This window comes from Garra rufa, chromosome 10 (genome assembly GCF_049309525.1).
Source record: "Garra rufa chromosome 10, GarRuf1.0, whole genome shotgun sequence".
Lineage (NCBI taxonomy): Eukaryota > Metazoa > Chordata > Actinopteri > Cypriniformes > Cyprinidae > Garra > Garra rufa.
In genome coordinates, this window is record NC_133370.1 from 2290211 (window position 1) to 2342586 (window position 52376).

Here is a 52376-nt window from a genome sequence, read left to right on the forward strand (position 1 = left end):
GGAATGATCATTGTTTTGCCGAATTTTAAAAAGCAAAATGAGTAAACTCTTGATGGGCTGAATATGATTTATCACTAAAAAGTAAAAAAAAAAAACTGAGTAAGCAAGTTTATATTTGTAGTCTGTTTTGATATGAATTAGAGAAAACAATTATAGCCAGACTTTGAAGAGGAGGACAATTGTAGATGTGTGTGATATGCTCTTTTGTTTGGCTTGGTAGAAGTATGAAAGGAGCCAATCAGTTTGTAACACAAAGTTTTTGGCTTGTAATTTATTTATCATTCAGATGGATATAATCCTTATCTTCATATAAATACCATTTCATAAAGATAACATTTGAAGCCCTACAGAAGACAATAGTGTCATTATCGAGTCAGTTTGAGTCAACTTGATTTAATGTTGATTCTTTCAGTTCAGTAACAGTGTCAATGTTGAATTTATGTATTAATAATTTGATAATAAAACACATTTCCATTTAAACCTTACTTTAATGTGACCATCTCAAAACAAATGCACATACAAATGATTTCAATGTGCTCAAGAGAGAGCAGATCGTGATTTAATTTAAAGCTTTAATGGCAGGTGTGATCTGGATGTGATCTGCAATAAGGCACAGACTGTGCTTGAATGAATTTTGAATCTTTATTCACAATTTCCATAATTTAAAGACAATTGAGTATTGTTTTCTTTTATATCATAGATGAAATAAGACATGCACATTAATAATTAGTCCTTAGTGATAGTGAAACAGTGAAAGTGACAAAATAATTCATACACTCTTAAAAATAAAGGTGCTGTAAAAGGTTGTTCACTGCAATGCCATACAAGAACTATTTTTGGTTCCACAAAAAAACATTCAGTCAAAGGTTCTTTAAAGAACTATCTCTTTCTTACCTTTTTATAATCTGATTCTGAAGAACCTTCTTTTGTCACAAAGAACCTTTTGTGAAACAGAAATGTTCTTTATGGAACCATTTAAACAACAACAACAAAAAAAAGGTTCTTCTATGGCATCGTGAAGCACCTTTATGTTTAGGAGTGTACTCAAACTATCAGACCTGTACTGCATGCAATTAACAGCAAAATTCAAAATGCAGGATTTTCAAATGACCCATTTACTGCTAGTTTTAACAAACATAAGTATTTTGTATATATTTAGGAAGTAATCATTGTTGCTAATAACAATGAGATAAATAAAATATCCCTTTGAAGTTTCAAATAAACATGTAAAAACAATTTCAATTGTTATCAAGAACAAGATTCAAGTCTCCATAAAATAAAGAAGTGATTAGATACATTTAACGATTAGTAATATGTTTTCATATTATAGAGTGGATAGTTCAAACCTTTTTTAAAAGCTTTATAACTTTTATAACCTAACCCTAACAGTCTAGCATTTGCTTCATAGATGATCTTGAACTACAGTATTATTCATAAAGACTTAAATCAAAGAATAAAATTGATCATTCATTTTTTTTTACACTCATTAGTCATTATTCATTATGCTTGTTCAGAAGTATTTGTCCAAACTCTCAATAGCGTCCTCTTTTGAGTGGTTTCTCCATTTATCTGGGATTTTACCCCGACCCTGAAATTTTCTCCAGGTCGAGGAACACTGTGAGGTTGTGGATCATGGTCTTCTGCTGTGTTTGTGCAGATGGCTCCACAGAACGGACACTGAACCCAACAGCACTGACAGAAGTGTTCATATAGAAGCTCATCAGGCCTGTCCTTATATTCCAGCTTCTGTAGAAACGTTTCTGTACTGAATTCTTTGCTCATGTTAGATATTATAGAAGGAAGTTTTTTTTCTTATTACCTCTGCTCGGAGTTTTACATCAACATCATCACAACTCACTCCTTCAAGATCCATTTCAAAGAATATCAGCACATCTGATAAATCCTCTGTGAAAATCTTCAACCACAAATCAGCATCTCCACTGTTTTTGTCAACACTTTCAGATGCTCTCTGCACTGCTTCTGTGATTAGCTTCTCCTTCTGTCTTAAATCATCTTTCATCTTGGGCAGAACACTGATGCTGAAGTTGACAGTGATGTACTGACTGACTTCATCTCTGATGAAACTCTTGAAGTGTTCTTTTGGATTATGAATATAGGTCAAATATGCATCAAAATCCTAATTTTCTGCCAGTCTCTTCATGATGTGTTTCTCCATATTAGATCTGTTTCCATTCAATGATTCACAGTTTGATCTCATTTCATCTGCCAAATCCCGGGCAGTTTTTTTGCAGACACTCTGCTGAATGGGTTCTTTGAGTTTGTTACAGATGATCTCGCCTATAATGGTTGCGGATGTTTTCCCCTGACAGTGCTTCTGGAAAATTCTGTAATATTCTTCTCTTTTTATTGCAAAGTAGTGGGTGAACAGGATCATTAGATTCCCTGAAAATGTTGTATTGTTCCTCAAAAGTATTTTGTACTTTGTTGAATATGGCAAGCCAAATCACTAAGGAAGTGTTTCTTGAATGTGCACTCGAGGTGCCACAACAGTAGCTGCGTTTCCATTACCTTTTAAATTGCGCAAATTGAAATTGAATGTACGCCTAATGGAAATGTCAGTTGTGTCAAAAAAATGTTTATGCTCACATGAGGTGGTTTTTCAGGCAATTCAGAAAAAAGGAATATTTTGCAAAACAGCAATTGTAACAGTTTTTTTTGTAGGTCACATTCGATTAAATATAGCCAAAATCCCACAAAAATCCATTGCCACGACTTATCGCAAGGGGAAAAAACTGTTTTAGTCAGTTTGGATGTGCGGATGTGCCACTGAGCAGTGTCATGTGCCAGTGGCTTCTGTGCATCAGATGTCATGTCACTTAATTTAAATACTGCTACTGTGCCTCTGGTGAAGGGGAATTGCTCCTCTAGAGGGTGCACTTTCTCTCAGCCACTGTAAGTCCATGTGACCAATCTAGATTTTTTATTAATTATAGGAAAACTAGTCTGATCAGTCTGAAAAGATATTGCAACAAACTAGTCTCTGCTGAGTTTGAGGCTTGTGGCATTAAAGTCCTAGGAGATAAAATCTGAAAAATTAGTCTCAGAACAAAATATAATAATAATAATAATTTTAAATAGTAAATCGAGAAAGTCACAAACTCGCATATGTGACTAAATCTTCACTCTGGGCAATAAAATGATGTCCAATATTAGCCACTGGCTAATAATTTCTCATTTTACTAGGGCAGTTTCTAGGGTGGTTGCTAGGGTGTTGCTATGCGGTTGCAAGGGTACCCAGGGTAGTTGGTAGTTTTTTACTATAGAGTTTTATAGAATTCTTAGGCTAATTTAGCAATTAGCTAATCACTATTAACAAGAAACTATTCACTGCTAGCATGTGTGGCATGTTGGGGGCACTATTTGCTAGCATGAGTCAAAAGATCCAACTCCCATGTCTCTACAATGCTCTGAATTTGAGATATAGGTCTTGCTATATGGTTGCTAGGGAGTGGCTTGGCAGCTGCCAATGATGGTTCTTCAAAGGCTGCTTGTCAGTAGGGTTGAGTACCGAAACCCGGTGCCAATACGGCACCGGTACTCATATGACCGGTATGCTCTGAATTTGAGATATAGGTCTTGCTATATGGTTGCTAGGGAGTGGCTTGGCAGCTGCCAATGATGGTTCTTCAAAGGCTGCTTGTCAGTAGGGTTGAGTACCGAAACCCGGTGCCAATACGGCACCGGTACTCATATGACCGGTATGTACCGGACCGAAACAGAACGCGAATTTCGGTGCCTCATTTCGGTGCCACTTAAGTGCCTGAACTATTGAAATATTTGTCTTCTGGCGCTATGACACGGATGTAAGAAGCATTGATTTGTCAACATGCATGATCGTTAGTTAAATTTAAATACTGCATTCATGGGGTGTGTTACTTTCTCTGCTTCAGCGATCTCCCGCGGCAGCGTAACAGCTCGTCATTCATGTTCGTGCAAAGGGAGACGGACAAAAGTTACCGATGCACGCCGTCATTTTATTTTATTTTTGTGTTGTCAGGTTCACAGTGCAAAGAGCTCCCGGGTGGAATAACTTGAGTGAACTTAAAACAAAGAATAAAAACTTTCTCCATCCGATTCAACTGCACTGCACACAGCGAGAGAGCACATCACATCGGCACATGTGTCGAACTACACTACCCACATTACACTTCGCTGTGGACTACAACACCCGTAAATAGCAGTCTTAAAGCGGCCACTTCTATTTCCCCTCTCCTGCAACAGGTGTCAGAATGATCGGAAAAAATATTTTCTGAATAAGAAAACTCATGTGAACTTTAACAATTTGGTCAACCTCCCACCTATAGGAATTTAAAAGCATCCCCCCTCTGCCCCCTGGTTTAGACTTGAAGGGAGACAGATCTGACCACTGGGCATGCGTACATCAATCTAACATTATTTTTATCACACTGTACAACAATAATACTGTTTATGTATTATAGTAAGGGCTAAGTTTAGGGTTGGGGTAGGTGTAGATGTTAAAAAAACACAATCTAATAGGTAGAACAATTAATTTCATTGTTAGTTTCCGGTCAGAGCTGTATCCCTTCTAGCCACAACCCTGCCCTCTGCCCTAGTCATACCAGGACATGCAATAAGTCAGGAGAGGTGTCCCATTTTGCCAGAGAAAGCAAATATGGCAATATTTCTGCAAAAGAATTGCTGAAATTTGAAGCTGTTAAATTATTGTAGTTGGGTTAGGTGGCTTCTAAAGGTTTTATTGTTGTTGTGTTTTGTATTTACTTAAATATTAATGTATACTTTAAACTTTTAATACATTTTTCATTTTAAAGAACTGTTTTGTCCAATAAAAAGATGTTCTTGTGTCATCCACCATTTTGTGGCTTTTTTTTTAAAATTATCGGTTCAGGCACCGTTTTGGCACCGGTACCGTTTTAAAAGTATCGATTTGGCACCGGTATCGAAAAAACCCCAAACGATACCCAACCCTACTTGTCAGTATGAATGATATAAACCATGTCATGTTTTTAGCATGATTAACACTATTAGCATGCGTCATTAACAAGATGCTAATATGTTTACCATTATGTTAATATGTTTAACATGTAATTAGCATGATGTTAGCATGTTTTAACACTTAAGTAGGTGATGCTAGCATGTAAGAGCATAATGTTAGCATTAGCATGATGTTAGCATATTTTGACGTATGTTAGTCATGGGGTGCTTTTTATTTATGTATCATCGTTTATTTGTTTTCGCTACCTTTCCTTTTGTCTTAGCTCCACCCCCCCAGAATATGAGGGAAGGATGCAAGGAAAGGAATTGAGGACAGAGGAATCAAAGCGTGAACTTTGGAATATTTTTGACCACTCAAGCGTCACTTCAAAGCGTCATTAGCTGGGCTTAAGGGATCTTCCCTTTTGTTATTAAACTTTGGTGGTTTCTCCATTCATCTGGGATCTTACCCATTTTTATATTGTGGTAATCTTCTAGCTCTTTCTGAAATCTGCAGACAAACCACTTCCAATAAGACAGCTCACTGTGGTCAGGGCTGATGTTCCATTCAGCATAAACCCCTCCTGCTTTTTTGTAAAATCTATATGGAATGGGTAATATAGATTCATTAGTTGGCAAAAAAGTACAAAAAAAACTTTCCACGAGAGTTACCAGCTAGCAGATAACTAAGGGGTAATCAGTCTTATATTTTGGATCCAACTTAGACTAATCTAAGTTTTTATGTAACCAATTTAAAAAAAAAAATTGACCAGTCTTAAAGAAAAAAATTAGATGACTAACTTTTAAGTCTGTCTAAACCTTTTATGCAACTGGCCCCAGGTCTATGGCAAGGAACGCTGTGAGGTTGTGTATGGCCTTCTGCAGTGTGGGTGCAGATGGCATTACAGAACGGACACTGAACCCAACAGCACTGACAGAGGTGTTCAATTAGAATCTCATCAGGCCTGTCCTTATATTCCAGCTTCTGCAGAATAGTTTCTGTGCTGACTTTTTCTTTCATGTCAGATATTATTGAAGGAAGCTCTTTTCTTATTACTTCCGGTAGGAGTTTTACATCAACATCATCGCGACTCACTCCTTCAAGATCCTTTTCAGAGAATATCAGCACATCTGATAAACTCTGTGTGAAAATCTTCAACCACTGATCAGCATCTCCACTGTTTTCTTCAACCTCTTTAGATGCTCTCTGCACTGCTTCTGTGATCTGCCAGTGCTTCTGACTTAAATCATCTTTCATCTTGGGCAGAACACTGATGCTGAAGTTTTTATTTATGTACTCACTGACTTCATCTCTGATGAAACTCTTGAAGTGTTCTTTGGGATTGTTAATGTAGGTCATGTATGCCTCAAAATCCTCCTTTTCTGCCAGTCTCCTCAGGATGTGTTTCTCCAGATTAGATCTGTTTCCATTCAGTGATTTACATTTTTTAATTTCATCTGCCAAATCTTGGGCAGTTTTTTTGTAGACACTCTGCTGAATGGGTTCTTTAATTTTGTTACAAATGATCTCTCCTGTGATGGTAGCTGACGTTGCCCCCCGACAGTATTTCTGGAAAATGCTATAATATTCCTTTCTTCTTCTTGTAAAATAGAGAACAGGGTCATTGGCTTCCTTGAAGATTTTGTGTTGCTCAGTGAATGTCTTTTGTACTCTGTTGCATATGGAAAGTGCCAAATCAATCAAGAAGTGAACACATATTTCTGTTGTCTTTGCTCATGGTCTATTAAATTTGCCTTGATTAAATCAATGATTTCTTGTATACAGGCTTTGTTGTAGCCTGTCTTTGCAATGTTTTTTGACATGATTATTTTGTTTGTTTGTTCAGCAATGTCTTCAAGTAATTTTCTTATTTGGTTTTCATCCTCTTTAGAATATTCAGTCGATGTACCTTTAAATACATTAGCAATTTGTTGTGTAAGTTTGGGTTTTTTAACCTGTACATAGTGTGAATAGCTTGACAACTCCAAAACATCATATTTTCTGTCCAGTGGGCTAATACAGAGGAACTTTCATTGATGTCCCTGAGGAGATCTCTCAAATCTCTTAAAATGTCAATGTCTTTGGCTTCAGGTGTGTTTTTGATAATCTCATTCACCCAGGTTTCCCAAAACTCATCAAACTTTTTTTGCAGGATTTTATCATAATTTTCTTTGTCTTTGAGAGTTGAGGCAAGATTTTTGGCCTTCTCAAGGAGAGCGTTTTCTTTTTGTGTCCTCTGAGAATCAATGTTTTTTTTTAGGTCTCGCTGCTGAAGCACCACATTCAATTTTCTCTTAGTTTCCCTAATAATGTTTTCCTGTATGTGTTATTTTAAAAGATGTTTTCCACTGAATCACTATACTGGCATTGTTGTCTTTCTCAAAGAATTCTGACATGGATTTTTTCACTTCTGTACTTTTTACATTTAGTTCTTTTTGAAGATGTGTTTCCTCAACCTCATTGATTTCTCCATTTTCTATTTTGTTATATAGTTTGTTTTCAGTTTCCAGCATGGCCTTCCGAAGACTCCAGGTCCACTTACTGTACTCTGTCTCCAGTTTCCTGTATGCAGCGATCTCCAGGGCATTTTTGAAGCTGAACACAAACCCTTCATTCAGCAAAGCCTCCCAGAGATTTTTAATGTGACTTCTTATGTTTGCTCCGGAGGCCTCATCTTTCCATGAACCCGCTGCGCCCATGCCTCTTACCGAGGCGGCGTCCATAGCGGGATTTCCTGCTCTGCCTGCTCCTTCATTCCTTCTTGCTCTGCCTGCTCCACCAAGGCTTCTTGCTCTGCCTGCTCCACCAAGGCTTCCTGCTCTGCTTCCACCGCCTAGGCTTCACGCTCTGCCTGCACCGCTAAGGCTTCACACTCTGCCTGCTCCACCAAGGCTTCACGCTCTGCCTGCTCCGTCATTGCTTCTTGCTCTGCCTGCTCCACCAAGGCTTCCTGCTCTGCCTGCTCCATCATTGCTTCTTGCTCTGCCTGCTCCACCAAGGCTTCCTGCTCTGCCTGCTCCATCATTGCTTCTTGCTCTGCCTGCTCCACCAAGGCTTCCTGCTCTGCCTGCTCTGCCTGCTCCATCATTGCTTCTTGCTCTGCCTGCTCCACCAAGGCTTCCTCCTCTGCCTGCTCCATCATTGCTTCTTGCTCTGCCTGCTCCATCATTGCTTCTTGCTCTGCCTGCTCCAACAAGGCTTCTTGCTCTGCCTGCTCCTTCATTCCTTCTTGCTCTGCCTGCTCCACCAAGGCTTCTTGCTCTGCCTGCTCCACCAAGGCTTCCTGCTCTGCTTCCACCGCCTAGGCTTCACGCTCTGCCTGCACCGCTAAGGCTTCACACTCTGCCTGCTCCACCAAGGCTTCACGCTCTGCCTGCTCCGTCATTGCTTCTTGCTCTGCCTGCTCCACCAAGGCTTCCTGCTCTGCCTGCTCCATCATTGCTTCTTGCTCTGCCTGCTCCATCATTGCTTCCTGCTCTGCCTGCTCCATCATTGCTTCTTGCTCTGCCTGCTCCACCAAGGCTTCCTGCTCTGCCTGCTCCGTCATTGCTTCTTGCTCTGCCTGCTCCACCAAGGCTTCCTGCTCTGCTTCCACCGCCTAGGCTTCACGCTCTGCCTGCACCGCCAAGGCTTCACACTCTGCCTGCTCCACCAAGGCTTCACACTCTGCCTGCTCCACCAAGGCTTCACGCTCTGCCTGCTCCACCAAGGCTTCCTGCTCTGCCTGCTCCGTCATTGCTTCTTGCTCTGCCTGCTCCAACAAGGCTTCCTGCTCTGCTTCCACCGCCAAGGCTTCACGCTCTGCCTGCACCGCCATGGCTTTCTACTCTGCCTGCACCGCCAAGGCTCCACGTTCTGCCTGCACCGCCAAGGCTTCCTGCTCTGCCTGCACCGCCAAGGCTTCCTGCTCTGCCTGCACCGCCAAGGCTTCACGCTCCACCTGCACCGCCAAGGCTTCCTACTCTGTCTGCACCGGCAAGGCTTCACTCTCTGCCTGCACCGCCCAAGGCTTCACGCTCTGCCTGCACCGCCATGGCTTCCTACTCTGCCTCCACCGCCAAGGCTTCACGCTCTGCCTGCACCACCATGGCTTCCTACTCTGCCTCCACCGCCAAGGCTTCACGCTCTGCCTGCACCGCCATGGCTTCCTACTCTGCCTCCACCGCCAAGGCTTCACGCTCTGCCTGCACCACCAAGGCTTCCTGTTCTGCCTGCACCGCCTAGGCTTCACGCTCTGCCTGCACTGCCTAGACTTCCTGCTCTCCCGGCCTCGCCATGGCTTCCACTACTCCACAGTCTGCCATTGCTTCACGGTCCAGGCCCACCTCCACTTCGTGATCCAGGTCTGCTATTGCTCCACGGCCCAGGTCCTCCAATTTCCACTGTCTGCCAATGTTCCACAGTCCAGGACCTCCATTGCTCCACTGTCTGCCACTGCTCCATGGCCCAGGACCTCCATTGCTCCACTGTCTGCCTCTGCTCCAAGGTCCAGGCCCTGACTCTGATCCTGTTCCCCTGCATGGACCTGGCCCACCATCCCACCCCCTGTTTTGTCTCTGCTCCACCACCCTCCTGGACATTTTGGGGGTTTGTTTTGGGTGGTGTGTTAGGGCGTCTGGAGCCACCCTTAGAGGGGGGGATATGTAACGTGGGGTTTTGTTTTGTCTTGTGGTTTTTATGTTCATGTTTTCATGTCTTTTATTATGTAATCATTTCATGCTGTTGTGTCTTGCTTCCCTTGCCCTTTGTGTATTCCTGTCATTGGTTCCCTAGTTCCATGTGTCATGTTCTGATTGGTTGTCCTTGGTTGCTATGTCTTGTTCCTTGTTTTTCATTGGTTGTTGGTGTCATGTGACCTGTGTTGTTTTGTATAAATAGGCCTTCTGTTTCATTGTTCATTGTCGCGTGTTAATGTTGTTAACCTGCTGTTGGTGAGTGTTTTAGTCAAGTTTGTTCATGCCAAGCCAAGTATGTTTTGTCAAGTCAAGTCTGTTTGTTCAAGTCAAGTCACGTCATTGTTTGGATTACTGTTTGGATTATCGTTTGTATGTTTGCACTTTGGATTTAATAAAACTGCACTTGGGTTCATCATCACATCTCGCCGTCTCAGTGGATACTTGTTACACATTGGAAATGAACATGTGGGATTACAAAAGAGAGCACATTTATATCTTTTGAGTAACACATGATTCAGTAATAGCACACTGACTGACATATACTCTGAAACGTTCTATGTAATGAAGAGAGAAGGTACTAAAGGTTTGAGCATTTTTTCTGTTCAACAAGAGTATTTTTAATGTATGTCAATTCAGTTCAGAAATTACAATTTCTGTTGGCAAATACAATGCTTTGATGTTTTTCATAGTTGTTTTACTGCTGAAGTTTCTGCTAAAAATGCATTTTTATGAAGGTGTGTTTTAAAATGGTTATTGACGTCAATATCTTTAGATGCATTTACAGAAAATAAACCTACACTGAAAAGCATTCACTGGAATGACTACAAGAATTAATAGTTACTTAAAAGTTACTTTGATCATCGTAAATTGATCCTCAATGATAATGTAAACACTCTGTGGTGTAAAGTTGATCAGTAACCCACCTGTCCTGCAGGTGATGCTGGAGGCCTTACGTGTGACGGAGCTTCGTCTTCTGCTCTCTAAGATGGGCAAGAGTAAAAGCGGCCTGAAGAAGGATCTCATGAAGAGAGTCACGGATCTGCTGCACAATGAATGCAGTCCTGAGCTGCTGTCTGCTGTCCGAGAGCTGCACAAACTCCGACAGGTTTCTAAAGATACCCGCAGGAGCTCAAAACCCAGTCTTGTAGAAATCATCTCCATGCCATCATGCAGCTCGCCCGAGAAACCCCTATCACCCATATCAATCTGTACAGAACCACAGATGATCAAACTGCCCTTCTACCAGACGCTGGACACCATTCTGGCACCTACACCTCTGGGTATGATACATATGTGGGAAATATAGTTTTATTCATGCATTCAGTTTTTAAGATGTCATATTAATTTGGACAAAAAATTAAAGAATTTTACTAATGCACAAATGCATTTTTCACACATCACGATTATGCAGGCGCACTGCAATAAGGTGAAACAAGCTAAATATATTCCATATTCAGATCAGTTTAAACGTGTAGAAAATGTTTATGTACATATTTTCTCGTGATTTCAGTGCCCATGTACGGAGGAGCCATGCAGAACTCAGATTTCTTCTTTCATCTCAGTGCGAGTCAACAAGCTCAGATCCAGAACAGCAAGTGAGTTTCTGTCACTTTTTATTTTATTAAAGTCTTAGTGGGCAGTGTTTGTTTGTTAGTTTGTAGTGAGTCATTTTGATAATACATATTCTCACAATATATACTTTTTCCATTTCCCACAGGATTTTTAAAGCATGCTAAACAATCTTTTGCAACACACAGTACAGACCAAAAGTTTGTACTGTATATTTTTCTGTTTAGTAAAGTTTTTACTCTACATTTGTGCAGTTTTCAGTGGGTTAGTGATATTTTTAAAATATATATAAATTAATAAATAATTTTTTAAATGGGTTTTTATACAAAAACTGCTTTTTCATGTAAAATTCACTTTATAAAAGACCCACATTTCTAACTTTAATTCATGGGGATAACATGGATAATTTCACATGGTTTAGTGTAAGATTTTTGCCCATCTTTTGGAAAATACAGTTTTAAAAGTAAAAAAAAAACAACTGCAAATAACTTTTACCAGTAGGTGGCTGCAGAGCTCCACTATTTGCTATTTGACCACCTGAAAGATATTTTTTCACAAGTTTTTTAAGTTGAATTCATATCTACAGTACAGACCAAAAGTTTGGACACACCTGAATGAGAAGGTGTGTCCAAACTTTTGGTCTGTACTGTATCTTAAAATTTAAATACTTTTATTTCAGTAACTTTTCAAATGTGAATTTTGTTGATGTCTTTATTAATTGTCTAAAAGAGTGACATGCATGCAATGCACATTTTCGAAAAAAAACAGAATACTGAACCAAATGTACATTTTAAGCCAGGGTTATGATAGTTAACTAAAACTAAAACCGTGTTTTTGTTTTATTTCTTGAAATATAAGAATGTTGATTCACATAAAAACTATGCCAAACCCTAAACTTATTTTATTTCAGCTACTTGCCAAGACAGCATTTCTCATTTTCATTTGGTTTAACTTGATGTACTGAAATAACTAAAACTAAAACCGAAATAAAAATTAAAAAAACAGACAAAATTATGGCAAAAACACAATAAAATGACAACAAAATTTAAAAAAGTCTAAAAATAATTATTATAAAATCAAATCAATAATGAAAACTATAATACCATTTTAAACATGTTTTTCATAATTAATCAAACCATGTAAACAAAATCTGTAGAAATTACAGTATTACTGGCAGCTGGTTGCCAGTAACTTACTGTAGATTTAAATTTATGCTATTTACTGGCAACAGTTTGTTCAAAGTTAATTGAACATTAAACATTAACAAGTATTTATCTTTACAGAATAAAACTAAAATAACAGCCTCATGCAAAGCATTCTGGGAACCAAAATCTGAAGGAAAAAAACAGAAAAAGGTTGATGAAGGTTTCTGGTTCCCAGAATGCTTTGCAGTAGGTTGTTATTTTATAGTTTTATTCTGTAAAGACAAAGACTTGTTAATGTTTAATGTTCATTTAACTTTGAACAAACTGTTGCCAGTAAATAACATAAATTAAAAATCTACAGTAAGTTACTGGCAACCAGCTGCAGAACTACAGCAAATTTTTTACAGTGTAGTTTATGGTTCTGAAATGATCAACTTCAGTAAGTGAGTCATCTGAGCCATTCTAGTTCAGTTCATGATTCAAACTGATGACGCTTGTGTTTGATTCACTGATTCGCAACTCTTTCAGACATGAAGAAATACATACTGTGTTAAACACAGTGTCCTGAGTGTCAGTGTTTGATTTAAGCTTGTGTTCTTAAAACATTTATATCTTTTTACTAACCTAATTGACTCCTCCTCCTTTTCTTCATTCCATCAGGTCATCTCAGTCTGGTCTGGCGTCTGTACAAGTTGTGCTCAGGTGAAATTTTACTGTGGATGCCAGAATATTTGAAGAAATATCACACATTTGGCCCACATTTATTCTAAAAAAATGATGTTGTTAAACGTGTTTTCAGGATTTGCTACAGTGAGAGCATGGGTGTTGAAGAAGATCAGTATCCACCGAACATCGAGGTTTCAGTTAATCATGCTACCTGTCCCATACAGGTGACCAATAACAGCTAAACTTCACTCCTTTATCAAATGCTTGACGTAAAAAAGGCATTGTAAAAATCAAACCTACTACCTGTTGCCAGGCCAAGTTTGCTTATAAATAATAGTATCCTATTCAAACTAACAGGAAACATTATCAGAGCAGTGTGTCAAGGTTTTTTCAAAGTTTAGAATATTATAGAATATTTGTTCAGTTGTTCAAAATTAAATGGGCCCTCATTTATCAACAATTCGTAAAAAGGTTCTATATTTTGTCCTACGAATGACGTTTAGAATGTGCGCAAGCAAAAAAAATCCATCTTTATCAAACATGCGTATGCAGTTCTTATGCACACCAGTAAGTAATCGTTGACAAATCCCACGTTCTTCAGCGCCATGCTTGTTCACGTTCAAGGTCATTTGCATTCATAAATGCCTCCAATAATCCATATATGGTGACAACACCTCCCTTTATAAATCGTGTCAATGTATAATGTCCTCACTGAAATCATGGCAAAGACCTACGGTACCTACTGGGAAGCCATTCTGTGCTCTCACTAAACAGATCAGCACGCTCTTTGGAAACGCGTTCTCTGGACAGTGTATGGTTTGGGCACATCTTAGTTAGTATTTTTGTCTTGTTTCTATGTAAAATATCTAAAAATTCTTAAATTAAAAAAAAAAACTAAATTACATGCATTTTGCTTAAAATAAATACAATTATCTGCCAGTGGGGTAAGAAAAATAATCTTGTTTTAAGAAGATTTTTTACTTGTTTTAAGGGGAGACACTGCAGGCAGAAACACTCTTTTTTTTTTTCAGACATCTGTAAAATTTGAGATTTTGGGCTTTTTGGTTTTTTCAAAAAACTGTTAAGTGTTTCTTTCATAGGACTTTATCTATTGGTGTCAGTAGATTTCAATTGCAATCCATATTTTTAAAGGCTGTTATGTCAAGATGAGTTTTTTCTCCTACACTGAGCCATAAATCTCCACTTCAGTAGCTCTTACACACACCAAACTTGACATTTTTATTCCTTTCTATATCCTGAAGTTTTTACAGAGGGATTTGTTCATATATAATTTGCTTGATTATATACATTTTATTCCCCCCAAAACTGTGAAAATATCGTATTTCCTGTCTGTTCTAAGTTTTTTCTAAATTTTGGAGTGACAAAATTCTGTCTGTAAAAACATTTGACTTGAAAAAATTACACAAGAATTTTGGAATTGACTCTAGAAATGTATGCAAATTAGTGCATATTTAATTAAATAATGCCTTTTTTGCATACTTAAACCTAACATTTGAGAAAACTTGTAATACAAAAAATGTAACTGGGTAAACAAGGCGATAGCTATTAGTTAATTTTTTAACCCTATTCACCTGCAGTGTCTCGCCTTAAGCTAAATTCACAAAAAAAAAATTCCCCAGGAAACAAGACAAACAAACAACTTTCTTTTTGTAGTATCACTGTTCTACCACTAGATGTCTGCTCAGATGGTATTATAGTTTTCATTATTGATTCATTATTGATTTGATTTTATAATAATTATTTTTAGATTTTATTAATTTAAGACAATTAAATTGTGTTTTCGTCATAGTTTTTCTGTTTTTTATTTTTATTTCAGTTTTAGTTTTAGTTATTTCAGTGCATCAAGTTAAACCAAAGGAAAATGATGTCATGCTCAGAATTGGTAGATCTCACACTTTGCATGAAACTGTTCTTAGGCACACATCCGTGCATATGCACTGATAATAAATGAGCACTCAAGTCTTTAGTAATGCTCTCAAAATGTTGGTACAAGAACATAGTAAACATTGCTCAGGGAGCTTTTTTTCTGAAACATTTTAGTAGGACATTCATCTAACCTTTTTTAAATGTTACTGCTGGTCTCAGAACATTCAGAGAACACTCAAAAGTAACGTTCCCATAATTTTTGTCAAATTATGAAATGGAATGTTTAAATGGAAGGAAACATTTGAAATTAAAACAGACATTTTTAAATAATGAAACATTCAGAAATAACATTTTTATAACTTAATAGGAATGTTAGTAAAACATTCTTGGAACAATTTTTTATATATATTTTTTTTAAATTAAAGTGTTGGGAGGCATTGAAGTTCTAATGATGGCTGGTTTCACTGCAAAAATGCTTTTATTACTTAGACTTTTGATCTTGTTTCCATGCCAAAATATCTAAAAATTCTTAAATCAAAAAGGATTTTCTACATGAGTCAAAATTACTGTCTTGTTCTCAGAACAAAACAAGTAAAAAATTAAGTGCATTTTAGCTTGAAACAAGCAAAATAATCTGCCAATGGGACAAGAAAAAATACTCTTGTTTTCTGTTTGAAATAAGATTTTTTTGCTTATCCCATTGGCAGATTATTTAGCTTGTTCTAAGCAAATACTCACTTTATTTTGACTTGTTTTTTTCTGAAAACAAGAAAATAATTTTTACTCGTCTAGAAAATCCTTCTCGATTTGAGAGTTTTTAGATATTTTTGGCTGGAAACAAGACAAAACATCTAAGTAAGAAAAGCACTTTTTGCAGTGTTTAAAACCGTTGTTGATTATTTCGTTGTTTCTGAATGAATTTCTTGATGTTGTATCATTATTTATCTTAACTTTGTCATTTTTACATCTTGTTCTCAGTGTACCTACTCATCCAATAAAATGGGGACTGAGCCTTCTCGTCCGTGTCGCCCGATCGACCTCTCGCCTGGTTTATACCCTTCATTCACAAACCGATTCTCAGTGGTGTGGGGGAACTTCGGCAAGGTATGGTGTAGTATAAATAATGCTTCTTGCTTTCCCCTTACAAAAAAAAAAAAAAAAGTTTATTGAAGTGTGCTATTAGTTTACTTCTTTTAAACTAAAAATAGGAAAGTATACTTTCAGTCTATTTTTATGTACTTCTCAGAAATGTGCTTTATATACTTATCAAAAATATACTTAAAATGACATTTAAGTATACTTGGCTAAAAGTCTAAATATATTTGTGCTCTGAGAATCTGTGTTTTCAGTGTTATAGGCTAGGGCCATTATTGCACATCTTCTGTAGAGAATTTCCAAAACACAAGTGAAGAAGAAACCGAAACAACAGATGCTTCCTCATGTAATCTAACACAATCATCAGACATAAAACAACATCAAAACCATAGATATGGAAAACTGTGTAACGTTATGGAATAAAATGTCGACCCATGAAGGGGTAATAATGACCGTCAAGCTTTGGGCTGTTGATCAACTCCATCTCCGTTTTGATTATCATGAATAGTCTTTTTTTTTTTAGCTTTTTGTTCAAAATGTTGTTTGTTTGTTTATTTATTTATTAAACTTACCCACTCAAGTGTTTATAAAAAAAATGCATGAAGCTGGAATATTTTTTTTTTTGTTTACAAGCAGATACCCTGTTCTTTCTTTTGATGTTTTGTGTGTTCAGATATTTATATAACAAAATAGGGGCATAGTAGAATACTTAAAGTCTGATGAAACGTTCACTTAAAGAAAACTGAGTATACTTGCAGTATAAATCTACTAAACTAGTAGTGTACCTAGACTATACTTCAAAGTGTACTAAAAATGCATAAAAAGTATTTAATTAGTAAACTATCAGTTTACCTATAAGTTCACTTTTAGTATACTAGCGGTACAAACTGAAAACATAGATGTAAACTAGTTGTGTACTCAAAGTATACTATTGTTATACTTAAAAGTATACTTTTATATACTAGAAAGTGGGCCAATTTAGTCCCAAATAGTATTGAAATAGTACACTTAATAGTATACTACTAGAACACTGATATTTGTATGCTTACTACATAAAGTATATTTAAAAATATACTAGAACCTTACTATTAAGAGACCATGTTTGAGGGCAGTGTGACCTAAAAGAGCATCTTAGTATCAGCGCAAATGCCAACTTTAGCTAAAATCTCATTATTCCTGTGTGACTTCTCTCACAATCATGTAGGCCATGAGGCTTTCAAAACACAATGCGCTTTCATAGCACTCGTCTGCAATAGTTTTCTATAGGGTTAATAAAATATGTAGCAATGTCTTTCACAGAATTCATCACTTATTATGAAACTCATGAGGAGGCAGGTCTTTCATGTTGACTGACCAATGGTACAAGAGGAGACCATTTATGCAATGCATTTGAAAACAAGCAGATTTGAAATGTTAATGTGTTTGTGTGTGTAGAGTTATTCAGTGGCTGTGTATCTGGTGAGGGTGGTGTCGTCTCAGGATCTGTTGGATCAGCTCCGCAGGACCGCTGTGGACCAGCAGGAGCTCTGCAGACGGAGAGGTGAGTGTGTTCATCGGATTGAGTCTTCTTGAAAGTTTTAAGGGATGTTTTGGCACTTTAAACGGGTCATCGGATGCAAAACTCACTTTTCCATGTTGTTTGAACATTAATGTGTGTTGTCAGTTTGTGTAAATAACTACTCTACAATGATAAAAATCCACCCAGTGGTATTTTTTTAATCTTTAAAAGTAATATTCCCTTTTTAAAACAGCTCATGCTCAGCTTCTTCAGGCCGCTCCCACGATAGTTGATTGACATGAGCACTTTACCTTAGCCCCGCCCTCCCCGAGCTGAAACAGTCCGACTCTGATCGCCATTGTGTGACTCAGGTGCAGAGGAAGACAAGAATGTCTCTGATTGAGCGATTGAGGTGTTCTGTTGTTGGATGTAATCATGAACATAGCAGTCCTCATTTACTCCCGACATCTGAGCTGCTGAAGATGCAGAGGATTAACGTTACTTTAGTTTTTGAAAGGAATGAGCTGATCCCGATCTACATATGCGTCTATGTTCATGCAAATTTTTCGTGATGCAGCTTCACCCACAGCAGAAGTGAGTACAAGGATTTTTTTATGCATCTTTGCAAATGACATTGCTTAATTATGTGCTAGTTAGCAAGTTTCACTGCTAAATGCGACTAAAGTATGCATTACGGCTCATCATCCCACGGCAGAGAGGGGCGGGGCGAGCAGAGCTCATTAGCATTTAAAGGAACATGCGACAGAATAGCTCGGTCTAAAAAGTGCTGATTTTGACAAGGTAAAACGAGTGTTTTTTACACTACCACTGAGAAATTTTAACCATAGTATGTTCTAGACTTCTTATTAAGACCCTAAAGAATCATATCAATTTGTGGAAAATGGGCGTCCGATTACCTCTTTAATGCTTCTTTTAACATAAATGCATTGGTAAGTTGTTTTATCGTTGTACACCGGCACAATTAACAACTGATCATTTTTATCACATATCCTGGACCACAAAACCAGTCATAAGTAGCACTGGTATATTTGTAGTAAAAGCCAAAAATACATTGTATGGGTCAAAATTATTTTTGAATCATTTTTCTTTTATGCTAAAAATCATTAGGACATTAAGTAAAGATCATGTTTCATGAAGATATTTTCTTCAAAATTTCCTACCGTAAATATGTCAAAACGTAATTTTTGATTAGTATGCATTGCAAGAAACTTCATTTGGACAACTTTAAAGGCGATTTTCTTAATATTTTAATTTTTGTTTTGCAACCTCAGTGTAAAAATGCAGGCTTTATTGTGAAGATCGTAGTCAGGGCAAACAGGGTCGAACACCAGCAAACAGGAACAAACAGGGCAGAACAAAAGCGTAATCCAATAAGGCAGGTGGGGGTCGAAAACCAAGAGGGCAGTCCAAAGTAGCAAAGAAACAAAACAATGAAACTAGGAAGAACTATGGCTAAGACTGAAAAAACAAAAACAGAACTATGGCTAGGGAAAAACAACAAGGAAACTAGGAGGCAATGGAATCAAGGGAAAACCGCTTAGTAGAGTCCCCAAGAGCAAAACAATACTTTGCACCGTCTGTTTGGCATGGTCTGCCTTTTATGGCTGCCAAACAGGAAGCTACCATAGGGGTGGCAGAGGGAGCAGCAACAGTCAGTGTGGGTAAGGGCTCCCTCTGCTGGCCTGGCATTACACTCAGATTCCAGATTATTATATTTGCATATTTACTTAGCTTTCAGATGATGTATAAATCTCAATTTGAAAAAGAAAATGCCCTTTTATGACTGGTTGTGTGGTCCAGGGTCACATTTATTAATATCTTTATTTACTGTATTATTCTATTCTATTATTCTTTTGCATTCGTTACATTTAATTTGTTAGTTTTTATGTATTTATTTTATTTTTTCAATAGTTACTGAGAAATTGCGCTCAGATCCAGAAAATGAGATTTCTACTACAGGCTTGCAAGTATCACTCATTTGTCCAGTAAGTATAAATTCAGTCATTTTTATCCAAATGTTATTTCCAGTACATCTCAAAGTATGTATGGTATCATGCAGGGGCTTCGTAGTTGGGTGAAAAGGGGGACTAAATTACCAGGGCCCCAAGTGGGGGGAGGGCCCCTGAGGAGTGAAATTTTATTTTCCTTTAAATATAATTTTAAGATCACAATAAATGTTGTTAACTAATGTAAATCAGTGATGCGCGGGTCAATGTATAAACAACCCTAATCCGACCGACGTTTTCAACTAACGCAACTCGGACCGCAAAAAAAAAAGAAAGAAAGAAACTATTGTACCCGACCCGCTTCCTATCTAATATTTGCAACTGACACCAGCGATTATATGCGGCTATATGCGGTGGAGATTCGTTCACTGTCAAACATCATTTGGCATTAATTAGGTAATTTTGTCAAAATAAATGTTCTTGATTACAAGAAAAATACAGATTGTTCTTGTTGTGATTTATTTTGTCTTTCCTTTATACAGATTTAAATAGTTTCGTTTTTGAAGTACTCTAAATTATGTCAGTGATTCTACGCGATTAAATATGATCAAGAATTATTTTATTTCGATCTACAGTGTAATAAGAGTTTAGAAAAAGATTAGCCTATAGCCATAAATAATATATAGACTACAAGCTTGTTCCTTTTTTCTTAACTTTTAACTTCTTTTAAAAATTATCAAGAATCAACTTAAATAGGCTAGGTTAACGAATTTTCTTATACAAACATATTGAATGCAATTCAAAACGAAGTTTTTATAGATAAATTCAGGAATTATGAATATGACAAAATAATATTATTTTATATTAATTGTATAGCTATAATAGTTGTATCAAATGAATAAGGAAATTATAGTGCCTTGAATTTATTAAGTAATGTTTAATTTCGTTCGTTTCGCTCTCTGGAAATGTAAAGAAAAAATACAGTTTTTACTTGGAATTCGTTTTTAATCCCTGGTTTTAAACAAGCATATACATGAGATCATTTATATGTTATTGCTTGAATAAACGTTTAAAATAGTGCTAGAAATTTTATAATTAAGGAAATTAAACAGACCTAGTTATTTAAAAGACATAGTGAAATGTGTCTAATAATTCCAAAAAGAAAGAGAAGCATTGGACATAATCAAAATATTCGAGACATTTATTAGGAATACCATTTTCTTAACAATTTAAGATGCTGCATGTGTTTATCCAGTCTAATCGAAGTGTGCGTCTCTCCTGCGACTTTCCCAACAAAAATCCCACCCCCTCTCAGAAAATACATAAAACTGACATTACTATGCGTTTAAAAGTACTGTAGCCTGTTAAAATGGTACAATGGCATTGATCAGTTCAACGTGTTGGAAATCGGGCATTTTGTCCCGCGTCAGCATTTATTCAACATAGCGCTCAACATTCAAAAGGTAAATATTATTCAGCCAATAAAGTGTAGGTCTATGTATTTCATAGAAATAGTCTAGTACTATACAAACTACAAAGGTTTAATTGTCATCTTTATTTCAAACAACCATTATTTTGGATGACTCGTAACTGCGGGTAACTGTTTTGGATTTTGGATCAACCCGTTACCCGCGCATCACTGATGTAAATGCCTGGCGACAGGGGCGTAGCAACCGGGGGGGACGGGGGGACACGTCCCCCTCACTTTTAGAAACAGGTGATTCTGTCCTCCCCTTTTTTTTGACCTAGCGCCAATATTTCCGCCCCTGGTCTCTGATTTGTTACTTAGATTTGAGTGAAGTAACATTTAGCCAATCACAGCGCGAATCTCTTGGGCGTCTGCCATGAGCTTCAAATCTTGTTGCTCTTGTAAACAGAATGTATTATACTGTATGAACATCACCTTTGGGTCACATGACCATACTGTCCCCCCCACGCGATCGATGTACTACGCCCCCCCCCCCCTTTTTTTTAGGGGGAGGGGGGGGGGCCTTAGCCGAGTCAGTGCACAGGGCCCAGAATTCCCAGCGACGCCCCTGGTATCATGTATGCTTGACAGCAAAAAGGTTTCCAGGACAGTTTTTAATGTTTATTTAATGATCTTCACATAGCAAGTTAAAAAATCGAAGAACAGTGTTACTTAATATCAGTGATTTTGTGAATATTGGGAATTTCTTATTTATTTTAAAAATAGTTTTCACTTTAATTGCAGTTACAAGTTTATTCATTTTATTGCTTGTCATTTTAATTATTAGATTTTTTTTTTATGTTTGAATTTTTATTAAATAGTTTAAATTTTAGTTTTAGATATTTTAGTATAGTATTTGCTTGCTTACTCACAATTCTGAGGAATGAAGTCAGAATTGTTTGATATAAACTCGCAATTGTGAGTTATTAAGTCAGAATTGTGAGATTGCAGTTCTGATAATCTTTCTCCTCAGAACTGGACTTTGTAACTCGCAATCGCGAGTTTATATCTTAAAATTCTGAGAAAAAAGTCATAATTGTAAAATGCAAACTCACAATTGCAAGTTACAAAGTCGCAATTAAAAAAAACTGACCTTATTTCACGCAATTGTGAGTGTGTATCCTGTAATTTTGACTTTACATATAGCAATTCTGATTTTATAACTCGCAATTGTGGGTTTATATCTCACAGTTCTAAAAAATTGTCAGAATTGCAAGTTTATATGATGCAGTTCTGAGAATGAAAGTTATCATTGTGAGATATAAACTCGCAATTGCAAGAAAAAAGTCATAATTGTGAGATAACTTTTATTTAGCGCAATAAAGTGCTTCCATAATTTTAGTACTTAAATTACTCTGCATGTGTTTCTAAGCTAGCAAAGATGCGTATGTCTGTTCCCTGTCGGGCTCGAGGCTGCGCTCACCTGCAGTGCTTTGATGCTTCCTTCTACCTGCAAATGAATGAGAAGAAGCCCAGGTGGACGTGTCCCGTGTGCCACAGATACGCTCCATTTGATGAGCTGCGTATCGACAGGTAATCTCTCATACAGCCAAACATTTCACAGCTGTTACTGCTTTGATTGCATATTTCATTGGGTTATATTTCAGTATTTAGCAGATTAAGTCAGAGCGAAATCACTAGTGTTGTAGTCAAGACCAAGACCCAGACATTATATAGAGCTCTAATAATAAATAAGATAATAAGCTGTAATAATACAAATTAAATCACACATTTACCATTGTACTGCAGAGGTTGCTTCCGAATTGGTACGATTGAAGCATGTTATGAGATTATGATTTAAATAGGAAGCTTTGAATATGGAAATATATGAAAAAAAAGTTGAAAGAGATAACTACAGTACAGACCAAAAGTTTGGACACACCTTCTCATTCGTGTGTCCAAACTTTTGGTCTGTAGTAGTTTCTCAAAAACACAAACATGTGCATTCATGTTGCTTGCATATTATTGTAGCCCAATATGTGCTGATTACAATGTAATCAGACTTTAGCCATTAATGTTTTTAAGATACTGAAAAAAGCACAAATGTCAGGGCATGTCAAAACTTCTTCAGGGCCCCAAAACACCCTCAGACCCCAGAGGGTTAAAGATGGGTCGTGGCTGGGTCTTCCAACATGACAATGACCCAAAGCACACAGTCAGGAAAACCAAGGAGTGGCTCCGTAAGAAGCATATCAAGGTTCTGGAGTGGCCTAGCCAGTCTCCAGACCTAAATCCAATAGAAAATCTTTGGAGGGAGCTGAAACTCTGTGTTGCTCAGCGACAGCCCCGAAACCTGACGGATCTAGAGAAGATCTGTGTTGAGGAGTGGGCCAAAATCCCTCCTGCAGTGTGTGCAAACCTGGTGAAGAACTACAGGAACCGTTTGACCTCTGGAATTGTTAACAAAGGCTTCTGCCAAATAAAAAAAAATTGATTCCAGTGATCAAATACTTATTTGACACAGTAATTCACAAATAAATTGTTAAAAAATCATACAATATGATTTCCGGATTTTTTATTTTTAGATTCTCTCACAGTGGAAATGCACCTATGCTGAAAATTGTACACCCCTCCATGATTTCTAAGTAAGAGAACTTACAGGAGAAAATAACAGGGTGATCAAATACTTATTGACCTCACTATATATATATACAGTACAGACCAAAAGTTTGGACAGACCTTCTCATTCAGGTGTGTCCAAGCTTTTGGTCTGTACTGTAGATATGAATTCAACTGAAAAAACTTGTGAAAAAATATCTTTCAGGTGGTCAAATAGCAAATAGTGGAGCTCTGCAGCCACCTACTGGTAAAAGTTATTTCTAGTTGTTTTTTTTTTTACTTTTAAATCTGTATTTTCCAAAAGATGGGCAAAAATCTTACACTAAACCATATGAAATTATCCATGTTATCCCCATGAATTAAAGTTAGAAATGTGGGTCTTTTATAAAGTGGATTTTACATATTTATTTATTGATTTAAATATATTTAAAAAATATCACTAACCCACTGAAAACTGTTCAAATGCAGAGTAAAAACTTTACTAAACAGTACAGACCAATATATATATATATATATATATATATATATATATATATATATATATACAAATCACAGAATCATGTATTCAGAATATGATTTGTTCAAAAGAGTTGATTCAATTAGTAACGAAACACCAGTATCAGTTCTGCTGTGGATTTGCAAAAAATGTGTTTTAAATTTAAATGGTAAAATTGAATTTGAATTTGTCTACAATTTTAGTCACTTAATATCAATTTCCTGTTTATGAAATGTTTGTATCAAATCATATCACATTTGCAATAATGCAAATTTGTATGAATAAAGCTCTTTTGCTTTTGTGATATTTCTATCATGTTTTAATATGAACAACAAGCTGTCATACAAGTACTTTTTTGCAATTATATTTTGAGTTTTGTGGGCATGTGTAGCTATTAATTTGGTGACACTTCTGAAACAAATCCCTGGTAATAGTAACAAGATATTGATTGCATTTGAAGTTGCACAGTTATATTTGTAGCTATAGCCACAAATTATAGATTTTCCTTTTATGCCAAAAATCATTAGGATATTAAGTAAAGACCATGTTCCGTGAAGATATTTAGCAAATTGCCTACTGTACTGTAAATATATCAAAACTTAATTTTTAATTAGTAGTATGCATTGCTAAGAACTTTTTTCGCAATATTTTGACAATATTTTTTCCCCCGGGATTTTAAAATAGGTTGTATACCAACCTTTCCTAACAAAAAAAGCTTATTTATTCAGCTTTCAGATTATGTATAAATCTTAATTCAAATTAATTTAATTTAAATAGTTTAAATTAATTTTCTTAATTATAAAAATGGACCCTTATGCTTGGTTTTGTGGTCCAGGGTCACATATTGTTGGTACCGACATTTGTAGTGACAAAGCATTTGCAGCTTGCCTGCAAAAGTATGCAAAGAAAAATATAAGTAAAGTTGCAATACATTGAAAATACATATATTTTTAAAAATTAAAATAGTATCTTTTTAAAAAAACAAAAATCATTTTTTTCCATTAAAATAAGTTACTGATAACCCTAATACAGAGTACAACAAAAAACATAAATTTAACAGTATTTTACTATGTTGTAAGGTCATTTGCAGTTAAACAATTAACATATTTACTGTACCATTTATAAAGTTTTTTTTTTGTAAAAAGTCCAACTTTTTTATATATTTGACAAGAAGATTAACATTAAACCAATAACCTTCAAAAAAATTTATTCATTAAGAGCCACATAAATATAGCAAAATAAAAATTTTAATTAATTCATTGTAATGAAAATACATTTATTGTAATAGCAGAGCAAAATAAGACACTTTAACATAAAACATATTGTTGGGATGACTGTAAATATTAATACATGTAAATAATAAAATATGAGTAAACTTGCAATTAATATAAGTAAAGTAATTGGGTAAATACACAAATATATTGATTGCATTTAAAGCAGAAAGTTTTACATCTAATCACAATGTCTGATTTATTTGTAAATATAAAAAATGCACAAGGTAGTTTAGTGAAATCTCAGCAGTTGTGGTCTTGAATAAAAACCTCTTAAATCCTCTTAATCTGTGACAAGACAGGGTCTCAAGTACTGTAAATCACTAGTTGCTGTTTGTTTGCCCGTTTCTGTAGTTTGCTGTGTGAAGTTCTGGAGAGCTGCGGGGAAGATGTGGAGGAGATTGAATATCTGTCTGACAGCAACTGGAAACCTGTGAGACACGACAAAAGCCACAAAAACAAAGATACTGTTCAACATCAACAGATGAAACACAGTAAGATCAGCTTCATTCATTTCTGTAATCTCATAATGTAGAGGAACAGACCGATCTGATTCGATTTTTGTCATGATAGAGGCGAATTGTAATCCGGTGGGCAGCGTTATTGTGGATCTGACTCAGTTTTCCTCCGACGATGAAGATTTCCAAAAAGAAGAGATAGTTTCTGCCCATTTAGAAGACAAAAGTGTGCACTTTAGAAAATCTGGCATAGTTAAAACTACTAAAGCCAAAAGTCGAAAAACCCAGGTCCAGAACTATTGACTGAGCTTGAAATATATAAATTTTTTATGATGTCTTTTTTCTGTTTTAGTTTTTAATAATTGTTAATATTGCCTCTGACAATCATTTAGAATCACATTTCCAGATGTTTTTAGCATGTAAGGCTGAAATGACGATCTGATGACTGATGTGAACCTTCTGTCATTCAGTCATTGTGTTCTGTGTGCAATATGTGTGTTGTGTTTGTCTTCATTGTGGTGGCAATAAAGTTTCATTATTAAATGGATAGTTTTGAATCTAAATTTTGTTTTTTATTAGATGAGCCATTTTAAAATTCCTTTGACCACACATATTATACATTATATATGACCCTGGACCACAAAACCAGTCACAAGTTCCACAATTATATTTGTAGCAGTAGCCATATTTTGTAAATTTCCTTCTGTAAATATATCAAAACCTAATGTTTGATTAGTAATATGCATTGCTAAGAACAATATTTGGACAACTTTAAAGGCGATTTTCTTAATATTTAGATTTTTATTAGATTTTATTCAGCTTTTAGATGTATAAATCTTACCAAAAAAATGAACTAAAATTAGTAATAAAAACTAAAACTTTAACTAAAATGAAAATGAAAAAAATAAAATAAAATAGCATCTTTTTAAAGAAGCAAAAATCATTTTCCTCCAAAACATTGTATTGATAACCTTAACAATACAGATACAGATACATATTTTACAATAAAATAACATTTGTATGTGGTAAGGTCATTTACAATTGAACAATTAACATTTTTACTATACAATTTATAAAGTATTTTTTATTTAGTAAACTTAATTGTAATGAAACTACATTTATTGCAATAGCAGAACAAAATAAGTCACTTTAACATTATATAACAATGAGTCAAAATAACAATAGTCCAACTCAGAATAGAGTATATACAGTAAACAGCATAATAATAATAATATAAAATAAAACATCAGTCCAGAGTAAAATTATAAACTATTAATTCAAGTACAGTAGGGTGCATCAAAAATACATTCAAATAACAATATACATTATCAGTCAAAAGTTTGGACAAACTATATAAAAACTCAAAGTATTTTTTTGTCAAATATTAATCATTTTATAAAACAAAAAATTATTTATTTTATTTATTTTAAAATACAAAGTTGAGATTTTTTTCCCCATGGTTTGTATTTGAAAATAAAATAAGCATTGTATCGTTTTTTAAAGTAATTAATATTTGACTAAAAAACAACGTTTTGAGTTTTTAGATCATGAAAAACATTAAGTCAAGTGTGTTCAAACTTTTGACTGGTAGTGTACGTTAAAATACACATTATAAAGATTACATGTTAATTTAAAAGAAATTTATTGTCGTAATTGTTTTATATTGCCAGAAATCAAGGACCGATTAAATAAACGTTTTAGAACAATAGTGTGGTAGAATAAAATAAAATAAAAATAAATTAAAATAGCAAAATGAACTTTTAGCAAGCGTTCCTCTCTCCTCTCGCGATAGTTTCCGCGAGATCTGCACTCTGATGTTTCCGGTAACCTGCCGAGAGCAGCTGGGCCGAAACTCACCGCACCCTCCTCATCTTCAGCCTCCTTTCCCGGGACATTCCGCTCACCGGGACCGGCTTCATTCGCCACGGAGTTCGGAAACTCATTTTCCCTCATATGAGAGAGACAGTGAACTCTGACAGACGCTTTAAACCTCAGCAGACACTCAGACCGATGCTAACAAGCTAACAGCATCCTCTAGCGCGGAGCGAAAAATCAAAATAATGTGTTTATTTATTCTTCCCAGTTCATTTATACTGGTTTTATAAAGTGAGTGTGCTTTTTGTTCAGGCACACCAGCGGTGTTGTGTGTGTTAGTGACAGAAGCACATGTTGTTTAAAGGTTACAGGTGGGATTTAACAGTTTGATTGGTATCTCTGTATAATATAAGAGTCTGTTACATCAGTGTGAATTAAAGTGAATGTCAGCGTGAGTAGGAACATTCATACACCTAATGTTTTAATATAATAATGATCAGATCTGAAGAATAAACAGGTTGAGGAGTTTTTGTAGACTGAGGGTTAGGTTAAAAGTAATCAAAACTGATTTAGGAACTTGATCAGCTCGATGACAAGCTGTAAATCAGAGTCTTTGAACAGTAAAGCTCAGTCTGAGCTCGCCTGAGATTAAAGGTCTCATCAACCTTTTCAAACATCAGCCATGGCTCCGAAAAAGAGACCAGACCCCATAGTTATCACCGGAACCGGAGAAGGACAGCCGACCTCTACGTCCATAGATGCTGCGACAGAGTAAGTTACAACGATGTGTATAATCTAACCTGGAAAGAGAAGATTGTATGTGTGTTATTTAAAGGAGTAGTTCACTTTCAGAACACAAATTTACAGATAATGTACTCACCCCCTTGTCATTCAAGATGTTCATGTCTTTGTTTCTTCAGTCATAAATAGTTTTTTGAGGAAAGCATTTCAGGATTTCTCTCCATATAATGGACTTCTATGGTGCCCCTGAGTTTGAACTTCCAAAATACAGCTTCAAATGGCTCTAAACAATCGCAGCCGAGGTAAAAAGGGTCTTATCTAGCAAAACGATGGGATATTTTCTAAAAAAAAAAAAAAAAAAAAAGTGCAATTTATAAACTTTTTAACCTCAAATGCTCGTCTTGTCTAGTTCAGGAAGACAAGCGTTTGAGATTAAAAAGTACATAAGCTGCAAAAGTTTTTTAGAAAATAACAGATGGTTTCTCTAGATAAGACTTTTCTTCCTCAGATGGGATCATTTAGAGCCCTTTGAAGCTGCATTTTGGAAGTTCAAACTCAGGGGCACCATAGAAGTCCATTATATGGAGAGAAATCCTGAAATGTTTTTCTCAAAAAACGCCATTTCTTTACGACTGAAAAAAGAAAGACATGAACATCTTTGATGACAAAGGGTGAGTACATTATTGGTAAATTCTTGTTCTGAAAGTGAACTACTCCCTTAATGCCTTTGTCTTTGTTTTTACATTTCAGAGCTAATCTTGAGGCCCTGCAGAAGAAGTTAGAGGAGCTCGATTTGGATGAGCAGCAGAAGAAGCGTCTGGAAGCTTTTCTCACACAGAAAGCCAATCTGGGCGAACTGAAAGATGATGATTTCCAGCATATCTGTGAACTGGGAGCTGGAAATGGAGGTGTGGTTAATAAAGTGTGCCACAAACCCTCTGGCCTCGTAATGGCCCGGAAGGTGAGTCAACAATATTTAGCATTTGTCATTTTCGTCAAACATTTTGCCTTGTGCCTCAGTTTGAGAAAATGGACCAGACAAATGTCTTCATCTCAGAAAGCAACCCAAATAATTGCATTTCTTAGTATAAGTTTCACATTTGAGCTTTTAAACCTTTTATCTGTCCTGCTAGACTTTCATAATAAGTCTATAGAGTGCTGCAGTAATGTATGTTTTTGTAAGTTTGCATCGTTTTTGGTTCCCTCAAAAGAGATACATGAGGATTTTTCCATTGCCTTTTGGATACAACATTTTAAAGCCTAAATACAGTCAGCAGAAGTTGAGAGCTAAATGTAGAATATAAATACAAATTCAGTTTTTATTAAAACATTTTCTATAGAAGTTAAGAGTTAAATTGGCAAAGCTGTGAAAGTGAATAGTTTATCTGTTTGAGCTTGGTTTTTAATGTCTTAACAACATCTGCAGTCCCATTTAGCAATGCATTTTTCACGAAAAGTAAAAGCTTTAAAAATTACAAGGAGGTATTACTGATGTTTTCTATGTCCTAAAATAAAACATGAAAATATCTTGAACTTGTGTAAACCACAGACTTTATTTTCATCACTTAATCCAAAATCCATTAAAGGATTAGTTCACTTCCAGAACAAAAATGTACAGATAATGTACTCACCCCCTTGTCATCCAAAGTGTTCATGTCTTTCTTTCTTCAGTTGTAAAGAAATTGTTTTTTTAAAGAAATATTTCAGGATTTTTCTCCATAAATGCAGCTTTGAAGGACTCAAAACAATCCCAGCCAAGGATAACGGGTCATATTTAGTGAAACGATTGGTCATTTTCTTAAATAAGTTAATATTTATACACTTTTTAACCACAAATGCTAGTCTGCGCATGCGTACTCTGTGTGCTCAGGGTACATAGGGTATGTCGAAAAACTCCCATCTCATTTTCTCCTCCAACTTCAAAATCATCCTTCATTGCTACAGAAGTACCGACCCAGTGTTTACAAAGTGAACATGCAAAGAAGATCAAATGCCCTTTACCAAAAAAGGTAAAACAGTACGATGAGATGGGAGTTTTTCGACATACCCTAACTGTATTGAACCAGAGTGCACAGAGTATGCATGCGCATAGCAGAGCTAGACAAGATGAGCATTTGTGGTTAAAAACTGTATAAACATTAATATTAGTAAATGACTGATTGTTTCGCTAGATAAGACCCTTCTTTCTCGGCTGGGATCATTTAGAGCCCTTTGAAGCTGCATTTAAACTGCATTTCTGAAGTTCAAACTCACTGGCACCATAGAAGTCCACTATATGGAGAACATTCCTAAAATGTTTTCCTCAAAAAACATAATTTCTTTACGACTGAAGAAAGAAAGACGTGAACATTTTGGATGACAAGGGGGTGAATAAATTATCTGTAAATTTTTGTTCTGGAAATGAACTAATCAATTAAAAAAAAAAACATTGATTTCAGGACGATAGAATCAAAAGTTCTAAGATGCTCGTTTCTGGGTTTTCATTTCATCTCTATTTATCTTAAATGTTTTCTGTTCATTTATGCGAGCTGAAGACATAGACCTAATGAAAATACCCCAGATTTAAAACACTACTCATCTATATGTGTTTTTGTGTGTTTTTGTGTGTTTTTGTGTGTCTCTAGTTAATTCATCTGGAGATCAAGCCAGCCATCAGGCATCAGATCATCAGGGAGCTGCAAGTCCTGCATGAGTGTAACTCTCCATACATTGTGGGCTTCTACGGGGCGTTTTACAACGACGGGGAGATTAGTATCTGTATGGAAAACATGGTACGTTTAGAGCATTTCTTACCTTTTTTCTCACCTTGAGTGAGTTTGGTGATTGTTTTGTGTGTTTTTCCTTGTCATCAGGATGGAGGCTCTTTGGATCAGGTTCTGAAAGAGGCTCGCAGGATTCCAGAGGAGATCTTAGGAAAAGTCAGCATAGCCGTGAGTGTTTTTTTTATTTATTTATTTTTTTTATAGAAGATAACATACTACACAGCAATTGAATGAACAGTGAAAGTAACAGAAGCTTGTACAATACATTTTAAGAGCTGTAATGATCTATGACAAATGCTAAGTTAAACATGTCTTTACTAAAACAAATAAGCCAGCTTTTCTACACTATGTAAACAATCTCCACTTTAACTTATTGTATGGAATAAGATGAGTTTGACATTCTCTGAAATGTTCCTGTCCCCACAGAAAAGCAAACTGGAACAACATTTATACCCTTTTTAGATTAAAACATTTGTTTTTCTTTCTTTCTTCTTCAAACAGGTTTTAAGAGGTCTCGCTTACCTTCGAGAAAAGCACCAGATTATTCACAGAGGTAACAAAATGAATTAACCCTTTTTTTTCTTGCTAGGGTAGTTGGAAAAGTTGCTAAATCTAGCAACAAAATTGCTAAGTTGGAAACACTGACATTTAAAAAAAAACCTTAGGGGCACAATGAAAATGCATACAACAATGCATTTTTCCTTAATATACATATATGGAGACATTTACAAGCAGAATTATTTAATTTATTAGAATACAAAAAAGTGCAGTGGGTGTTAAATATCACCACTTTAGACTGTACTTAATAATTATGCAATTATTTATAGGCCTCCTATACACTGTTTAAAATGAGTACATACTCTATATATATATCTGACCCTGGAACACAAAACCAGTCTTAAGTCGCTGGGGTATATTTGTAGCAATAGCCAAAAATACATTGTAAGGGTCAAAATTATTGATTTTTCTTTTATGCCAAAAATCATTAGGAAATTAAGTAAAGATCATGTTCCATGAAGATTTTTTGTAAAATTCCTACTATAAATATACCAAAATGTAATTTTTGATTAGTAATATGCATTGTTAAGAACTTCATTTGGACAACTTTAAAGGTGATTTTCTCAGTATTTTGATTTTTTTGCACCCTCAGATTCCAGATTTCAAATAGATGTATCTCGGCCAAATATTGTCCTATCCTTACAAACCATACATCAGTAGAAAGCTTATTTATTGAGCTTTCATATGATGTATACATCTCAGTTTTGTAAAATTTAACCTTATGACTGGTTTTGTGGTCCAGGGTCACACATATTATTGTGACAATAGAAGTCATATGTGACCCTAGACCACAAAACCAGTCATAAGGGTAAATTTTTTTATTTAATAAATAAGCTGTCTGTTGATGTATGTTTGTTAGAATAGGACAATATTTAGCTGAGATGCAACTATTCAAAAATCTAGAATCTGAGATTGCAAAAACCTAAATATTAAGAAAATCGCTTTTTAAATTTGTCCAAATAAAGTTCTTAGCAATGCATATTACTAAAAAAAAATTAAGTTTTGATATATTTACGGTAGGAAATTTACAAAGTATCTTAATGTAACATGATCTTTACTTAATATCCTAATGATTTTTGGCATAAAAGAAAAATCGGTCATTTTGACCCATACAATGCATTTTTGGCTATTGCTACCAATATACCTGTGCTACTTAGGACTGGTTTTGTGGTTTAGGGTCACATATTAGGACATAATATAATTCCTGTTTTTTCACCCAGATTGGGTTCCACCCTTAAAATGATCAATAAGACATTTGTACTATTTATGACCTTAAATGTAATAAAATTGTAATTTTTAGACTTTTTAATTTTTAGGTCCTGCTTGGCCTTTAATGTGCACATGCTTTTTGCTCACAAATGTGATGTCAAGCTCTAGACTAAAAACTTAAAAAGGTTAAAATATGCTCAAATCTGTCCGATTCTGCCAGTATCTGAAAAATAAGTCCACTAATAAGAATCTGTCTTTTCTTGTTCACAGATGTGAAACCTTCAAATATTCTGGTCAATTCTCGCGGGGAGATCAAACTGTGTGACTTTGGCGTGAGCGGGCAGCTCATAGACTCCATGGCCAACTCTTTTGTAGGAACACGCTCGTACATGTCGGTATGTTTGCACTGGTGTTTTCAGCGAGGATTCTGCTTAAATTGTTTACTATGTTTAAAAGGAATTCACATTATATTTGTGTTTGTACATTTAGCCGGAGAGGTTGCAGGGCACTAATTACTCGGTGCAGTCAGACGTGTGGAGTATGGGTCTCTCTCTGGTGGAGCTGGCCATCGGCCGCTATCCCATTCCTGCACCCGACCCTAAGGAGCTGGAGGGCATCTTCGGCAGGGCAGTGATGGATGTTGGGCAGGCAGAGAAGCACGGTACATCTCCTCGACCCAGACCACCTGGCAGACCTGTCAGTGGTGAGAAACAACCAAAATTATTTGGCCCAAAAAAACTCTTTCGGTGTTCGAAATAAGCGAAAAGGCAGTGTGGAAGCATTTAAAACGGTCTGAAAAAGACACAAAAATCATTCCAAGCACCGACAGTGAGAGACTGTTTAAAAGCACATCGCTTCCACGAGAAAAGAAAGGTTACTGTACGATGACTGAAATCATCCATTAGTAAATAAACTACAGAACATTATGTTGTCTAATACACCATAAACCAATTGTATTTATACCGACAGCGCTGCAGCAGATCCTTAGCCAGGGTTTAAAGTCCAAAGATGACAATCATTCAGAAATCTGTTGCTGTCAGCAAAAAGTAGTATTGAGGTCTTGTGGGTTTACGCCAAAATAAAAGTCAGCATTCATAAATGTTAGCATTGTAATTTTACTGTTGTTCTGTAGAATAAATTAAAAAAGTAAGACAAAAATACTAAAAACAGCTCTATTGATACATTTATTCTAACATTCTCCTTTGCTCAGCAAGGCTGCATTTATTTGTACATTAAAAACACATGCCTGATTCAAGAAGGGGGTCTTAAAATGCCCAAAGAATATTATTTTACTAACTTAATAATTTTAAGTTAAATTCTGCTGTTTTTTTTGGTCGCCTATAAAGTCTACTGGAATGTTAAAAATGTGTTAAGCAAACGAAAATTTAGTTTGGCTTTGGCCAAGAATCTTTATTTTGGTGCATCCATAATATTTACATGTGATGAAACTTAAAGGAGGTGTGGGACATTTCTTTACAACTAGCATTACCAAACTGAACTGAACTGAACTGTCCTTTGTGTTAAACTCATACATACATACATACATACTTGCATACAATATGCTTTTTTTTCACAGATAGTCATGTTATTTTGTTGCTTTGAATAAACGTGCATTAGTAATATTTTTCTCGGTGCGCCCTCTTGTGGCCTTCAGAAAAGCCAAAAGCTTTTTTTTTCTACTCCATCAAAAAATTATGCAATTTTAATTTTGATATTTAAGTACAAAATTCGAGACATTTTGACAGTCCTGTTCACTACTGATCAAAAGTTTAAGGTATGCTCACCAAGGTTGCATTTATTTGATCAAAAATACAATAAAATCTGTAAAATCTGTAAAATTGTGAAATAATATTTAAATTCCAAATAGCTATTTTCTAAGTGAATCTATGTTCAAATGTAATTTATTTCTGTGATTGATGAATTTTCAGAATTATTACTCCGGTCTTCGGTGTCACATGACCCTTCAGAAATCATTTTAATATGCTGATTTGCTGCTCAAGAAACATTTTCTGATTATAATCAATATTGAAGACAGTTGTGCTGACCAATATACATTTCAACGTGATACACTGTGAAACTGATACATTTTTCAGAATTCACAGATGAGCAGAAAGTTCAAAAGAACAGCATTTATTTGAAATCTTTTGTAACATTGTAAATGCCTAAAACTGTCACTTTTGATCAAATAAATGCAGCCTTGGTGAGCAGAAGAGACTAATTCAAAAGCAGTGAATATTACTACATGGTCTACGAGATCACTGGAAGACACCAGCAGAACATGAACAGAAGTAGTAGTAGTTAGTCATTGCAGTTTATTACCAGTAAACTGACGTGACTCATAGGGTGTCCTGTTCTCTTTCAGGTCATGGGCCAGCCATGGCTATATTTGAGCTGCTGGATTATATAGTCAATGAGGTAAGAGTCTTGAAGCTAACATTTTATGTGACTTGACAAATTTCAAAATAGTAAACAGGCAGATTTGATATTAAGCACAGTGCCACAAATTATGTTTTTGATTGGTTATTCAATAGACACACCAAGTATATATAAATACATAAAGACTCTGGGGTTGTAGAGCACTATTTTCTGTTTCAGTGCTCTTTAATACACTGTGAATATGAGATCTGATGTTGTTATTAATGTTGTATGAGTATAAATGAAGACTTTTATGTCTGCTATCCATCAGCCGCCCCCTAAACTCCCTCACGGCGTCTTCACTCCTGATTTCCAGGACTTTGTGACCAAATGGTGAGTGTTGTTACTCCAGTAAGTAAAGTACTGCACATCCTTAATGTGTTTTCACATGTAATTGAGATTTTGGACATCATTTCATTGTCTTCTAGTCTCATTAAAAACCCTGCAGATCGAGCGGACCTGAAGATGCTAGTGGTGAGAGCACATTTCTTATTTTTTCTTGCAAGATGATGTAAAATCAAAATGAACCATGTTTACTGTAATAAATATGCCTGATCGTACAGTGTCCGTTATTATTATTACAGTAACCAAGATTTGAAATAATAACAAGCAACTAAATCATAGCCCACTTTTTACAATTCAGACATATCTGGATAAAATCAAGTCTTGCTGGTCAATATTCACTATAATTATGCTAGCAGATTCATATACTGCTTTTTTCCCAAAAACACTTGACACTCGTTGTGTCAGCTGTTACAGTTTAATAAATCTAAAACATTTAAGTGTTACTTTAAAAAAAGTCTTAATTCAAATATTTAAACAAGCTTAATTGTTTCATTTCAGTTAGTTGCCAAGGCAGTGTTTTTATTTTCAAAAATTGAATTTTTGAATTGAATCAAAAATTTGAATTTAAAAATTCAAAAATGTATTCAATTGATTGAACACAAAATTCTTACATTCAATAAAAATAGGCTTACATAAATATGAATAAAAACTTTAAATATTAAATTAAATGCACAAAAAGTACTAAAAATGTAACTGAAAATTTAAGTGGTGACCAGTAAACTTAAAATATGAATAAAAACTATAATAGTATTAATAGTGAATATCGTGATCTCTCTTTTCCAGAATCACACGTTTATAAAGCGCTCAGAGGTGGAGGTGGTGGACTTCGCCGGATGGTTGTGTAAAACGATGGGGCTCAATCAGCCCAACACACCCACCCGAACAGCTGAATGACACACAAATGCACACACACACCCCCTTGACCGCCACATGACCCACGATTCCCCTACAAAACACAAACGTTTACAGCCTTTCTGATGGAACACCTGCGGAGCTGCTTATTTTACACTTTTACTTCCATATTCGTGTGTGACTCTCATGGAACAAGTCAAGAACATGAACATTTCAAGCTCAAAACAAAGAAAATAAGTCATAAATATATTTTGCTGAAAGGAAAAAAATGTTAAATTTTTGCAACAATTTTTTTTTGTCTGACCAAAAAAATATAATTGCTCCTCAAAAAAAACGATGAACTATTATAGGTAAAGTCCTGTATGCTAGTACACTCTTAAAAATAAGCGATGCCATAGAAGAACCATTTTGGTTCCGCAAAGAACCATTCTGTCAAATGCTCTTTAAAGACCATCTCTTTCTTACCTTTTTATAATCTGAAGAACCTTCTTTTGCCACAAAGAAGCTTTTGTGAAACAGAAAGGTTCTTCAGATGTTAAAGGTTCTTTATGGGTCCATTTAGACAAAATATGTTCTTCTATGGCATCGTGAAGCACCTTTATTTTTAAGAGTGTATTTGTTGTACTGCCTTTAATTGGAACATTATTTCATTACTAGTACGTTAAGTACATTTTTTTTTAAATGTAAAGAACATTTTGTATTGTAAAACACGAAATTCAGTAATACTGCAATGCAATTCTCTATTGCAATTTTTTTTCTAAATAACTGACACTGCAAAAAGGAGACTTTTAAAATTTAAAATCTGGTTTAAAAAATAAGCAAAATCTAATGTTCATATATTTTTCTTCTGATTTTGCAACATGACCTAAGAATGTTTTTTTTTTTTTTTGTCAGATTCACTCTTGTGCACATCCAGGCACACGTTTTCATCTGATCCTTCGTTATGTTTAATGGTTTTAAAATATGGCAGGAAATCAGCACCGTCACTCTTATAATTATTTGTGTATGTTCATTCTTACACTTGCCACAAACATCAAATACAGACAGTTGTTGCTTTAAGACTCTCAATAAAGTGATTGTAGAGGGAATTACTGATTTCTGTTTGTTTTTTTGTTTTTTTGTTTTTTTTGCTTTGCTTTTAGTTGGAAATTAAAAAGTGATGAGCTTTTAAGACTTCATATCAAATCTGTGCTGTTTTACTTGCACACAATTCCAGTTCAAAATGGGCATATATATAATTTGCTTGATTAATCTGCTTGAAGATGATGCTTTGCAGTTACTAAATTGTTCTTCTAGAGCTTTGCTTGTGTTTGGTATCCAAGACTGTCTGCAGCCTCGTGATTTCTGGTCTCTAGAAACTCTAGAGTCCCTCCTTCATTTGTAAGTAGGATTTTTCATCTGAAAAGTGCAGTAGTAATACTGATTCTTGACTGAGCAAGTCTAATAATTGTTTGTATTAATGCCCCTCAGAAAAGTGATTCAATGATTTCCTGATCCAGATCACACAGGTTCTTCATCGAAACCTATTTCTGGTAAGAGTTTGCAAAAATGTTGATGATTTTTGCTAGAGGTGGACAGTAGTGAAGTATTTTTACTTAAGTAAATTTTTAAAAGTATCTGTTCTTTAAAAAACTTGTATTTCAATACATTCCCAAAGCATAATATCATACTTTTTACTGCACTACATTTCATAAATAAAAGCAGGTTTTTTTTTTTACCTTTAATACTTAAATGAAGTTCACATCCAGAACAAAAATTTACAGATAACATACTCACCCCCTTGTCATCCAAGATGTTCATGTTTTTCTTTCCTCAGTCATAAAGAAATAGTTTTTTGAGGAAAACATTTCAGGATTTTTTTCCATGTAGTTGACTTCTATGGTGCCCCGAGTTTGAACTTCCAAAATGCAGTTTAAATGTGGCTTCAAATGATCCCAAATGCGGTTGTAAACAATCCCAGCCGAGGAAGAAGGGTCTAATCGTGGGGTATGTTGAAAATTTCCCATCTTACCTTCTCCCTCAACTTCAAAAATCATTTCAAAATCACCCTACATCGCTGCAGTAGTACCAACCCAGTGTGAACATGCAAAAGAGATCAAACACCCTTCACAAAAAGGTGAAACAGGGATGTAGGATGATTTTGAATTTGAGGGAAAAAATGAGATGGGAGTTTTTGGACATACCCTAACTGTCTTGAACCGGAAAAAGTTCAGGCAGAGCAAGATGAGCATTTGAGGATGCATTTGCATTTGATTGATTTTATTTATTTAAAATATTAATAATAACCAATTGCTCCACTAGATAAGACCAGTCTTTCTCAGCTAAAATCATTAAAGGAGTAGTTCACTTTCAGAACAAAAATGAACAGATCATGTACTCACCCCCTTGTCATCCAAGAGTTAATATCTTTTTTCTTCAGTCGTAAAGAAATTGGAGAATATGGAGAGACAAAAAAAAAACATTTCAGGATTTCTCTCCATGTAATGGACTTCTATGGTGCCCTGAGTTTGAACTTCCAAAATGCAGCTTAAATGCAGCTTCAAAGAGCTCTAAATGATCCCAGACGAGGAATAGGGGTCTTATCTAGCAAAATGATCGCTTATTTTGTAAAAACGTTCAGAGTTTATATACCTTTTAATCTCTACACAGAGTGCACACAGCGCTAGACAAGACGAGCATTTGCAGTTAAAGTATATAAATTGTATTTTCTTTTTTAAATAACCGATTGTTTTACTAGATGAGACCTTTCTTTCCTCGGCTGTGATTGTTTCGAGCCCTTTGAAGCTGCATTTTGGAAGTTCAAACTCGTGGGCACCATAGAAGTCCACTACATGGAGAGAAATCCTGTAATGTTTTACTCAAAAAACGATTTCCTCACGACCGAAGAAAGAAAGACATGAACATCTTGGATGACAAGGGGGTGAATTATCTGTAAGTTTTTGTTCTGAAAGTGAACTATCCCTTTAACAACCACATTTGGGATTGTTCAAAGCCACATTTAAACTGCATTTTGGAAGTTCAAACTTGGAGCACCATAGAAGTCCATTATATGGAGAGAAATCGTGAAATATTTTCCTCAAAAAATATAACTTTACAACTGAAGAAAGAAGCACATGGCAACAGTGCAGTAATATTATGCTTATGCTTATTTAAGTTTTCTAAAGAAAAACACACTGATAAAGTACTGACATTTGAAAAGTACTTTTAAAGCAGAGTAAAAATACCTCTGGATTTCTCCATGTTGCACACATTTGCACTGGTATAATGTTCTGGGCCCGTATTCACAAAACATTTTATCTCTTAACCTAGTTCTCCTAAATAGCAGTAAAAAGTTTTTAGCTACGAGTTTTCTCTTAAAACCTATTAACAAAGCTGCTGAGACAAACTTTTACTGAGGAATAGAGAGAAGTCTTAAGCTAAGAGTAAGAGCGGGGTTGACCTCGTTGCTGTGGATGATGTCAGCATGCTCATTAACTATGCACACAGTGATTGGCTGATAGAGGAGGAGATTTTTTCATAGAAATATTGTAGAGTGTGATATAATGTTGCCATATTCAAATAAAGTTTTTAAAAAAATGTTGCTACATTCAATTAAAGATTTTAAATGGTAGGCTAAGAGTCACTAATCAAACAAGTATATGTTGAGCTGATCGTTAGCCGTTTGCATGTGTGCTTTTCTCAAACAATTAGCTCATATGCATATAAACAGCCTTTTTATTAACAGAGTAAAAAAAATCATGGCTGATAGTAAGACATGCAAACTTAAAAGAAAACCAAACTGGACGCAAGAACAGCTGTTACTTCTCGACCAACCTTTTAATGAAAACAAGAATCTAATCAAAGGACAATTTGGAGTTGGGATGACCTCCACAACCAAAAAAGTTGCGTAGGAAAACTTGTGTACAAATAAATGAGTGTTTCTGAAAAGTTTCAGTTCCGAGGCAGATTGCCAGCAGCAGCCATTTTAGGATAGTTGGTCTTGGTGACTTAGGAGTCCTCTTCACTGCTCCTAACATTTCACAGATTTAGGAGCTAGTTTTAGTGCTAAAACGCTTCGTGAAATACTATTAGAGTTTAGGACTGACACGCCCCCTATTTTTAAGATTTTCTTCTAAATCTGCAAGTTATGAACTACTTTTAGCCTTAAGATGTTTTGTGAATACGGGCCCTGATATGGGGGATGTGACATCCTGTGTCTGCCAACAGGAGGCAGTAGAGATATTCGACACGTGTTTAACCCACAGCTGATCACAGTGTTCAGTGTCTGAAGCCAAATGTCTAAATTAAATAAGGAACACTCAGCTAAACAGGTGTTTGAGATGCTGCACCCAATATCTCCAGATAATAACATGCTTATTTATTTAGATGTTGTTAGATGTTGTTATTTAGTTAGCTGTAGCTCTCATTTTGGACTTAATGTTGGTGTGTTTTGGGTTTAAATTTGATTTTAACACCTTGAATGTGAGCCAAGCATTGATAATGATTGATTGTTTTGACTTGTACTTTTGAAATCTTGTGTCACACATTCATTTGAATTTTTAGGGTTATTTGACCATGTCATTTTTTTCATGCAATCAGATTTGGAGAAATGTGTCATTCAATCACTTAATTGCTCACCAGTGGATCATTAATAGTGAATGGGTGCCGTCAGAAACAGATCCAAACATGATCTGTAATACGGCTTCCTCCAGTGAAAAAGACCATTTCCTGTTGTCACTTACATCAAAATCCAGCCACGTATTTGTTTAAAGCTGGTTTGCACTCTTTTGTCTTGTGAACAGATGCTTGATGTTTGCAGATTTCTCTCCTGATTCAGACCAGACCACTTTTTCACTGGAGAGGAAGCATCATTATGGATTATTGACTTGGATTTTAGTTAAAAATATCTTCATGATGGATTTGTTTCAGCTTTTGGCTTCTCAAGATGTTCGTATAAGGTGCTTTAAGTACTTGAATTAGATTTTTTTTTAAATGGAAGTCTTGGAAAGCCCTTGAAAATATAAATATTCCTGAAGAGGTATTTGAAAAGTGTTTGAATTATTAAAAGACAATGTATCTATAAAATGTTTAGTTTTGTCAATAAGCAAATATCTTTTTATGCAAAATTCACGCATTTCAGAAAAAACATCATATACCTTTTTCACTTATTTCAGTTAATGTCAAAAAATCAAGCCGAGTAATTAGTAATAGTAGTGTCAGTGCCGTGTAAACATGACTTAAGATGCAAAAAGAGGAACAGACGAACCGAATCAATTGAGTCATTTACGCTGGAACCGCTCCGATTGATTCAAACTCGTGACTTCGATCATTCATTTCAAGCGATTTACTAGAAAGAAAAAACAGATCAAATGGAAAGTTCCATTAATTTTACATTTCAACATTGGTTGTAAGGATTTTCAAAAATCATGTATTGATGGGTTAAACGGAGCTTTTCGAAACTGAATCGCCTAAACTGTTGCGGCACAAAATGATTCACTGTTTCCAAGTGCTCCAATTGGATCGTGTATTATGAATCATTTGTTTCTGATCGGGACTTCAATTTTTTTTTATCACACACAGAAAAAGACAAATTAATGTACATTTAAGCAAATGTGTAGCCAGCAAAGTACATATTTAAGACTTCAAATTGTGTTTCGCGAATCATTTGATTTAGATCGGAACGGGTTGATGAATCATTTTGCGAATTGAATGATTCAAATCAAATGATTCGCGATACGCAAGGTTTCGATCTAAGTCAAATGATTTTTGATACACGCTCTGAGTCCTGATTTGAAATGGTGGTTCACGAATCATTTGATTTAGATCGAATCTTCGGAGCAGTTTCGCAAATCTCTTGCTGCAGATCGGATCTTCGTAGCGTGGATCGCAAATCATTTGATTCAGAACAAGAGTTTGGTGCGGGTTTGCGAAGTTTCAATCTAAATTGCGAATCATTTGTTTCAGATCCAGACTTAAAATTGTGTATCGTGAATTATTTGATTTAGGTCAGAACAGGGTTGGTGAATCATTTAGTGAGTTGAATGATTCAAATCAAATGATTCGCAATCCACACTCTGAGCCCTGATTCAAAACTTTTCGTTTCGCGAGTCATTTGATTTAGATCGGAATGGGTTGGTGAATCATTTTGCAAATTGAATGATTCAAATCGAATGATTCAAATCAAATGATTCACGATACACAAGGTTTCGGTCCAAGTCAAATGCTGCAGATCGGATCTTCGTAGCGTGGATCGCGGATCATTTGATTCAGAACAGGAGTTTGGTGCGGGTTCACGAAGTTTCGATCTAAATTGTGAATCATTTGTTCAGATCGGGACTTAAAATTGTGTGTCGCGAATCATTTGATGTAGATCAGAACAGGGTTGGTGAATCATTTTGCGAATCGAATGATTGGGTCATTTGATTTAGATCAAATCTTCGGAGCAGTTTTGCGAATCTTTTGCTTTAGATCGAGTCTTTGATCGTATCTAGTGCGGATTGCGAATCATTTGATTCAAATCAGGATTTCAAAATGATTTTGCCAATCTTTTTTTCCGAATGGTAGAAAACATCAAACCATTACGGCAGTACAGTTATAAAAACAAAACAAAACAAAGAAAAAGAGAAATTATACACAAATACAAATCCTTGAGGAAAAATTAAGTTTTACTATAGTAAAATTGTAGTAATACTTTGCATTTGCATTTATTTTTGGCAGTTTTTATTAGTGTTTTTTTAGAATTTGAAATAGAAGACAGGTGAGATCTCTGAAGACTTTGACAATCAAAAAAGTCCTTAAAATCCTGAAATTTTTAATTTTGCAGGATCCCTGGGTGATGTTATAATCAGCTGTTTGAACTCTCATTCTGACGGCACCCATTCACTTCATTGGTGAGCAGGTGATGGAATGCTTTGTTTTCCTAAATTTGATTAAAAACAAACTAATCTACTTCTTAAATCAGTACATTTTTGGGGTGTACTATTCCTTTAATCATAGTTGATCTAGTGGTGTCAGGTAAACTAAGGTTAGATTTTAGGTTTGAGAATGTTTTGATGTTTGTACTGAAAAACAAGACAGAAATACTGAGCAGTGCATGACTCATGAACTCATAACATGCTCTTTACTGTCAGTTGTGAGTTTTCTCAGTATTACTAGCATCTGTGGCAAATCTGTGGGTGAAAGCATGAACGTTTTGACCCGCTCTGTGGTTCTACTAGAGACCTGTGTTGTGATGTGGCGATTCTGGGTATTTGCCCTGCAGTCGTCATGTGAAAATAAAGAGACGGGGTGACTTTAAAGCCTCTCTCACTGCCGCAGTCAGACGGCAAACTCTGCAGTCATTAATATGCAAAAATGCAAATGAGTGGGTAATTAAGAGCAGGAGTTCCACAGAGGCTCTTTGATTGCTAATGAATTCTAATCTGCAAGAACGGGGGGATGGGCTGATGAAAAAAGAACGAGGAGAGACACATGCACGCGTTATTCAAACCTCGCTGATAAATTCTGGGTTTTGTCCTCGGAATAAAGACTGCTGATCGAATATGCAGACCAAATGAAATCATTTAAACCAAACTGGCATTTTCTGAGGATTATACTGCATTCAAGACAACAAAAATAGTGACAATTAGAAACATGATTCAGCATGCAAATATCATGTCACTGCTGTGAGATTTTGAATGCTGAGCGTTGTTTCAGTGTGCAACATTGTTTTCAAATTTTAATTTGAAATCAAAACAATCTGAATGGTGTTCATGTTTGAGTTTATATCTTACAGATTTGACTTGTTTTTGCAATACTTAGGAAAAAAAAGTCATAATTACAAGATATAAACTTGCAATTCAGAGAGAAAGTCAGAATTGCAATTATTTTGTGGGTTGCAATTTGATCAAAATCAAAATCAAATAAAAAAAACACAATTACCAGAAAAAAAACTCAGATTTGCAAGATATAAACCCAAAACTGCATGATATAAATTTGCAATTCAGAAAAGTAAAAAAAAAAAATCATTGCTCCAGTCTTCAGTGTCACATGATCCTTCATAAATCATTGTAATATGCTGATTTATTATCAATGTTGGAAACAGTTGTCCTTTTTTCAGGATTCTTAGATCAATAAAAGGTTAAAAAGAAGTTTTGTCCTCTGAATAAAGACTGCTGATCAGATATACAGACCAAATGAAATCATTTAAACCAAACTGGCATTTTCTGAGGATTATACTGCGTTCAAGACAACAAAAATAAAGTGACATTTGGAAACATGATTCAGCATGCAAATATCATTATGTCGCTGCTGTAAGATTTTGAAAGCTGAAATTTTCATTTAAAATCAAAACAATCTGAATGGTGTTGATGTTTGAGTTTATGTCGTATAGGTTTGGCTTGTTTTTTGCAATGCTAAAGAAAAAAGTCATAATTACAAGATATAAACTTGCAATTGAGAAAGAAAAGTCTGAATTGCAATTATTTTAATTATTTTGTCAGTTGCAATTTTTTTTATTTCTTGATTTAAAAAAAGCTGAATTAGAAGAAAAAAGTCAATTGCAACTTTTTTAAATCTCATGCTAGTTCAAATTTAAATTAAATTTAGATTTGCTATTCAGAAAAGTTTTAAATGTAATTTTAATGTAATCATTCTAATATGGTTTGATGAAAAATAATGTAATCATTCTAATGTGCTGATTTATTATTAATGTTGAAAACAGTTTTTTAATGGAACCTGTGATTCAAGATTCTTTGGTCAATAAGTTAAAGAACAATTTAAAAAAAATAGAAAGGTTTTCTAACAATATACACTACTGTTCAAAAGTTTGGGGTCAGCATTTTTTTTATTCTTTCTTTTTTTTAAGAAATTAATACTTTTATTCAATAAGGATGTGTTAAATTAATGTTTAAATTAATGTTAAATTAATAAAAAGTGATAGTATATTTATGTTAGGAAAAAAATAGACTGAATATATGCTGTTCTTTTTACCTTGTTGTTGATCAAAGAATCCTGAAAAAAAGTGACAGGTTTTAAAAAAAACATTTGGTAGCACAGCTGTTTCCAACATTGATAATTCTAATAATAAATCAGCATATTTGAAGGATTTCTGAAAAATCATGTGACACAAGATTGAAATAACAGCTGATGAAAATTCAGCTTTGCATCACAGGAATAAATTATATTTTAAAGTATATTAAAATAAAAACAATTATTTTATATTGTAATAACATTTTGCAATATTACAGTTTTTTTCTTTATTTTTGAGCATAAGATAATACTTAAAAAACTTTAAAAGTCATACAGATCCTAAACTTTTGAGCGGTAGTGTATTAGAAAAGTCTAACTTGTGAAATGTAAATAAAAAAAGAATAATATAATATGAGATATAAAAAAAGTAATTTTTTTTTATTTAGTGGGAAAAAAGCTAAATTGTGAAATGCACACTAAAACATTCAGAACTGTGAGATAAAAAAGACCCATTTACCTCTTATCTTACAGCTTTCATATGAATCAGACCTTCAGCATTATTTATTAAGTTGCTTAGATACATTACTCAATAAATATTTATATATTATAAATAATATTATTTGAATATATGCTGTTCTTTTGAACTTATTCATCAAAGAATCCTGAAAAAAAAATCATGTTTCAAAAAAATATTTGGCAGCACAACTGTTTCCAACATTGATAATTCTAATAATAAATCAGCATATTAGAATGATTTCCGATAGCTAATGAAAATCAGCTTTGCATCACAGGAATAAATTATATTTTAAAGTATATTAAAATAAAAACCATTATTTTATATTGTAATAACATTTTGCAATTATTACAGTTTTTTTTTTTTTGAGCATAAGAGACTTTATTAAAAACATAAAGTCATACATATCCTTAACTTTTGAGCAATAGTGTGTTAGAAAAGTCTAACTTGTGAAATGTAAATTCGAAAATAATATAGCATAATATAATATGAGATGTAAACGCAATTGTGAGGTAAAAAAGTAATTTAATTTTTTTATTTAGTGGGGAAAAAAGCTGAATTTTGCAATGCAAACTAAAAAAATCCAAACTGTGAGATAAAAAGAAACATTTAGCTCTTATCTTACAGCTTTCATATGAATCAGGTTCAGACCTTCAGCATTATTTATTTAGTTGCTTAGATGCATTACTCAATAAATAATGAAAAATGACATTCCCATGAGGCCTTATTTGTGTTTGTTTTCTGCCGTGGTCTGACCCTCAGCTCGAGCTCCAGCGAGTGGGTTTAGGTGTCTTGGCAAAGCCTGAAACTGCAGCATATGTGTTGCAAAACCCAAACGATGTCATATTACCATATTGGCAAGCCGTGACTTCACATATGCAGAGAGAGACGGAGATGTTGTTTAGAGCTCCCCTGACGACCGAGTCTCATCTGTCTCTTTCTTTCTATCTCTCTCTGTCTCTCATGCATTCTTTTACTTGCATTGAGGACTAATGTAAGCAGTGAAAAGTGTTAGATCCAAAATGGATGGAAATCATTTTTAGAACTGTTGCATTGCATCAACGGCAGGTACAGTTGAGGTCAAAAGTTTACGTCCCCCTTTCAGAATCTGCAAAATGTTAATTGTTTTAGCAAAAAAAGAGGGATAATACAAAATGCATTTAGTACTGACCTGAATAAGATATTTCACATAAAAGATGTTTACATATAGTCCACAAGAGAAAATCATCATTTTTCATACTGTGTTGTTCCCTGAATGATCCACAGCTGTGTTTTTTGTTTAGTGATAGTTGTTCATGAGTCCCTTGTTTGTCCTGAACAGTTAAACTGCCTGCTGTTCTTCAGAAAAATCCTTGGTTTTCCAGCGTTTTCGTGCATTTGTAACCTTTCCAACAATGACTGCATGATTTTGAGATCCATCTTTTGACACTGAGGACAACTGAGGGACTCATATGCAACTATTACAGAAGGTTCAACGCTCACTGATGCTTCAGAAGGAAAAACCATGCATTAAGACCTTGAGGAGTGAAAACTTTTGAAATTTAGAGATCAGGCTAAATTGAGCTTGTTTTGTCTTCTGGGAAATATGTAACTATCTTCTGTTGCTTCTGAAGAGCAGTACTAAATGAAAAAAAATATGATTTATAGGCAAAATAACAAAAATGCACACATCTATATTCTGTTCAAAAGTTTTCACCCCCGGCTCTTAATCCGTGTTTTTTCCTTCTGGAGCATCAGTGAGTGTTTGAACCTTCTGTAATAGTTGCATATGAGTCCCTCAGTTGTCCTCAGTGTGAAAAGATGGATCTCAAAATTATAAAGTCATCGTTGGAAAGGATTCAAATACAATGCAATACAAAAAATGCTGAAAAAACAGAATTTTTAGGACTTGGGGGATTTTTCTGAAGAACAGCAGACAGTTTAACTGTTCAGGACAAACAAGAGACTCATGAACAACTATCACTAAACTAAAAAACACAGCTGTGGATCATTCACGTAACAACACAGTATTAAGAATCAAGGGGGATGTAAACTTTTGAACAGGACCATTTTAATAAATTCAACTATTTTCTCTTGTGACTATATGTAAACATCTTTTATGTGAAATATCTTATTCAGGTCAGTGCTAAATAAACAAAAACATGCATTTTGTATGAACCCTCGTATTTTGGTCAACATTTTGCACATTCTTTTGACCTCAGCTGTAAATGTTATTTTTAAATCTGTAAGAAAAGAGTCACTTGTTCGCACATGATCCTAATATAACAGTTGGTATTACATTATAATATCGTTTTTCTAAAGAAACAGAGTCACAATGCGTAGGTTATTTTGGGTGGAGTTTTAACATGTTGATATGGTTTCTAGGGCTTTAGTGGTTATTTAGTGGCCCGTGTCACTCCCTTCATGGTTTCATTAATGTTTTCGCCTACAGTTTTGTTGGAGATGCCAGTAACAGTGGCAAAACTCACCCCTGACCGTAAAGGGGCTGTTATGATCGATTTGAGTCATGGTTTATGAGCATCACTGATGACAGAATATTGTAGTAGTGCCTAATAATTAAAAAAAATTGAGATATAGATTTTAAAATGTATATATGAGGGGTCATTGATCAATATTTGGTCAGCAAGACAATACAGGCAAAGACATTTGTTTTTCATGCACTGGTCAGTTTGGAGATCTTGGTCGTTTTTGCTTCTATAAGATGCCTTCTATCAGACTAGTGGAAAGAAAACTACACTTTAAAGTGTAACACTTGTTATTTTAAGGCGGTGATTTATTCCCAGCTATTTTCTGAAGGCTTTTAGCAAGTTGTTTGTCCATATGTGACCCTGGACCACAAAACCAGTCATAAGGTTAAATTTTACAAAACTGAGATGTATACATCATTTGAAAGCTCAATAAATAAGCTTTCTATTGATGTATGGTTTGTTAGGATAAGACAATATTTGGCCGAGACACATCTATTTGAAAATTAGGAATCTGAGGATGCAAAAAAATCAAAATACTGAGAAAATCACCTTTAAAGTTGTCCAAATTAGGTTCTTAACAATGCATATTACTAATCAAAAATTACATTTTGATATATTTACAGAAGCAATTTTACAAAAAAATCTTCATAGACATGATCTTTACTTAATTTCCTAATGATTTTTGGCATAAAAGAAAAAACGAAAATTTTGACCCAATGTATTTTTGGCTATTGCTACAAATATACCCCAGCGACTTAAGACTGGTTTTGTGGTCCAGGGACACATATGTCACTCACAATGATTTTTATGACATTCTAATATAAAATTAAAAACAAAGGCTGAATGAAGGTCATATCTGAGTTTATATCTCACAAATTTGACTTTGTTTCTTGCAATACTGAGAAAAATGAATTGCAGGATATAAAATCAGATTTGCAGGACATACAGTCAATATGAAATTATTCATACCCCTGGCAAATTCTGACTTAAAGTTACTTTTATTCAACCAGCAAGTTTTTTTTTTTTATGATTAGAAATGACACAGACGTCTCCCAGAAGATAATAAGACGATGTACAAGAGGCATCATTGTGGAAAAAATTAATACTCATCTTTTATTTACATTTGAACCAACTGTGGCATGTCCAAAATTATTCATACCCTTCTCAATAATCAATAGAAAAGCCTTTATTGGCCATTACAGCAATCAAATGCTTCCTATAACTGCTGAGCAGCTTTTTGCATGTCTCCACTGGTATTTTTGCCCATTTATCTTTAGCGATGAGCTCTAACTCTTTCAGATTGGAGGGTCTCTTTGCCATCTCCCTGATCTTTAGCTCCCTCCACAGATTCTCAATTGGATTTAAGTCAGGACTCTGGCTGGGCCACTGCAAAACGTTACTGTTTTTATCTGCTAACCATTTCTTCACCACTTTTGCTGTGTGTTTTGGCTCGTTGTGGTGCTGAAATGTCCACTGGTTTCTCTGCAGACTGCCTGTTGTTGTTGCCAATTTTGATGTATTGCTCCTTTTTCATGGTGCTCTTTACTGTGATTAGGTTCCCTGGTCCACCGGCTGAAAAACACCCCCAAAACATTAGGTTCCCAGCACCATGTTTGTCAGTGGGGATGCTGTTCTTAGGGTTGAAGGCTTCTCCTTTTTTACACCAAATGAAGGCTACATCATTGTGGCCAAACAATTCAATTTTTGTTTCATCTGACCATAAAACAGAAGACCAGAAGTCTTCTTCTTTGTCCAGATGAGCATTTCCAAAGGCCAAGCTAGCTTTTGTGTGCCTCATCTGGAGAAGTGGTGTCCTCTTTGGTCTGCGTCCGTGGAACCCAGTGGTGTTCAGTGTCTGTTGGATTGTCTGCCTTGAGATGTTGCCACCAGCAGAGCCCAGATTCATCAGGATGGCCTTGGTGGTGATCTTTTTTACCTCTCACTATCCTCCTGGCCAGCACAGGCGTCACTTTTGGCTTTCGACCACGTCCTCTGAAAATTTTCACATTGCAAATCGTCTTGTATTTTTTAATAATAGCATGCAAACAGTTTGCAAAGGGTATGAATAATTGTGGACATGCCAGTTTTTGTTCACATGCAAATAAAAGCTGAGAAATATTTTTTTTTTCCACAATGATGCCTCTTGTACATCGTATCATTATCTTTTGGGAGAAGCCTGTGTCATTTCCAGGCAAAAAAAACTTGCTGGTTGAATAAAAGTAACTTTAAGTCAGAATTTGCCAGGGGTATGAATAATTTGCAACTCAAAAAGGAAAACTCTGAATTGTGAGATTAAAATTTGAAAAAGTCATCTCACATATAAACTTAATTGTGAGGTAAAAAGTATTTTACATTTTTTATTTGCTGGAAAAAAATGGAATTGTGAAACTGTGAGATAAAAAGTCTGTAGATTTTAATTTCAATACAACCCCCTCCCCCCCAGTTTTCTGAATTATGGAGTGATAAAAAGAGAAATGCAAAATCCCATCTTTAAAAACCTTTAATATGTCAGCAAAGTCAAACAAGAAATTTAAACCTTCTGTTTATCCAATATTTAGTTTTCTGTTCTGGAAATGTATGCTAATGAGTGCATATTTAATTAGATAATGCCTCATTTGCATATTTGAATATAACATTTCAGAAAACTTGAACTTGAACTTCTCATTCAGGTGTGTCCAAGCTTTTGGTCTGTACTGTAGATATGAATTCAACTGAAAAAACTTGTGAAAAAATATCTTTCAGGTGGTCAAATAACAAATAGTGGAGCTCTGCAGCCACCTACTGGTAAAAGTTATTTCTAGTTGTTTTTTTTTACTTGTAAAACTGTATTTTCCAAAAGATGGGCAAAAATCTTACACTAAACCATGTGAAATTATCCATGTTATCCCCATGAATTAAAGTTAGAAATGTGGGTCTTTTATAAAGTGAATTTTACATAAAGCAGTTTTTGTATAAAAACCAATTTAAAAATATTTATTTATTAATTTATATATATTTAAAAAATATCACTAACCCACTGAGAACTGCACAAATGTCGAGTAAAAACTTTACTAAACAGAAAAATATACAGTACAGACCAAAAGTTTGGACACACCTTCTCATTCATTTGAATGAGAAGGTGTGTCCAAACTTTTGGTCTGTACTGTATGATAAATGTAAACACTACAGAAGTCAGAATTGTGAGATAAAAAGCAGACAAAAAAAAAAAACAGAAAAAATACTAGAAAAAAGTCATAATTGCAAGATATAAACTCAGAATTGCAGGATATACATTTGCAACTCAGTAAAGAACACTCTTTATTAAAAAGGATAAAGGATTTCACACATTTCCATGAGTTCTGTTTCATTCCTACTGAACGCCAGAGGCAGTATGAATACTTTGGATTATCGCAGCGCCAGCCAGATAGGTCGAGAGATTATACCAACAAAGTCACGTAGTGACGTATGCTGAGCTCTGGGGAATTATAAACCACAGTAACTCAGCACTCCGCCTCTTTCGCTTTCTCGCCTGATTGAGATAGGTCGTTCTCAGTTAAGTGATTCGCGCTGTCAAGTGCAGCTTACAAGAGCCGCGAGATATCGTCCTCACAAGCTGTGTCAGCGCACTTCTACGCATTTTAAAAGGATTTGGAATTATTCAGCAGCAGTTTTGGTGAGTTTTTTATTATTTTTCTATTGTTTTGTCGGTAACACCCTGTGTCTCTCGGTGCAATCCGGTGACTGGTGTTATCCGCGCCTATAAGTTAGCGGTCTACCGTTAACATAATCATTATATATTCCATTGTTTCGAGTGTTGTTGTTCCTTGAATTTTTTAGTTATACATTGCCCTTGGTCCGATCCATCGGCCATTTAGTTATATATATATATATATATATATATATATATATATATATATATATATATATATTTTTTTTTTTTTCTCTTCACGAGTTTTTTGTTGACATTACCTGTCGGTTTTATCCGGAGGCATCGTTTTTTTTCTTGAGCTTTCAAACTAACTTAGTTGTGTGATTACCATCTCTCCGCTTGACCTTACGG

The 52376-nt window shown here is 35.2% G+C and overlaps 2 protein-coding genes across 2 annotated transcripts; both read left to right on the forward strand.

Moving 5' to 3' along the window:
- The first annotated feature begins 10588 nt into the window (after positions 1-10588).
- Positions 10589-26194, forward strand: pias4b (protein inhibitor of activated STAT, 4b). Its single transcript, XM_073849746.1, has 10 exons — positions 10589-10931; positions 11162-11246; positions 13026-13067; positions 13165-13255; positions 15897-16022; positions 17448-17553; positions 19444-19517; positions 22319-22479; positions 25627-25766; positions 25846-26194. Exons 1-10 carry the CDS (start codon positions 10589-10591, stop codon positions 26031-26033), a joined length of 1356 nt encoding a protein of 451 aa, XP_073705847.1. The 3' UTR covers positions 26034-26194.
- Positions 26195-27559: 1365 nt separating this feature from the next.
- Positions 27560-37518, forward strand: map2k2b (mitogen-activated protein kinase kinase 2b). Its single transcript, XM_073848290.1, has 11 exons — positions 27560-28316; positions 29037-29247; positions 30911-31057; positions 31139-31216; positions 31550-31601; positions 33086-33210; positions 33305-33518; positions 35178-35230; positions 35502-35563; positions 35659-35704; positions 36359-37518. Exons 1-11 carry the CDS (start codon positions 28228-28230, stop codon positions 36467-36469), a joined length of 1188 nt encoding a protein of 395 aa, XP_073704391.1. The 5' UTR covers positions 27560-28227; the 3' UTR covers positions 36470-37518.
- Positions 37519-52376: the final 14858 nt, after the last annotated feature.

Excerpts from the sequence above, each read along its gene's own strand:
- pias4b (XM_073849746.1), top strand. The coding sequence starts at position 10,589 with ATGCTGGAGGCCTTACGTGTGACGGAGCTTCGTCTTCTGCTCTCTAAG. Across the intron at positions 10,932-11,161 it reads TCTGGCACCTACACCTCTGG|TGCCCATGTACGGAGGAGCC; the intron begins GTATGATACATA and ends TCGTGATTTCAG. Across the intron at positions 11,247-13,025 it reads GCTCAGATCCAGAACAGCAA|GTCATCTCAGTCTGGTCTGG; the intron begins GTGAGTTTCTGT and ends TCATTCCATCAG.
- map2k2b (XM_073848290.1), top strand. The coding sequence starts at position 28,228 with ATGGCTCCGAAAAAGAGACCAGACCCCATAGTTATCACCGGAACCGGA. Across the intron at positions 33,211-33,304 it reads GAACACGCTCGTACATGTCG|CCGGAGAGGTTGCAGGGCAC; the intron begins GTATGTTTGCAC and ends TTGTACATTTAG. Across the intron at positions 35,231-35,501 it reads TGGATTATATAGTCAATGAG|CCGCCCCCTAAACTCCCTCA; the intron begins GTAAGAGTCTTG and ends GCTATCCATCAG.